General features: G+C 31.8%; 1 protein-coding gene and 1 pseudogene across 1 annotated transcript; both read left to right on the forward strand.

Moving 5' to 3' along the window:
• Positions 1 to 22,395: 22,395 nt before the first annotated feature.
• On the forward strand, positions 22,396 to 41,383 carry LOC143058544 (tubulin delta chain-like). The gene is made up of 12 exons (XM_076232046.1): positions 22,396 to 22,583; positions 23,572 to 23,667; positions 24,384 to 24,436; positions 25,077 to 25,155; positions 26,123 to 26,181; positions 29,270 to 29,411; positions 29,760 to 29,912; positions 31,010 to 31,105; positions 38,276 to 38,348; positions 39,107 to 39,251; positions 39,857 to 40,017; positions 41,252 to 41,383. The coding sequence occupies exons 1-12, from the start codon at positions 22,489 to 22,491 to the stop codon at positions 41,318 to 41,320; spliced, it is 1,221 nt and encodes a 406-aa protein (XP_076088161.1). The 5' UTR covers positions 22,396 to 22,488; the 3' UTR covers positions 41,321 to 41,383.
• A 3,731-nt stretch (positions 41,384 to 45,114) lies between these two features.
• LOC143058547 (tereporin-Ca1-like) lies at positions 45,115 to 49,314 on the forward strand (annotated as a pseudogene).
• Positions 49,315 to 72,089: the final 22,775 nt, after the last annotated feature.

The following is a 72,089-nucleotide window of genomic DNA, read 5'->3' on the forward strand; positions in this document are numbered from 1 at the left end:
AAGAAAATGTCTGTACCAAGTCAGGAATATGACAGTTGTTATCCATTCGTTTGATGTGTTTGAGCTTTTGATTTTGCCATTTGATTATGACTTATATCTAGAAATTGACTATGAGGGTCGGTTGAAAACAAAACTTTACGACAAAAGAGATGAGTTCAGCTTCCAAATTGTGTGAATTTTCATTTTTTCAACCAAGAGTTCCAAATGGTGAAGTTGAAATCATCACTTTGTAAATTTTACGGACGCCATCACGAGTTGGTTGACCGTTATGGAATATCCATTTCACAGATGATATCGGATATGTTCCTAATGTCGTAACTACAATCATGTTCCCTTTTCACGTATGTGACCTACCGAATTAGACTATTTACCCCTATTTGTGACATTTTAAACTATTGTTTTTGTTGTTTTGTTCACACATCGTTGTCAATATAATGGAATTTGATGCGACTGTCATAGAAGTGAGAGGTTTAGCTAGCTTTAAAACCAGGTTCAATCCACCATTTTCTACATAAGAAAATGCCTGTACCAAGTCAGGAATATGACAGTTGTTATCAATAATTCGTTTGATGTGTTTGGACTTTTGATTTTGCCATTTGATTTTGGACTTTCCTTTTTGAATTTTCCTCGGAGTTCGGTATTTTTGTGTTTTTACATTGAATCATATTTACGAATGATGTCTTTATACATGTTATACCGATGACAAAATTTAGTAAATGTTTTGGCTAGTTTAAAGAAAACCCTGGTGTAATAATTTTTCAGTAATACATAAATTTCTCTCCTTAAAATTTAGAACATTGTTACATACACGAGCGAATCGTACAAGTTAAGATACATAAACACCGTAAGATGGTGACAAGGGAACGTCACCATCTAAAAATGGATAATTAACGATAAAAAATAAAAAATCATCTCTTTTATCATAAATTTTAGTATTGAGCTTTCCGTTTATGATATACATATATATATCAAGATCGAGGAAAGGGCAGTGGTCATTGTTATCATAAGCGTTATTTAAAGTAGGTTCAACAGGATAAATTTCGTTAGTATACATACTGAAGTCGTCATTATTGAGAGCCAAAATGTCATCCAAATATCTAAAAGTATTATTAAATGTGTGTATCAGATGTTTCGATGGGTCTTTGCTAGTTAAGATTAGTTATGCTAGATACATGTAACTAACATCAAATGATTTTTCTTAAGATTTGCAAAAAGAACCCCTGTTGACTCAGAGGTATCAAGTAACAATTTGTTATAACTTATTATGATGGTATTTCACCTATATTCTTTCTTTTTGCTTAGGTAATTTTTACTATTTATAATCAGCATCTTGCCTCAATAATTTAAAACAATCAATGCTAGAAACACATTTTCGTGGAGGATATATGCTAAATTTGTCAGAATTAATGTATTCTTACTCAAACAAAATTGGCTCAAATATAAAAAAACTGACGAACCAACAATTTACAGAGATTGAATTACAACATTACTTAGGTTGCATGTTTTTTTTTGTATATGTGTGTAATTTTTGACGAATGACATCGATATATGTTATTTATATTCGATTCTGTCATTTGTCTTATACGTGTAAAATAAATAGTACCAAGAACAGTGAGCTCGGTAGGCTCGCTTCGTCCGTTTCCAACTTCATTAACAGCATTGCAAGTATACTGGCTTGAATCTTCTGGGGTTACTCGAAGTATAGTTAATGACGGTTCTGTTATCTTCGCACCATACACACCAGGACTTTGGGAAGTAATATTTTTAAATGTACCATTATATAGGTGTTGCCAGTTAACATATGTGTGGTTTTGAAAAGATATGATGATGCATTCTAGAGTTATATTGTTACCATACGCACTATCGTATACTGGATTATAAATTGTTACACTCGGAGAATCTGTAATATTCATTCAAACAGATAGTTAAATACAAACGCGTTACAGGAAAGATGTAATTTCAAATGTATGTATGCAGTTTATTTATGTTATAGCACACGTTTTAAAGGGAAAATATACAACCTTTATTTTGGAAATTTTTTCTCATGTTCTATTGATATTATAATTGTAACTAATTATAATTGTTGAAGGCTGTACAGTGATCTATATTAGTTAATTTCTTGTCTGTTCTTTAGAGTTGTCTCGCCGGCATTGATATTTCATCGCCTTATATTTATCATTCAGCTCAACCAGTTTACTATTTCTATTCCTATGTACGATTAATTAAATTATATAAATTATACATACCTTTATAAACAGTTAATGATATAAAAACGCCTAGTGTTGTTACCCCTTTTGAAGCAACCGTTAATCCACAATAATATTCGCCAGAGTCTTGGAATGTCGCATCACTTATGGCCAATACATATGGAGATGAAGCATTGTTACAATATGAAAACTTTATCACATGTCTATCGCGCATCCAGAATACTTGGCAGGTACGGTCATCTTTAAACGTGTCAAATGTAATATCACAAACTAGTTTGATATCTTAATACGGTCCTGGTTTTATCTGCAAACCGATCCCTAAACATTAAACAGCTGATTAAAGTTACAAAATAGATACGATTGACTAAAAAAAAAATCTACATCTTCATACACAATAATTTTAACTGATACGTGAAAGATTTTTAAAATATGAAATAAAATCCATTGTTCAATCTATAAAATGCTGAATAATTCAAATCATTATCGGTACCTTTTGCATGTTCCCATTCATCGTCCTGCCTGGTAGTTTTAAGATCATAATCTGGACTTGATACTCGACAAAAATAGGAAATGACAGCATTTATAAATACAGCGAAGTTGCGTAAATATTAAAATCACAAAATACTAAACTTCGAGGAAAATTTATTAAGGACAGTCCCTTAGTGTATTTTAAAACTTTTAGATATGTTAGGTCCTTAATGCGCTTCAACTTCGTATCTATGTAGATTTTTAACATTTTTGTATTTGAGCATGACTGATGAGTCCTTTGTAGACGAAACGCGCGTCTGGCGTAAATATAAATTTCAATCCTGGTATCTATGATTAGTTTATTCCAAATCATGGCAAAAACGAAGCTAAACACATCAAACGAATGGATAACAACTGTCATATTCCTAACTTGGTACAGGAATTTTATTATGTAGAAAGTGTTGAATCTAACCTGGTTTAAAAACAAGCTAAACCTCTAACGTGTATGCAAGTCTTATCAAAGTCCATTACATTGACATCGATGTGTAAACAAAAGAAAGAGACATGACAGGTAAAAATATCAAAAATAAGGGTAAAGCTGTCAACACTGTGTTATAACACTATAAAAACAAACAAATATGTAACAAAGAACCCCAAAATAGCATAAAATGAAAAACAAGAATACAAAAATGTTTTACAATAACACATTAACGGGATGTATAAGTACGAAATGGTGTCCATCCGCGTCAATTTATCAATGAAAAGAACGCGACGTCATTCATTCTACTGAATAACTATCTCAACGTTTTGAACGGATGCAAGTAGTTTAAACAAATATGCCACTGCACTTCATAAACCAACCCAAAAAACATTCAGTTTTTTTTTTATATATTGCCGATAGACAGACTAGTTGCAAAATTTGTTTTTATACTGATTTCATCATTTTAAATTTAGATCGCCCTAGCAGACTGGCTTGATATTAATGTTCTTGCTGATAAAGTTAGTATTAAAAACAAAAAAATGCAAATTACTCTATATATATATATCATGTATATATAGTATGTAAAAAGTCAAATGTATCAACGAAAAATATATCTAGATTTAAGTCATTCAACAATTTTAATTTATCAACGGTTATTTATCGTTCTATACATTAAAAATTCCTTTACAAACCCACAAAGTTACAGTTATGTGCTCTCCTCGACCAATGAAATTTGTTTACTGGTTAGCAATTTTGTTTTTAAGTAAGCAATATTTTGAGCGTACACGATGACATGTCTTTCAAAGATACCTGTAAAAGCGTTTTTTTCTGAATTTAAATCCAAACAAAAGCGATTTATCCGCATACAATTAATTTGCATTCACTCTGCGAGTTAAACATTGACATGTCAATGAAACGTTCATGTTTGCCTGAAAATCATCAGACATATTTTCAAAGAATCTTATTAATGTCTTTCGTCCACTATGAGTTGTTAGGATAGCTTTCAATATTACAACACACATTTTGATATGTATTAAATGTATACGAACCATCTACAAAAGCCATGAAAATCTGTACATTGAAACAAACTTAAAAAAAATATATAATATTATTTGACTTGATCATGATGTTAGGCTGAGAAGTAATATCGAAGTTAATGGAAAAGGTCTTGGCCACGTCTGCAAAATCAGAAGGTTCAAGATCAACGTTATTTTGTAATGGAATATATTCATACTATTAACGAAATTTGTCGTTTTGACATCCTCTTCAGCATATGTTTGTGATTGTACCGTGTTTGTATCATTCTAATGGTTAAATATCAGAAACGTTCACCTTTATGTCCTTTTAGATGAGATATTAAGATACTGACTCTTAACCTCAATTTCACAAAAATACAACAAAACCTTCCGTCTCGTACACGTTTACTCTTTCCAACGATATATAATTGAGGTTTGTGTTCTTCCGGAACAATAAAGTTTTGAAAATAACCTCTGGTTGCAGTACTAGTAAAGTTATATATATTTCGTATTTATTATTTTCTATGTCATATGGTATTTTGTGAGAGCAGGTTCATTGTCAATCATACCACGTATTCTTTTTATAATACCTGATGCTTTTTTTTAAAGATAATATACAAACATATTAATCTATAAACGCTTACCTAATAACGTCAGCATGATGTAACTTGGGACACAACTGTTCCATGGCATCTTCTAAATTTATATGTTTACAAATCGGAAGTTTGCATGTTTATCTGTTTAAGTGACAAGTTTTTCTTTCTTATCTTTCAATGTTCATTTCCAATGAATTTCGGTCTCCACGACAAAGGGTATCATTTCAAACTACAAGCAATCAAAGTGATTCATGTCATAGTGTATTTAAGTTTAGTCTTAAAACAATAGAAGAAATTGATGAATTCACTCAAGATTATTACTTTGTGTCTTTCGATTTTTTAGTAGTTTTATGTAGCTCGCATATCTAACTATTCAAGCTATTTCAACTGCTTTCAATATGTATATGGTATGATGTTACAACACTGTCCAAACTTATTTCAAGGTTAAGCGCACAGAAATTGAAACCGAGCAACATTTTGGCAGTGGTTATCGTTTCTTATCAACACTTTTTTTTTTTTGATAATTCATGCCATTGTTTTTTTTTAACGTGCATTATATCAGGGCAATTGATATGTGTATGCTTGATGATCAGAAATGTAGTTGCAAAATTAAATATTTCTCTTGTCAAATATTCATCTATAATAAGTTAATCGTTTACTCAAATTATTACAAATATGATGATCTTCTCCTATATAGTGCTTAAATTGGCATCTGTTTTGTATGATTAATATGTCAAAATATTGTATCATACTTTAAAAAGCGTTTAATTATTTTTAGATTCTTAGGAACGCCGTAAATTTGGTATTGCTGAATTTATTATATTTCAACCTATCAACCAAATGTGCTCCTCTAGAGTAGTGTTGCTGTCCTACAATTTTGAATCACAATATACGGCCGAAATATTCCTCTTATAGGTATAAATATTATTTCAATAAATAAAATCCCTACTAAATGTTTTCTACATACATTCGAGTTTTTATTTGCATGCACAATATCATGTGTGTGAAGATACATGTAGTTAAATACATTACACTTATCTAGTTGATGTTGGATGTGCACTGATATTTTTTTATTCTTAGATTCATAATATTTTATATAAGCTGTTATCGGTATAGAACTAGCACTAGCTTTCCGTAACTGCTAGTACTCTCAGACCTGTACTTTGTGTCATTTGTATTGATTTTTGTGTTTGTTGTCGATTTTATTCTGTAGAAGCCTGTCCGTTCAAACTCGGGAACACGTTATTCAGTGGCATACTTAAGTATCTGTATAATATATTTGTTTTCTGCTTATTATTTTGTATATAAATCAGTTAATCGAATGAATTGTTTTTCATTCCGTATTTTGAGACCCGCAATTTGTCATTGATTATTTTTTTTCAATCCATAAAGATGCATTTATGTTTTTTTGTTTTTTTTTAAATATATAATCTTTAATAAACGTTATCCGGCACGAAAAACATATTTTTTGCACTTTGGTCAGCGAAGAGTTCAAAATTACATTTTATTGTTTGGATTCGGTCTTCATATCAACCCCGAATTACCGGAAGAAGAAACTTATTTATACATATATCTAGTTTAATTGATGATTTCAGTGTAAAAATCATATCATATGAATCTGGAAATTACGCTGTATACAGAAAAACAATCAACATTAATTTTCATATAACTTCTTAATAATCGACTATTATCATTGTTGAAAGCCATATGGTGATGTATAGCCGTAACTATCTGTGTCGTTTGATCTTTTGTAGAGACTTATCTCATTATCAGTCATACTACATTCTTTCTGTTATAGTAAGTAACTCTGTCTCGCAATTCAGTCAAACTGTTTTGATCTCATTAATTTCTACATATATATAGATATAAATATATATATAATGACTGAATAAATAGTCAACGATCAATCTTACAGGGCGATGGATCATGTAATATGATTCTGTACACTACAAAATCTAATATATAACAAGTCAAAAACGGTATAACATCACCATTAAATAACTATAAAATGAACAAATATTAGATATTTCGGATAACAGATATCCTTCTGCAATAATAGCACGATGTCAAATGAATCATGTCAAAATATTCAAACTGAGAAATTTTTTCTAAATCTCGAAATTTATACAATTTAAGTGAACACCACAGACGCTGATACAATTTTAAAATTTCCAAACACGGCGCAAAAAATACAAAAATATGCCAAATGAAAATAGTTATTTTACTGGCACAACTGTAAATTTCCAAAGGTTGTGACAGTTTAGATGTTATAACTTCATTGAGGGCAGTCCCCAAACAAAAAAATCAAAAATGTCCTAACCGATCCAAGTTTGTATAATATTTCAAATTTGACAACGGTAGGGCAATTGCAACAGAAACTACATATTTAAGCCTCCAAAACGAATAGCAATCTAATAATGATTAGAAAAATAAGTTTGATCTAATGAGGTAACATAATTGAACGTGGCTACGTACTTATACATCCATCCCGAATGAATGAAGCCCTGTAATTTAAACTGGTATTGTAAAATGAATTTCGAGCTGTAAAGCCAGTACTAAAGCCGGAATACTGGAAACAAGTGATGACAGGAAAATGAGGGGCTCATTCTATGTTTTTTTATTTATGCCCTCTGGGGAAACTGTCCGTAATTTTTCTTATCCAAAATCTTTCCCGAGCGACTCTGTCGACCTTCGACCAACCCTCGTTGTGGTCTATGATTGTGATATATTTCAACCTATAATTGAGTTCAACCACGTCATTTTGACGATCATACCTGAATTTCATCTCTTTACCTCACCTGCAACCTGTATTAAAGGATCTATATTTCGTACCCGAAAAATATGGAAAATCACAAAAAAATACTGAACTTCGGGGAAAATTTTAAACGGAAAGTCCCTAATCAAATTGAAAAATTAAAAGCTCAAACATATCACACGAATAGATAACAACTGTCATATTCCTGACTAGGTGCAGGCATTTTGTAGACAATTGTGTATTGAACATGGTTGTATAGCTTGTTAAACTCTCACTGGATTTACTGTCGCATCAAACTCCTTTACATTGAAAACGAGGTTTAAACAAAACAAAGAGACATAATAGGTAAAAATGTAAAATAAAGGTAACAGTAGTATACCGTTGTTTGAAAGTCATAAATCAATTGAGATAAAACTTTAACTATAAGAGAAAAACAACAAAACAAATCCAACATTGAAGCGCAAAAACAACACCAATCGAAAATGCAATACTTACAAAAACTATAAGATAACAACTGGCATTTTCCTTTGTACAGGACATTTTAAGAAAAAAAAATGGTTGGTTTAACCTGGTTTTTTGGCATTCAAGCCTCGTGCTTTTATGGAATGATAAATAAAACACTAAAATGACAACATTACATGACAGAACTGCAGTACAAATAAATGGAAGACTATTTAGGTTCAAAAATAGGAGTACAGTGTCGTGCGTCTGACTAATGTCTCATTTCTTTATGGTATGAAAGGTATTTGTGCCTATACCAACAACAACAGTGCGTGTTTTTTATAACTATATGATAGTGCAAAATACAGAACTACAAAAGAACCGTTCAAGACATTAATTGACATAAGTATCTCTCTTACCAGATATCCATCTCAACTAGTTATCATGGTTAAGCACTTGACCCAAAATATTACAAATAATTTCCACTACATCGTATCGTACTTTGACTGGCGTTCATTTTGTTTCATGTATGTGTCGACATATCATGATACTAAAAGTACGTGAATACACAGCTAAGAAGTAACCGTGATTCCATAGGATGTCACACTTGGTTGTTATATAGATCTATAAAGTTGACAAACCCTTCGAACAACACAATAGACTTAACTGTATAAAAAATGTTAAATGCCAGATTTAAAGATACGTTACTTTACTTAATAACTATTAGCGGTAACATTTATAAAACATCGCCGTGTCAACATCAAACAAATTGATTGTATTTTACGTTTGCCAAATTGATTTATGTGAGGATAATGTTTGGTTTAAAGAATAAAATATTGCATTATCAACATGTAATACACCGTAGAACTAATGATGTAATATAAAACGTGACTAACAAAAATAGACTAATCATGGCTTTCAGAATGATGAAATGTTTGTAAAAAATTAGAAATATGACATGATCGCGTGATGTGTTCAGACTGATTTTCAAATTGATAAATGACTATCTGTTTTGACTTTTCCTTGAAGTTCGGTATTTTTGCTATTTTACCTTTTCCTTACATACACTGATATCAATCGAAACCGCAGTTTTATTTATAACACTGATCGGGTTCCGTCGAAGGTGAAAAAAAAATAAGAAAATATTTTCTACAATATGTAGAAAGAAATATGTTAAGGATTTTTTTTTTATTTATATATGTTGGTTTTTTTTCATATAACCATTATGTGAAGTTTTTATAAAAGATAAAATACAGATAAATTTTACAGAGTCCGTTATTTAAAAATATGGAAACTGTTTACGGAAGCCTATAACTCTATATACAACTGTCTAGAAAATTAGATCAAAAGAATATAAAAGCCAACTCTGGTATGTTCTTTGGAGCAGATACCGTATTCATGAAATATGAATGAATCAATACAACTCTAAACAAATGGTTATGTGTCCTATAAGTTTCCTTAAAAGGTTTTTTTTTTTATTTGACCTTTTTATTTATTTTTATATTCAGCCGTACTTTATTTGACCTTTTTATTTTTTGGGGATTCGAGCGTCGCTAATGAGTCTTTTGTGGACGAAACGCGTCTGGTGTTAATACAAAATGTAACCCTGGTATCTATGATGAGTTTATTCATTATAGCAGAAACCTATCTCAGCTCAAGAGGATATTGAAATCTAACAGAATAATCGACCGATTTTAAAAACTGTATGTCCATTTTTCCATAAAGTCAAAACCAATTGTCCGTAGAAGAATGAATTCAGCTTTATATTAAATTCACAACATGTTGATGTATCCACACTGTCATGTCACATTAATCGCATATTAGCATACATGTATGATATTGATACACAGACACATTAACAAATTGTTTACATACACTAACCTGCACATATTGATTGTAAAAATAGTTCAGAGAGTTGGGACTAAAAGAGGGACGAAAGATACCAAAGGGACAATCATACTCATAAATCTAAAACAAACTCACAACGCCATGGCTAAAATGAAAAAGACAAACAAACAACAGCACACATGACACAACATAGAAAACTAAAGAATAAACAACACGAACCCCATAAAAAAACTAGGGGTGATCTCAGGTGATCCGGAAGGGTAAGCAGATCCTGCTCCACACCCGTCATGTTGCTTGTGTGATAACAAATCCGGTAAATAGTCTAATTCGGTAGGTCACATTCATGAAAGGGAAGGGGATGTAGTTATGACGTAAGGAACATATCCGATATCATTTGTGAAACGGTTATTCCATAACGGTCAACCAACTCGTGATGGCGTCCGTAAAATTTACGAAGGGATGATTTCAACTTCACCGTTTGGAACTCTTGGTTTAATAGCTTCCTTGTGAGCAGTAACCCTCTATCAAGAAAATCATGAAAGGAAATGCAAGCACGGGAATATCGTATCAATTGGGAGATATATACCCCGTATGCAGGTGCTGCTGGAATGTTGCTACTTAGAAATGGAAAGTTCACAATTGGAAAGCTGAAATCATCTCTTTTGTCGTAAAGTTTTGTTTTCAACCAACACTCATTGTTAATTTCTGGGTGTAAGTCAAGATATGAGGCTGACTTAACTGTATCTGTAGTATCCTTTATCTCTAGCTCGATGGGATAGATGCGTTCCACATAGTCACCAAATTTGGAATAATTTAGTGAAAGAACATCATCTATATAGCGGAAAGTAGAGTTAAAATAGAACAAAAGAATTCAACACATCAAAATTAAATAATTCCCTTTTTATTTTTTGGATCTGACAAAAAGAATGTTTTTCAAGACCCAAAATGTAGTATAGATTTAATAAAGATAATACGTGTCAATGATATTCATGCATCAAAACTATTACATTTTAAAATGCTTGTACCAAGTCAGGAATATGACAGTTTTTGTCCATTCGTTTTTGATGCGTTTTGTTATTTGATTTTTCCATGTGATTATGGACTTTCCGATTTGATTTTCCTCTAAGTTCAGTATTTTTGTGATTTTACTTTTTACATTTTAAAATTCAAAAATCCTGTACGGTCTATTTATTTTATACTACAGATTTTCAGAAAGTCAGCAATGAAGCTTAACATTGAACTTATCTTCCACGATTTATAACTTGGCGTTTATCTGGGTCAAAACCAAACTTATAAATCGGAACATCTGCTATTGGCATATTGGATAGCGCTACGTATGATATATTTGGTTCCGACAAAAAATTTAAAACATTTAGCATGTTAAAATTGCATAAGAAACCCATCTTTCAAAAACTAAATAATTTTATTTAAGATTATCTAATTAGTACACTAAAAGTATAAGGCGGCACCCACGGCCTTTTCACAAGTATAAGGAAAATTAAATCTTAGAAAACTGTCAATAATCTTGAACTGTTTATTCAAAAATAGAACTATAGACATCTGGACTATTAGATTAAACAAAACAAAGATGCATTGGAAAAGAAAACATTTTATAAATCAGGCCAGTATAATTTGATTTATTATTATTATCTCAACGCAGGAAAGCATGCTGACATTTCAGCTGACATCAGACCGTCTAAAATTTCAAACACAAACCACTAGGCTAATTTGTTAAAGCATGTTTAATTAGATTATGCAAGCTATCGTAGAAATAGTAATTTCAAAGTTTATAAAAGTATACAAACCGACTTACAGTATCAAGAAATCATTAAAGATATCATTGATAGCACGAAAACAGATTTAATTATTAAAACTGTCTTACTCCGTTGTCATGTTTAAAGCTGTTTCAAAAGTCATCACAATGCAATACATAACTGTAAATTAAGAATCAAAGAAAAGAAAACCAAATCAAAGTTTTCCAAGTAAAAAAAAAACTCTGACCCTTTAACTGAAATTGTAAGAATATAAATTGAAAATTAAAATCTAAATCATTCTTTGTCTGCTTATACATGCACAGCCAAACAATGAGAAGGATAATTAACACTAGCAGAGTTATTATCGTCCACGGTTAATCAGTTTGAAATACTTATCCAAGTTTTAATTAATTCTTGGTAAAATTCTGGAACACTTTTGAACATTTTTTTATCTAGATCATTTATATTTTTTAGATTCATTAGGACTATGATCAAGTTATTACCAAATCTATTTAAATAAAATCTTGTATAACTGTCCAATTGTTCGGTATAAAATAATTTTGTTATCAAGCCTATGTGTATGGATTTTATAAAAATTCAATGCCCATCATTTTAAGTCCCCCCCCTTTTTGTACTCTGTTGTAAGAGTGATCTTTTAATTATATCTCTTTTATCATTCCATATAAATTGTATATGAGGGTTTTAAATGTTTTTAGCGAATCTTTTGGTATTACAGTATTTGATGCCACATATGTTAAGTTTGGTAGAATTAAAGATTCAGTTACTACTATTCTCCTTAATAAATACTTAGTTTTCTTTTCTTCCAGTTTGCTATTATTTCTTTCAAATTTCAATATTTGTTTTTTTTTTCAATATTAAGATTTTGACATTTTGATTTATTGTGTCCAAAATAAATTCCCAAACTTTTGATAGTTTTATTACTTCAATCAACATTTTATATTTTTCTTTGCAGTGCATTAATTTGCCAAGCCATATTCCTTCAGTTTTAGTTCTATTAAGTTTAAGGTCAGAAAAGTTACATAATGTTTCAATTAAATTTAATTCAACTGTAATGTCCTGTTTAGAATGTAGGTACAAAGTAGTATCGTCTGCTAGTTGACATATATTTAGGGTTTTAGTGCTTTTTTCTAGCTTAATTTCTAATCCCTTAATATTTCTATTTTCTCTCATTTTTATAGGAATTATTTCTACATCAAGAACAAAAAGTAACGAAGATAGCGGACAGCCTTGTTTAATACCACGGAATGCTTTAAGGTAGCACAATACAAAGATTTGTTCACTCCCAATCAGACAACTTTAAACTGATGTAATTTATTTCATCCTTTTTTATATTATATAAATGAGGTACCAAAAGAAAGAAGAAAGATTAATTTTCAAGTTGTGATAATTTCATTATGACATAATTATTACATAATCAATTGTTATGTAATTAGTTGCTATATTGTGATGTCCACACTTGAATGAATTTAGCGTCTTTGTTCTTCATAGCAGACCAAAATATTTTATAGATTCTTGTACAGCTTGACCTCCAAAACTGTGTCTCAGATTTCCAAAAACATCAATATAACAAATTTTATACCACATTGAATTTAGTGATCTCTTATGAATTGATGTTGCAAACTTCATTGAAGATTTATGAGAGAATGAAATACAATAGGAAAAATCTGAGACACACTTTTGGAGGTCAAACTGTGTTGTGCAAGAATCTATAAAATATTTTGGGATGCTATGAATAACAAAGAAGCTAAATTCATTCAAGTATGGACATCACAATATAGCAACTATTTTCTCTAATTTTTATAGGAATTATTTCTACAGCAAGAACAAAAAGTTAAGAAGATAGCGGACAGCCTTGTGTAATAACACGGCATGTTTTAAAGCCATTATTAGTTATACATCCCTTTATATCTGAATACATAAATTGAATCCATTTTAAAAAAAACTTTCTTTAAAACCAAATTTGTTTAGTGTTTCAAACATAAAGATCCACTCTGAAGAGTCAAAAGCTTTGCTAAAATCTAAAAATAAGACAGCTCCATCTATTTTGAGATTTTCTGAATAGTCAATAGCATCTTGTATCTGTCTAATGTAGGAACCAATGTACCTATTTTTATGTATCTTTTTTTATCTGAATGTACCAGTTTATAGAGTAGTGGTTTAAGTCTTTGCGCCAAAACATATGCCAGAAGTTTAACATCATAATTCAAAAGTGTTATAGGTCGATAATTATCAAGCGACAATGGGTCATTTTTTTCTATAAATGAGTGATATAACGCCTATTTTTTGTGTGTTGGAAAATTGTCCTTTAGTATAGCAATAGTTAAATGTTGATACTATTAAAGTTTTTAATTCAACCCAAAACTTTCTTTAGAATTCAGCATTTAGTCCATTTAATCCTGGGGCACGGTTTAGTTTCTTTTTAAATATAGCTTCTGTGCATTCGTCATAGTTATTTCTCCTTCGCAAGCATCACTTTCACTTTCACTTAATTTTTTATGTTTTTTAATATCATTTAAATAATTTTGTGTTTCTTGTAAGTTTGGATTTGTTGGCGTATATAAATGTTTATAATATTTTGCTTTAAGGTTTAATATGTTTTCATGATCCCTAGTTATCTCCCCTTTTACATCATAGATTTGTTGTATTGTTTTTTTGCTTTGCCTAGATTTCTCAAGACCTCGAAAATAAGCTGAATTTCTTTCACCCACTTCCACCCATTTTGCTCTAGCTCTAATTTGGTAACCCTTTATTATTTCATAGTAAAGCTTTCCTAATTTTTTTTCTGTTTATTCTATTGTTTGCAATAAACTTGTTTTAGTTATATTATTGTTTTCAGTATCAGCTAGGATTTTAATTGGTGAAAGATTATTGATTCATACTTATAAATACTGTCATATTTGAAAAACAATGTCATTGTCAATAGGAAGATGTATAATTTGTTAAACAGGTAACTACTACAACTGTGTTGTGTGACAATTATATAACAAACTTGTGTATTTTGAATTCCAAGATGAAATTGCAACAGCAACCAACAACAACCAAAAGGTTAGAGAGCTTGTAATAACCATCGTTCACCTAATACCTACTAGAAGTGTGTTACAATAAAGATTAAAAAAAAAAGCTATAAATTCCGAGAATATTTCTTGCGTTGCTTACAATAAACATGATATATTTATTATTTTCTTTTTACTTTCACCAGGCTTTGAGAAGACATTTTCTAAGCCAGAACTTATAAAAAAGCACAAAAATGTACCTTCTATAGCTCATCTAGCCCAGCATAACGTCAGGCATTGCCATTGTCAATTTCGACATCTAAACGAAACTGTTTACTTATGATACTGAAACAAAATCGAAGGATCCTTCACTATTTTTTGTGGTCAAACCAAACTAAGAAATCACAACCACAACGGAACTGCCACATAGATAAACCCATACCAATACTAGTAGTACATTCGTGCGTATTCTCAGATACCACCTCCCATATCAAAATCGTATCATTCAGTAATGCACATAATCATGATATTGTGTTACTCTCCTAACTTTCAAAAATCAAAGATGTCGAACATGCATTTTATCATTTTCATTTGGTAATCAATGGAATTATAGTGGCTCCATGACAGTCTTGGACATTAAAGCTTAATATTAAATAAACAACACTCTTAATGTTTGGTATTTGGTTCTGGCTGTTATGGTGCTACACAATTAAATATAGAACCCTATGGGGAAAACAGACAACTCTTTCTGTCAGAAAACACTGTCAAATTATCCAAACATTCTATCCACACTGATCTGTGTCCACACTTGAAATTATTTGAAAGATAAACAAAAATCGTAATTTAAACTAGAACATAAGCTTACAATTGTCAAATCTTAAGAGAAGCTAAACCGATTAACTTAACTGAGCACGTATGTATCTGAATATCAGTCAGTCAAATAAAACGGATTTATTGTAAAGACGTTATAAACAATCAGAGAAAAGCACAACCTTTTTCTATGACAACATATATTAAGTATAAATAGTGTAGACAAGATGAAAGATCATAAGTTGTTTTTGGTGGGGTTCGTTTTGTTTATTCTTTAGTTTTCTATGTTGCGTCATGCTGTTTTTTGGTTTTTTTTGTCTTTTTCATTTTTAGCCATGGCATTGTCAGTTTGTTTTACATTTACGACATTTACTGTCGCTTTGGTATCTTTCGTCCCTCTTTTGTTAAATATTATGGCCAAATAAATAATAAAACTTTAGACATGTTTATATCTTATGGTATCTATTTTATAAAAATCGTTCATACAGTAACTTGGTAAATTTTTTTTGGGAAATATATCGATTTAAGATGAAATGATATGGGACATATTTTGAGTGAGAACCCACTTTTGTCCCGTGAGTGCACGGTGTTAATTTGATCCTTATGTTATAAAAGGCCCAGACATAAAAAAAATATATCAAACATTTCAATTGAGAAAAACTTAATAACAACAATTTTACTTCAAAAAGTGCGGAGTGTACTTTCCCTTAAAACAATATTCTGACATCAAATTTGATAAAAAAAAATATATATATATTGTGGTCCAGCACAAAAAAAAATATATCTGAATCCAGGTTTTCCCCATACTTTATGTGGTTAATTTTGACGAAAACATTGATTTGATAGACAAACTAAAAAGAATTTGACTCGAATCAAAAAAAAAATCCTCCCACCTTTTAAAGTTTAAATAGTTAACAGCATACATTCCACAATATTTAAGGACAATAAAACAGATACGAACCCTTAAATATTAGCAATAGGAAGACATATAAGAGTATCAATAGAGTATCGAAACACACACCCATCCGTATACGGCCTTCAACAATGAGAACAAAAACCAAATACCGTATACTATATTATAAAAGTCCAAAACAGGAAATATATGAAGGAATTCAATTGAAGAAAGTTAATGCCGAATTTATATAACAAAACCATATTCAAGATTTGCAATAAACTGCTTCTCATAACATAACAATAACAAAAATGTGTCCATAGTAAACGAATGACCCTATCGCACTATCATTTTCTATGTTCATTTGACCGTAACATTGCGGTCAAAACTATAATTTGGTGTTAAAATTAGAAAGATCATATCATAGGGAACATGTGTACTAAGTATCAAGTTGATTAGACTTCAACTTCATAAAAAAAACTACCTTGACCAAAACTTTAATCTGAAGCGGGACACACGGACGAAAGGACGAAAGAACGGACACACAGACCAAAAAAAAACATAATGTCCCTCTACTATCGTAGGTGGGGCCTAAAACGTAGTTATTCGGCGCATCACATCAAGATGTCATGCATCTAAATTCCGTGGGACTAAGTTATGTCCCTTGATAATTATGCTTACTAAAGGAAACAGAGTAATGTGTTAGTTTTTTACATCTTTAGGATTTTAATTTGAAAAGCATCATTGATTCTTATTTATAAATGCTTTTATATCTAAAATGCAGTGGTGTTGCCGATTGGAAGACGTTTAATTTGTTAAACAGGTAACTACTACAACTGTTTTGTGTAGCAATTATAGCAACTTAAATTTTTATGAATTTTAAAGATTACAAAGAGACAGCAACCAACGACACAAGAATTCAGAGAGCTTGTTATGGACATTTAACAACTCAAACTTACTAGAAGTAGGTAACTTAGTATTAACAAAATTATAAAGAGCTATAAATCCTACGATAGATTATTTAAAAGCCCTCTAAATATATCTCTTTAGTTGCATGCAATATACCTGATATGTTTATCAATATACTTTTATCTTACTTTTACCAGGCTTACGAGAAGACATTTTCAAAAGAGAAGAACTAAATAAGAATAACAAAAGTGTACCTTCTAGCTCATCTAGCTGATAAGCATCATGTCCGGCATTGTAAACTTTTTACTATTGATGCTAAAACAGAAAAGAAGGATCCTTCACCTTTTTTTTTTTGTGGACAAACCAAAGTAAGAAATCACTACCACAACAGAATATAAATAAACCCATACAAATAGTACATGCATGCGTATTCTCAAATAACATCTCCCATATCAAAATCACATTATGCAGAAATGTGTTTCTCTCCTAACTTTCAAAAATCAAAGATATTGAACATGTTTTACCATTATCATTTTGTAGTCAATAAAACTTTTACTTGACGAAAAAATTGACTTGCTAGACAAACTTAAAAAAAAATCTGAATCGAATAAAAAAAAAATCCTGCCGTCCTTTGAAGTTTAATGGTTACTCACTAATTGCCTAACATATAACAGTTATATGTTTTGCAATATTCAGCGTCTCACAAAATTACAATGAAACGTATTTACTCAAAGAATCACTTCAATATCTGTTTAAGGGAGAGTGGCTGAGGAGTGAGATGTCATGCATCACAATTCCGTAGGACAAAAGTTATGTCCCTTGATAATTATGTGTATGAAATGACACTAAATAATGTGTTAGTTTTATACATCTTGTAGGATTTTTATTTGTGTCATAGCATTAATTCTTACTTATAAATGCTGTAATATTTGAAAATCAATGGTTTTGTCAACTAGAAGATGTATCATTTGTAAAACAGGTTACTACTACAACTGTTTTGTGTGTCATTTATAACAACATTAAAGATAATGAATGTAAATGTTTCTAAGAGACAGCAACCAACATTACTAAAACCAGAAAGGAAGGCTGGGACAGTTTACATCTCAATCCTACTAGAAGTAGGTTACTTTTAATTATAAAAGATAAAGATAGCTTTAAATTATCCGAAAGAATATTTAAACGCGCTCCAAAATACATCTCTTCAGTTCTTCAGCTGTATTCAATATACATGATATACTTATTAATTATTTGTTTTACTTTAACCAGGCATCGGAGAAGACATTTCCGAAAGAAAAGAACTAATAAAAGAACAATACAGAAGTGTAGTACCTTCTAGCTCATCTAGCTGATAAACATCATGTCAGGCATTGTAAACTTTTTACTATTGATGCTAAAACAGAAAAGCAGGATCCTTCACCTTTTTTACATAACATCTCCCATATCAAAATCACATCATTCAAAAATGTGTTCCTGTCCTAACTTTCAAAAATCAAAGATGTTGAACACATTTTGTCATTATCATTTGTTAGTCAATGAAATTAATGTCTCCATCATAGTCTTGGACATTTAAACTAAATATCAAATAAACAAAACTGCTAATGATTAGTGTTTGGTTCTGACAGTCATTGTGCAACACACTTAAATATAGAACCCCGTTGTAAAAACAGACAACTCTCTACTGTCAGAAAACACTGCCAAACATCCAAACATATTAACCACACTGATCTGTGTCCACACTTGTTATTATTTGAAAGATGAACAGAAATTGTAATTAAAACTAGAACATAAGCTTACATATTTTTTGACAATCTTAAGAAAGGCAAACTGAATTACTAAGTGCAGTTGCTAATTGCATGCCCATATTTATAGAAAGAACGAAGCCATATTGTAAATTCTGAAGAAAAAAAATGAGCACGTGTGTATCTGAATATCAGTTAGTCAAATAAAACGGATATTGTAAAGACGTTATAAACAATCAGACAAAGGCATAACCATTTTCTATGCCAACATATGTGACCTACCGAATTGGATTATTTACTGGATTTGTTATAACATGAACAACATGACGAGTGCCACACGTGGAGCAGTATCTACTTACCTTTCCAGAGCACCTGAGACCACTCCCAGTTTTTGGTAGGGTTCGGATTGCTTATATTCTTTAGTTTTATATGTTGTGACATATGTACTATTGTTTTGTCTGTTTGTGTTTTTTTTTTTTTATTTTTAGCCATGGCGTTGTCAGTTTATTTTCGATTTATGAGTTTGACTGTCCCTCTTGTATCTTTCGTCCCTCTTTTAGGTAAATAGTGAAGACAAGATGAAAGACCATAAGTGTTTATATAATTGCATAGCAATACATATAAGTTATATTTTAAGAATTTAACAAGAACAACATTCAAAGATCTAACTACGGTGTTAAATGGATCATTATTTTATTAAAGTCTCAGAAATAAAAAAAGGAAACCTTTCAATTGAGAAAACTAAGGGAACGACCATTTAACTAAAAAAGAGCAGGTGGGTAAATTTCCCCCCTACAAAAATATTCTGACACCAAATTTGATGGAAAAATATATATTGTAGTCAAGCAGATGACAAAAACAAAAATATTCTGAATCCAGATTTCCCCATACTTAATGTGGTCAAGTTTTGACGAAAAAATATTTTATAGACAAACTTAAAAAACTCTGACTCGAACAAAACCAAACCAATACCCTCCATTCCGTCTTTTGAAGTTTAATGGTTGCTCCCTTACGGTCTAACTTATAAAAAAAAACAATTATAAGTTTTGCAGTATTCAGCGTCTCAGAAAATTACAATTTAAAAACGTCTTTACTCAATGTACAGTGGCGGATCCAGAAATTTTCATAAGTGGGGGCCCACTGACTGACCTAAGAGGGGGCCCGCTCCAGTCACGCTTCAGTGAATCCCTATATAAGCAACTAAATTTTTTCCCAAAAAGGGGGGCCGGGCCCCCTGCCCCCCCCCTAAATCCGCCTCTGATGTATCACATCAAGATATTTTTAAGTGAGAGTGACTGAGGAGTTGACTATCATGCATCTCTATTCCGTATAACTGAGTTATGTCCCTTGATAATTATGTTTATCAAATGGCACTGAATAATGTGTTAGTTTTGTACATCTTGTAGGATTTTAATTTGTGAAATAGCATTGGTTCTTATTTATAAATGCTGTCATATTTGAAAAGCAATGGTATTGTCAATTGGAAGATGTATATTTGTTACATAGGTAACTAGTACAACTGTTTTGTGTGGCAATTATAACAACATTAAAGATTATAAAATGATTCACAGAGACAGCAACAAACGACAAAAGTAACCAGAGAGCTTGTTATGAACATTTTACAACACAAACCTACTAGAAGTAGGTTATTTTAAGTTTTTTTTCAGTTGAAGATAGATATGCAGTATACAAGATATCTTTCTGTAATTGAAAGAAAAACAAAAAATGTAATCTGAACTAGAACATAAGCAAACTTAAAATTGTCAAAACATACAAACAACATCATAGCTTATGGCAACACATCGATATCGTGAGATTCATAAAAAGAAACTTTAAAACATCATGTCAGAACATCAAAATACAGGTATATCTTGCGCAAGTCCGACTAAATCTGGAATATTCATATAAAAAAGAAGATGTGGTATGATTGCCAATGAGACAACTGTCCACAAGAGACAAAAATGACACAGACATTAACAACTATAGGTCACCGTACTGCCTTCAACAATGAGCAAAGCCCATACCGCATAGCATGTACAGTATGAAACCTTCACACAGTAAAATAAACCTTCAAAATCGAGATGGTTCAAAGACAAGCTGCCAGATATGTCTGTAACAGATACCGTAACATTAGTAGTCCGACAGACATGATAAACTGATGAAACTGGCCTACACTACAGGAAAGACTGCGCGCAAGATTAACACAAAATAGTTCATGAAATCGTAGCAATCCCATATGTTTTCTCATACCATCAGACAGTGGAACCAGCTAAAATCATAATTTATTTTTATATACACATTTCAACCGAAGAACATACATATATATATTTTCCCATATACCATAACCAAGTGGAATTTAATGCCAATCCAAAAAGTCATTGTTACTCCAGTCATCACTAGCAGAGAACAGCTCGCACCATCGTTCAAGTTGAACCAACTGTACAGAAATCTTACATCTTTTTCTTATGTTATATATGCTGTTAAACCACTGTATGTTACGCGCATGTTTTTCGCTTGCACATGCCTGTACATCCAAAAATGTCACGGCATGCCTTAAGCCAGGAGCCTAATACATGGTTGTTGTTGGATGATGTTTGTCATATTTTCGTTCGTGAATTGTCAAATGACAACACTTAGCTGTTTTGGGATACTTTGCTAATGGTATAGAGCGGCCATATTGCCTTATCATGTCGACAGCCATATCATTACAATAGGATTATACATGCCGTATAAATATTATAAATGCAAAGTGTATGCCAATTCCTATGTCGAATCAACAATTTGTCCGCATATTGGTAAATTATACATGTTTTTACTTTCTGTTATTGTACAAATGAACAATGAGTTTTGTTATAAATCATGCCGTTAGTCATATTAGTTTCCCAAACGTCACAGTTTAAATTTTTTCACATTATTCATGTGAAAGTCTTTTACCGTTCAACTATAAATATACGGTTTTTACTCTCATTCTTGAGGGCCATACTAGTTATGACCTATAATTACTTCAGTTGTACTCTGTAGCTAGCCATGCAAGTTGTCTTATTGGCAATAATATCACGTCTTATTTTCAATATGATTAGCCTCCTCAAGGGGTTTTTAATCATGTGAGATTAGATAGCACTAGATAGTGATTATTTGATTAATACCAGACCAAATGTTTTATGATGATTTGATATCTAGGACTGTATTTTGATTATTTGAGTTATTTTGTTTTAAAAGAATAATATTGATTATGTGATAATATTAACAGAAAATTTTTCCGATTATGTGAATCTGAGACTACTATAACATGTTATACATGTTATAGCAGGAACATATATATATATACTGTTCCCAGGTTATAGTAGTCTCAGTGTGCCGGAATACTTGGACACCCCCACAAGGGGCCTCTATTTTCATATTGAAGATATTAAACGCGGAAACATTTTACCGAAGTTTTTTTATTTTTTTATTTCATTCATAACATCCGGTTGAAATTCAGATTTCGGTCTGTTTTCAATTATACATTGTTTTGCAGGACAACGGCATTGTTATGAACAATGAAGGTTTTAACTGAAGATGTCAGCAGTATTTCTACATGTCGGTCAATGCGGAAACCAAATAGGAAAGGCTTTCTGGAAGAAAACATCACAAGACAAAGCTGTTCATGAAGGGTATAAAAAAAATAAAAATCTAGTCACTTCGGCACCTATAAAAAAAAATAGTCAAATTTGCACCCAGTACATTTATGTCGGCAACAGTTATTTCGTCTCTGAGTATTAACCATTTTTTATGTTTTGCCAGTAAACTATTGATGTTCTTTTTAACTTATATTTTCTTCTACATATACATGTAATTTTTCAAAGGTGTCAACAGGTCAGGAATAACCACCAATTGTTGGATTATACCTCAATTAATGTGTAATCCACCAATTGACATATAATGGTATATAATGGTATAGACCAATTGATGTATAATTCTTTGTTTCCCAAAGCAAATTATTCAACCAAAATGGAACATTGTTCATGTTGTTTTCTTAAAACCATATTCAGTGATATTATGGTATGAAAATATATCAAACATTCCTGGTTTAGTGACATAACATACATGTATTGCATTTAATCAATAATTTTATTTGCAGTTTCTTCTATTGTTATCTTGTTAATTTTTGATTGGCAAATTTAAAATGCCTAAATGATGTTGCAATCTAAAATAGATCATTTAATAATTTATGATAATTTATATAGTTCAAATCCTCTTTTAATACTTTGTTTGTGTTGTCCTTTTATACTATCCAAGTTGTTTTATTGACAATCCAAGTTGTCTCTTTAGACTGTCCGATTGAATTGGTCCGACTTGTCTCTGGGCCAAGTTGTCCAGCATTCTTTTTGTCACAAACTAAAACAGAAGCTTTGTTATAAACATGATAAACAAACATTTGAGCGCTGCTAGTGAATAAGTACTTCTTTTAAAAAAAATTCATGAATCTCATTACTTCTCCCTATCAATTTCAAAAAGAAAAGTCACTTCTCCCTATAATTCTGAAGTGCACAAATGTGAGCTCTGATGCTTACATTGATATCAAAGGAATAAGGCTGTGATAAAATATATTTTCTGTCTTTTTGTTTTACAATCACCTAAGTCTCTGTTTCTTCTTTTCAGACACACTTTCATACACCCTGATGGGAAGCAAAGATCTGTACATGTAGATAGTGAGCCAAAAGTGGTACAAAAGGCTTGTAAAGGTCTAAAAATAAGGTAAAGCATAACTAGAAATTCAGAAATGTGTTCTTGCAATTTATTATTGTCATAAGTGAACAAAAGCCACATCCACAGACAAATGCAAGATTTATTATTATTGCAATTTTAGAAATATGCTGTAATTAAAATGCAAGTTGTTATTTTTGTGACAATTTCATCTCATTGTTCACATCAATAAAAACATGGCAAAACATCAAGATGCTATAGAAACTAGATCTGATATGATTACAAATGAGAAACTCTCCACCAGAGACCAAATGAAAAAAAGCAGCAACTATCCACCAGAGACCAAATGAAAAAAAGCAGCAACTATCCATTGTTATAGGTCTCAATACAACATTCATGAGCAAAACCCATAACTGCAAAGCAAGCTATAAAAAGTCTTAACATGACAAATGTAAATTCAAACAGTTCAAACAAGAATACTAATAGCCAGCTGATAGAAAAATAAAAATAAAACGATATACAGCAACAAACAAAAACTACTAATTTATAAACCAGTAGTAAAATGTACCATCTTGCTATAATTTAGGCCGCCATGCTTTATAATTTGAAATTCACTAGACAACATTGTACTCTATATAAGCCACATCCATTAAAATTCATGAACACTATCCTTTCAGTCCAACCTGATCCTTTGAAATGAAAATTTTGTTGCTAATGGTCTTGGGTTCCTGACTTATTCAAGGCTCAGAAATATTTATTTTTTTCAGAGATGGAAATATTGTATCTAGGAAGAGAGGAAGAGGAACAAACTGGGCATTAGGTAGATACATATATTTATATGGCCATTGACAATGCAAAAGTTGTCTCCCTCTATTCAATCACTCTGAAAATAACTGTACATATATATGTAAATTCAAAAATCTTTGCTTGTATTTATTTGTTAGATAGCTGAATAACAGCTGACTTAAAACTGCTGTTCAATTGAATTCCATCACATTTGAAGAAATTCCTTTGCTAGAAAGCAAGACAAAAAAGCCTACATGTACATCAGCTATTTAATTTTTGGTGTGAATTTGCTCTGGCTTATATCACTAAAGTATGGACATTGCAATATTTCCCTTTATTGCTATTTTAAGAAATTTTCCTTTGATCTTGCTGAATGATAATTTTCTTTCTCAGCTGAGTCCAGTGATATGATGAATTATCGCTAGAAACTAAGGAGGCACACAGCCATGACAGCCTTGCAAATAAAATTGACTTTGTTATAGGTAAAATAGCGATAAACAGATTATCATTGGTCATCTCAATTTGATTACTTTTCTCACTTTCACCATACCAGCTCAAGCAAGAAAATCAATCTCGTTGAAATGATCAACGATAATCTATAAATACATGTATTATTTAGGGATGATCAGAAACACACTTTTTGACTCACTATGGTATCCTTGTATGATTTATAGGTTACCATGGACTGAAGAAAAGTGGAGAAGATCACATACTAGAGGATACTGCAAACCAAGTCAGGAAAGAAATTGAGAGGTAACAGTATATTGATTGCAGAAAATGTGATAACATTACATGAAATATTGCTATAATTGAAATGTTGATTTAAATATTTACATATTGTTTGTCTTGAATAGAATGCAGAATAACTTTTTCAATTAACAGTAGCATTTTATGTTGCATTGATATAAGGAGATGTGGGGTAGGGTCATTTTGAATTATAGCATCTACACTGTACACCTAAATCTTTTGTAAATATATAAGTAATATTCCTTTATATCTACTGTAAAGCAAGGTCTTAATAACTGACTTAATTCTGAATTCCAAACACAAAGACAAAACTACATTTGGATATAAAAAAAGCAATAATTAAGGCTAACCTGTTGCATAAATGATGATAAAGTTATTTTCTTTGCCATATGCCACTAAGTCTTGCATAGGTCAAAGGGAAGTAATCAAAGTAATAATGTTAATATTAAAAAAGATACCCAAGAGATATTCAAATCGAAGACGAACTGTCGAGGCCATGGATTAAACTGTCAACAAAACAGATCATAGAAAACCAAAATTTGTTTTTCATTTCTTGTCAACTAATCAAATGATTCATCAAAGCAACATAAATGACATAAAAGGGGCGGTTATTTAAATGAATGGAATTATTTATTCTACTATAGATTTATTATTTATTATTTTGCATTTGGTGGATTTTGTTGGTAAAGACGAACTAAGAATAATCATGGTTGCTGACTGACAAAACCATGAAATCAAATTTCTGCTAACATTGAATTCCATGAAAAGTGGTGCTCAAGAAAATGTATTGATCTCCAGTATTTACTTGTTGAATCAGTACGTTGTATAACAATATAGCAATATATACTAACATCACTCTAAAAGCAAAAACCTTTAGATGTCAACAAAATCTGGCACAGTAAGTAATTAGGTGCATATACAGTATGTCAAAATTAGCCTGGTTCTCAAGAAGTTTTTTTTTTTTTTTTTACAGATGTGACATGTACAGTGGTTGTATAATGATGCACAGTTTGACTGGTGGTACAGGTTCAGGTCAGTATTTGTATGTATGTAGGTACTATATATATATAGCTCATGTAAATGAAATGACAAAGTTTTGTTATCTCCCCTTTTTGTTATGTCCTTTGAATGTGATTTTTTTCACATTTCGAAGTTTGATTTTTGGCTGAAACTGGTTTGTAAAATTATAATCTGCATAATGATACATCTTAAAGACTTATTTTCATAAGCATAAACTACATGGTTATATACATGAACATTGAAGTCCTTACTTTAAATAATGAAACGATTGAATTCAGCAACATATATTTCACAACTGTTTATTTATTCTCATTGTTTTGTGGATTCATTTATTTTTGTGGGTACCAGTTTCCGTGGATAATGGGAAAGTAACATGTTCATAGATATCTAATTTCATGGTTTTGCTGTGTCTGTGGTCTGCATACAAGCCTATAGAAAATTTGTCATTCATTGACCATTTTATTTCGTGGTTTACCTATATCCACGAAAATTTGTATCCAACGATTATAATAAATCCACAGTATTCCATATATATCTTGATGTGAAGTAATTGGGAAAAGGGAGACAACCCAAACCAATCACAAAGCATTATAATGTTCCTTTTGTTGTCTTTTTATAGGCCAGTAAAAATTTTGATGGGACGTATTATGGTATACAAATGTCCATCTGTTTGTCTGTCTGGCGTAAACATGTGGCAAAAAAAGGGGGGGGGGTCACAGGGTTGCACTGTATCTCAAAACCTATTTATGGTTATTGCTTAAAACTTTACACACATCTTAGTTATAAGTTTTTTTTACATGTCGCACCATAAGTCAGAAACCATTTAGGCCAACATTAAAAATATCTTTGTTTCCCCTCCCCGACTGAGGTTATCAGGGTATGGGTAGGTAGGTAGGCAAATTATTTTATTTTATTTCTTGATATAATTTTTTCTATATTGAATTTTTACAAAATTCAACAGGTAAGATAAGTCAAGAAAAGTGGGGTTTTCCCTGATTTCAGTGTACATCCCAGTTTTCTGGTGTTAAAAACTGTATACAGGGACTCCTTTTTTTTCCTGTTTATTTTATGGTATGAAATCTACAAAAGCACACATTCTTCGTGTGATAACAATGTTTAATGAAATCAAGTGTTTAATTAGTTAAAAATCAAGCTTATTTCAAGTCTAATTTGATGCATAACTCACAACAAAACAATTCCTGTGTTCACCAATTCATACCTTGATCATCAATCATGAGATGACAAAAAGATATGTTAATGATTTGGGAATTAAAATTCAATGAATAAAAATTTTCAATAGAAGTGAACATAATTCAGTTATGTTCAGTTACACCTGGATCATGCAGCTTGGTCAATTAATTCCTAAAAAAAAGATTTGTATGTTTTTTTGAGTTCTATAAAAAACAAGGCTTCACTTATTCATGTTTTGTTGTTCCTAGAATACTTTGAGTATTTACAAATTCACATTTCCAAGTTTGATCTATGCTGTGATTGATTTTTGGCTGAAACTGACAAAATTATAATCTGCATAATCATGATAATCATGATAATGATATATCAACTTTCAAATAAAATACTTCTTTTTTTAACATAATCTACATGGTCATTTACTTGAACATTGAAGTCCATACTTAATAAAATGAAATGATTTAGCAACCTATATTTCACAATTTTTTTTTATGGCCATATAGTTTTATCCTTGACCCTCATTCTGTCATTCTGCAACAAATATAAAAAAGAAAATGTGGTATGATTGCCAATGAGACAACTATCCACAAAAGACCAACATGACACAGACATTAACAACTATAGGTCACCGTAGGGCCTTCAACAATGAGCAAAGCCCATACCGCATAGTCAGCTATAATAGGCCCCGATAAGACAATGTAAAACAATTCAAACGAGAAAACTAACGGCCTTATTTATGTAAAAAAATAAACGAAAAACAAATATGTAACACATAAACAAACGACAACCACTGAATTACAGGCTCCTGACTTGGGACAGGCACATACATAAATAATGTGGCGGGGTTAAACATGTTAAACCTTTCTTTCAAGTTTAAGTTTTGTTCCGCTCCACTAATTTTTGCTGAAATTACGGGCTTTGGATAAATTGTTGAAAATCACAGTTATACAGACTTTTTTTCCCGTTTGAATGGTTTTACACTAGTAATTTTGGGGCCCTTTATAGCTTGTTGTTCGGTGTGAGCCAAGGCTCCATGTTGAAGGCCATACATTGACCTATAATGGTTTACTTTTTTTAAATTGTTATTTGGATGGAGAGTTGTCTCATTGGCACTCACACCACATCTTCCTATATCTATTTTTACCTATACACCTTCAGATATTGGGCTAATGTTTGGTATGTGAGTTAACCATGACAAGTTACAGAAAAAGTTAAAGTTAAGTTTCAAGCCACTTATTGTTGCCTTAATTACAGGCTTTGGACTTTGATAAATAGAAGAAAATCACATTTATGCAGACTTAATTTCTTAACTCCTTCAGATATTGGGCTGATTTCTGGTATGTGAGTTAACCATGATGAGTTACAGATTAAGTTCCTGTTTAAGTTCATTCTGCTATTTTTTGTTGAAATTATGGGCTTTGGACTTTGATAAATTGTTAAAAATCACAGTTAATTTATCAATACGCCGTCAGATTTTGAGCATATTTGTGTCCACATGTATTGTTGAAATTGCAGATATGGGGATGGGGCCATTCGTGTCGTTCTGACACATTTAGTTTCATTATCATTTAACCATATATATCATGATGTAAAATAATAGGAAAAAGGGAGACAACCAAAACCAATCACAAGGCCTCATGATATTCCTTTTTGTTGTGTCTTTGTGATTTGAGGAAATATCAAACTCAACTTTATAGAGATCTATATATTCTAAGAAAAGAGATTATCCAATTATTATTGTACTGTTGGGGTCATTTTCAAACAGAACTTTACATAGATTTCTATATTTTTAGGATTAGGATCTAGTTTGTGTGAGGCCATGAAGGAGGAATATCCCATGAACTATTTGATTTCCTGTACTGTGCAGCATCATTCCTAAACATAACCTAACATATATTTGTATATTTTTTAGGATTAGGATCTCATCTTTGTGAGGCCATGAGGGGGGAATATCCCATGAACCATCTTATTTCCTGTACTGTGGCGCCATGTTTGACAGGAGAAAGTCCATTACAGAACTATAATGCCTTGCTAACGCTGTCATACCTTCAAAGGTAAATAACAAGTAATATTTGGGACATTTTATAATTAGCTTAAAATCTTCTAACATAACATCATTTTAATATGATATTAAAGAAAAATAAGAAACAAGAAAATGGAACCTGGGAATATATTTGGTTTTTGAAATTTCAAAACTTGAATGCACAAAAATATTTAACAGTTTTTTTGTTAGTTTTTCATTGGCAGTTTTTCTTTTGCTACATTTTGATTTATACTTTTTCAAGCTATTTCTAAATATTTTATCAAATTTATGGCCAAACTATATTTGTAATTTAAATGATCTTTTTTTAAAATACAGTTTTAATTTTGCAAATATATTTATAAAGAGGAATCTATTTCAGGAATACTGACTGTGTTGTTCTGACCTATAACGATGATGTTCTCGGAAAACTACAGAGAAAGATGGAGAGTGTGTCTTTTGATGCCATGAACACTTTTATAGCCTCTGCTCTAGGTGGAGTATTCCTGCCCACAGATACCATGACACCAAAAAGGTTAGATTATCTCCCTTATATAAAGTGACCATGTTTCCTTTGATGCCATGAACACCTCTATAGCCTCTTCTCTAGGTGGAGTATTCCTGCCCACAGATACCATGACACCAAAAAGGTAAGATTATCTCCCCTTACATAAAGTAACCATGTTTCTTTTGATGCCATGGACACCTCTATAGTGTCTGCTCTTGGGGGAGTATTCCTGCCCACAGATACCATGACACCAAAAAGGTTAGATTATCTCCACTTACAATTAAAAGATTTTTTAAGTTAGAAAAGAATTTGTATAATACTGACATGAAAAATAGCTTGAATTGTCTCCCCTTACTGATTTTTTTTATGGTACCTTCTTTAAAGATTAAAAAATAAACAGTTTTTCAGCATAGAGATTTAATTTATTTGACCTTACTTAATACAGTAAAAAAAAATCACACTATACACAAATTTTTAGAAATAGTCCCCTCATGTATACTAAGGGGCACACATAGTTTCTTCCCCAAATCTATACGTCATAGTCATATGCTTACACTTTCAGGTTTGATGCAATCATTCGTTTAGAAAAATGTGTAGGAAATAATAACCCCTTTAAACAAGCTAAATGATGTCCCTTATTTCACAAACAAGAAATGAATTAATGCTTCCCCTTATGTTAAAGGATGTAAATAGTCTCAAAACATTAAAACATGTTCACTTGCTTACAATAATTTAAAAGGCTTGGTTGTCTCCCCTTGCATTAAAAAGAAAAAGGAAATGATGTCCCCTCCTCGTGAAAGATTTGATTCCTGTTACAAAAAGTTTTTAAAAAGTTTTGATTGACCCCTAGCTAGTAATTGAACCAAAATATGGTGTTTAAAGTTTTTTTTTCTCAAATCTACAATAAGATTGTAACATCTTTCCTAAACAATGTTGATTAACTATGGGAAACAAGTTTAAATTAATAAATTGATTTGCCTGGAGCTTACATGATATAAAATGTATTTCCTGTAGCATAAATGATAAAACTAGAAATCAGAGTTCACAAGCTTAAGAGGAGTTAATCAATGTATGCATTACATTTTTGTATTCTAATTGAAAGTTCATATTTTTTATTTTTTTAGTGGACCAAGTATTGGTATGGAACCTTGGGAGATGATAAGATCCGTTTGTCCTCTTCCTGCAAATAAATTTGTACAGGTCCATCATATAGCTAAGAGGCAAGTTAATTATTAAAGTCAAACATTTACTGTAAATTCAGAAATTAATGAGTGCATTTATTGGTGTGATTAGTAGGGAAACAAATAAGATTATTTGTGCTATTTCAGGATAATTTACATTGGTACAAATACAATACATGTAATTGATATCAAAATGTGATTGCTTATAATTACAAATCTTATGCAGTCACGTTTTTGCAGTTATAAATACCTCACAATTGAAACCTCGAAATATTTTTTGAATGTACAGTATGTACAAGCACCTTCTGGACCTGATCTGATAATTATTGAAAAATATTATTTTTGAAAGGATGTCTAAAATAATTTGCAAAATGGTCTTCCTTTGGTAGTATAAATTCAGAAATTATTGCAAGCATTTATTATTGCGATTTTAATTTCGTGCTTTTCAGAAAAATCCTGTTTAATTCATATAAAATATTTCTAAATGCAGGGGTGTGGAAATGCTATGCCCGACTCGCCCGACTCTTACATTTTAACACCCGGTCAAGTAATTATGTTTGTCTTGGTTGCCTGTGGGCAAGTAAAATAATATACAAGACAAAGTTCAAATTCAGCAAAAATATAGGATTAATTTCAAAACGTATAAAGATGTTTAATTCATGTAAAAGAAACCAATAATCAGCAGTAAAAACATAAAAGTATAAACATCAATGTTCATGACGATAAATATTACATATCCGGAAATAGATCGATTACCAAAATGAGTAAAAATAAGTATGCAAACTCAAGTTGCGTAATATTGCATTGGCTTTGTCCATTGACCCGGGATCCTATTATTTTTATACGACCGCAAACATTTTAATTTTTCGTTGTATATTGCTATCACGTTGGCGTCATCGTCTTGCGTCTTGCGTCGTCGTCGTCGTACGAATACTTTTAGTTTTCGCACTCTAACTTTAGTAAAAGTGAATAGAAATCTATGAAATTTTAACACAAGGTTTATAACCACAAAAGGAAGGTTGGGATTGATTTTGGGAGTTTTGGTCCCAAAATTTTAGAAATTAGGGGCCTAAAAGGGCCCAAATAAGCATTTTCTTGGTTTTCGCACTATAACTTTAGTTTAAGTAAATAGAAATCTATGAAATTTTGACACAAGGTTTATGACCACAAAAGGAAGGTTGGGATTGATTTTGGGAGTTTTAGTTCAAACAGTTTAGGAATTAGGGGCCAAACAAGGGCCCAAATAAGCATTATTCTTGGTTTTCGCACAATAACTTTAGTATAAGTAAATAGAAATCAATGAAATTTAAACACAAGGTTTATGACCACAAAAGGAAGGTTGGGATTGAATTTGGGAGTTGAGGTCTGAACAGTTCAGGAATTAGGGGCCAAAAAGGGGCCCAAGTAAGCATTATTCTTGGTTTTCACACCATAACTTTAGTTGAGTAAGTAGAAATCTTTGAAATTTAAACACAAGGTTTATGACCATAAAAGGAAGGTTGGGTTTGATTTTGGGAGTTTTGGTCCCAACAGGTTTTTAGGAATAAGGGGCCCAAAGGGTCCAAAATTGAACTTTGTTTGATTTCATCAAAAATTGAATAAATGGGTTCTTTGATATGCCGGATCTAACTGTGTATGTAGATTCTTAATTTTTGGTCCCGTTTTCCAATTGGTCTACATTAAGGTCCAAAGGGTCCAAAATTAAACTTAGTTTGATTTTAACAAAAAATGAATCCTTGGGGTTCTTTGATATGCTGAATCTAAAAATGTACTTAGATTTTTGATTATTGGCCCAGTTTTCAAGTTGGTCCAAATCGGGGTCCAAAATTAAACTTTGTTTGAATTCATCAAAAATTGAATAATTGGGGTTCTTTGATATGCCAAATCTAACTGTGTATGTAGATTCTTAATTTTCAGCTCACCTGGCCTAAAAGGCCATGTGAGCTTTTCTCATCACTTGGCGTCCGTCGTCGTCGTCGTCATTGTCTGTCGTCGTTAACAATTTTTCAAACATCTTCTCCTCTGAAACTACTGAATGGATTTGAATGAAACTTAACATGATTGTTCCTTAGTATATCCTGCACAAAATGTGCGCTTCGATTTTTGATCCGTCAAAAAACATGGCCGCTGTTACTTAAAATAGAACATAGGGGTCAAATGCAGTTTTTGGCTTATATTTCAAAAACGAAAGCATTTAGAGCAAATCTGACAGGGGTAAAAATGTTCATTAGGTCAAGATCTATCAGCCCTGAAATTTTCAGATGAATCAAACAAACCATTGTTGGGTTGCTGCCACTTAATTGGTAATTTTAAGGAAATTTTGCAGTTTTTGGTCATTATCTTGAATATTATTATAGATAAAGATAAACTGTAAACAGCAAAAAAGATCAGCAAAGTAAGATCTACAAATAAGTTAATATGACCAAAATTGTCAATTGACCCCTTAAGGGGTTATTGTCCTTTAATGACAATTTTTCACAATTTGTTCATCATATTTGCTAACTTTAAAAAAATCTTCTCCTCTGAAACTACTGAATGGATTTGGTTAAAACTTAGCATGATTGTTCCTTAGATTATCCTGCACAAAGTGTGTGCTTTGATTTTTGATCCGTCAAAAAACATGGCCGCCATTACTTAAAATAGAACATAGGGGTCAAATGCAGTTTTTGGCTTATATCTCAAAAACGAAAGCATTTAGAGCAAATCTGACATGGAGTAAAAATGTTCATTAGGTCAAGATCTATCAGCCCTGAAATTTTCAGATGAATCAAACAAACCATTGTTGGGTTGCTGCCACTTAATTGGTAATTTTAAGGAAATTTTGCAGTTTTTGGTCATTATCTTGAATATTATTATAGATAAAGATAAACTGTAAACAGCAAAAAAAAATCAGCAAAGTAAGATCTACAAATAAGTTAATATGACCAAAATTGTCAATTGACCCCTTAAGGGGTTATTGTCCTTTAATGACAATTTTTCACAATTTGTTCATCATATTTGCTAACTTTAAAAAATCTTCTCCTCTGAAACTACTGAATGGATTTGGTTAAAACTTAGCATGGTTGTTCCTTAGATTATCCTGCACAAAGTGTGTGCTTTGATTTTTGATCCGTCAAAAAACATGGCCGCCGTTACTTAAAATAGAACATAGGGGTCAAATGCAGTTTTTGGCTTATATCTCAAAAACGAAAGCATTAAGAGCAAATCTGACATGGAGTAAAAATGTTCATTAGGTCAATATCTATCAGCCCTGAAATTTTCAGATGAATCAAACATCCAATTGTTGGGTTGCTGCCACTTAATTGGTAATTTTAAGGAAATTTTGCAGTTTTTGGTCATTATCTTGAATATTATTATAGATAAAGATAAACTGTAAACAGCAAAAAAGATCAGCAAAGTAAGATCTACAAATAAGTCAATTTGACCAAAATTGTCAATTGACCTCTTTAGGAGTTATTGCCCTTTAAAGACTTTTTTCACAATTTGTTCATCATGTTGACTTACTTTAAAAAATCTTCTCTTATGAAACTGCTGTATCAATTTCAGCCAAACTTAGGCTAAATGAGTTTCAGAGTTTCAGAGTATCTGTATAAATTTTATATTTCATTTCCTTGTATGTCAAGAAACATAGCTCCTATGGCTAAAATAGAACATAGGAGAAAATGATTTTTTTTTGCTTTTGAAGAAAATAGGACGATTTAAAGAACATTTAAATAAATTGAAAAGCCAAAATAATCATTGATGAGAGATTAAACCAAAAAAATTCAGGTGAGCGATTCAGGCTCTTGAGAGCCTCTTGTTAGTCCTGTTTTCAAATTGGTCTACATTAAATACCAAAGGGTCCAAAATTAAACTAAGTTTGATTTTATTAAAAATTGAATTCTTTGGCTTTTTTGATATGCTGAATTTAATCATGTACTTAGATTTTTGATTATGGGCCCAGTTTTCAAGTTGGTTCAAATCAGGATCCAAAATTATTATATTAAGTATTGTGCAATAGCAAGAAATTTTCAATTGCACAGTATTCAGCAATAGCAAGAAATCTTCAATTGCACAGTATTGTGCAATAGCAAAAAATGTTCAATTGCACAGTATTGTGCAATAGCAAGAAATCTTCAATTGCACAGTATTGTGCAATAGCAAATATTTTCAATTGCACAGTATTGCGCAATAGCAAGAAATATCTAATTGCACAATATTGTGCAATAGCAAGAAATTTTCAATTGATTGGAGTTATCTTTCTTTGTCCAGAATAGTAGTTGAATCAACTTAAATCATTGTTTTATACAATGCACAATGTATATTCACTTTTACTACCAACTGATAAATTAAAACACTCTTTACCATTCAGTGATAACAAGCACTGTTTTTTACATTTTAATATTTTATGATGTATTTAAATGAGTAGTTATTGTTGCAAACTCCATTAGAAATTTGAATTGAGATCAGTTTTGAAAAAAGGGAAAGGGGGATGTGAAAAAAAAATGGTGGGGGTGGGGTTAATTTTTCTCATTTCAGATTTCATAAATAAAAAGAAAATTTCTTCAAACATTTTTTTGAGAGGATTAATATTCAACAGCATAGTGATTGCTCAAAGACAAAAAAATTATTTTAAGTTCATTAGACCACATTCATTCTGTGTCCAAAACCTATGCTGTGTCAACTATTTAATCACAATCCAAATTTAGAGCTGAATCCAGCTTGAATGTTGTGTCCATACTTGCCCCAACCATTCAGGGTTCAACCTATGCGGTCGTATAAAGCTGCGCCCTGCGGAGCATCTGGTTTTATTATGTTTTATCCACTATTCACCGGAAGTGTCATTTCTTAAGATTTTGAATACACTGGTCCGCCGTTCTATCTATAGTTTCAGTGTAGCAATAAGTGAACACAACATGGGTCCAGTTTAGATTTTGAATCGAGATTCAGATTGATGAATACTTTTAAAATAAAACATCGGGCAAGCAAGACAAAAAGAATGACAAGTCTAGTCGAAAGCATGAAACGCAAACGAAGATGGTCAAGGTGTATATAAAAAAAAATACGGAAAGCAAGAATATCAAGGTTGTGTTGTCTAAGTGGTAAATAGAAGTGTTCAACTAACAAGAAAAAACCAAGTGTGTCAGTTGATAGAAATAATTAGTTAATCTATTATTTAGTTTCCATTTCTTCACTCACTATCCTCTAAATTTAGCATATGTAGTGTACTTACTGGATACAATTTTTATTAAAAAAAACAATGCTGCAAACTTGTCCTTTACATGTCATTTCATTTAGTTGATTTGCTTTTGAGTTTCTGTCCCATTGATGTAATAAACCCATTTCCAACATTCCTAAATTTTTACACAGTAAACCAATTGATTTCACTGATTTGTTTGGGATGCAAAACCGTGCTAAGAATCATATATTAGCTAACAATAAAATACTACAATATTTATTTGGACCATCAGGGCAAGTAACTTTTTTACGGACAAGTAAAATTTACAGTTTTACTTGCCTAGAGACAAGTGCTCACAACAAATATTTCCACACCCCTGCTAAATGCAAGTTTAAATGATTGCAATTATTACCTTGTCGCATTTTTCGCAAAATAAAAACATCACAATAATTTCTGAATTTACTTTAGTAGTTTAGCTTCACATATAGTGGTGCTCCAATTTATAGGAGATGTACAATGCTAAGGCCACACCAATTTAATTCCTTGTTCGACGGACCCGCGCGCACATATTTTTTTCAAAACAGAATTTTTCTTTTTTCTTTTTATATATTCCCGCTTCCCGCATCCGGAAATGTTATCTTGTCCATTTCCCACACCGTTTTTTTTGTAAATGATATAAAAAGATATCAACATTTGTTTTTAAAATCACAGTCTAGACCTGTATATTACGATTTTAAACCTATAAGCACCCCACCACACTGTGTAAATATCTGTGAGAATATTTGTTTCAGCATGAAACCAATTTATCCAAAATGGGAGTGCTCCGATATAAATATATAACAGCGGAAATACCTGTAAAGAACAAAACGTTGGTTTCTTTCCCCTTACTCATATTCCCTATCAAAAAATGTTCGTTGTTAGAATAAAGTACAAAGAACTTCTGAAGGATTTGCCTTCAACTGCAATTATATTGTATGCAGGCGAAACAAAACTATCCATAGCCGCTGCATGTCTATGCACCTGTCCTGATTGATTCAGGGGTCTGTCGTTCAGCAGTTGTCGTTTGTTGATGCGTTTCATTGGTATTTTCCCGTTTGCCGGTTTGGATATATAAATTAGATCGTTGGTTTTCCTGTTCGAATTATGTACACTAAGTTTTCTAGGGTCCTTTATAGCTTGCTATAGATGACAGTCTAGATCAAAGCCCTGTGTAAAAGGCCGTACTTTGACCTGTGTTTGTCATTATCAGGTTGGGAGCAACCCTCCCTCAGACAAGGGGTCATTTTACTGATGTAGAAATGAAAATAGAAATATCAAAAATTTGTATAGTGCTACTAAAAAACCTTTGAAAACTTATAATTTTTCACTCAAAAAGAGGAGAAATACATCATATTTTAAACCACTTTTCTAAAAGAGGGTTCCACTTATTTTGAATAATATTGAACTGTTAAAGTAAATATGTTTACATGGTTAAATTCTTGGACATAATTTGACCATTTAATACCAGATAGATATATAGTTCTTTGGGAAAATATGAGCCCTTTTGTACTAAAAAGTTTGTTTTTTTTTACAAAAAAAAATATTATAACTTATATCAGGGACTTTCTATACTTATAGAAAGTCCCTGCTTATATTGCCCCCACATAAAAGGGATATTTATAAAATTAAGGGGTTGTTCCCAAACTGATTATGACTTGGATAGAAAATTGTCTCATTGTCAGTCAAACATATATAGACCAGATTTAATTATTCAGTTATTTCTTGGTGAACAGGGAAAAATTTCTTCATAAATTAAAGAAAAGCCAAAGTACAAGTGATAAATCAAGTTTTAATAAATGTCAAAACCTATCATTTTATGTCTACAAAAAAAAAAATTAATCGCTCGCCTTAACTTTTTTCAAGCTTCGCCTCAAAAATTTGCAAATTAAATATTTTTTTATTAAAATTTTCAAATTGCTCGCTCGCCTTAAATTTTAGAGTCCAAAAATCCGTAGAACAAGAAATTAAATTGGTGTGGCCTAATCCAACATTTTTTATTTTTGCTATTACAGTAAGCTGTCTTGGGCAGGATTACAGAAACAGATGAGCCAAGGCATTAGACGACATGATAGCAAAGGAAATGTAGTATCCTTACATATAATGAGTATCAGGGTCACAATTAGGTTTACAGAAAAGATGATAATAGAAAAAAAGGGGGGGATACAGTAAAATAGGCAGAAAACTAAAAAACCTGACTATTTGATTGATAGAGCTGCAATTTAAAGAATAGAGAACAAAAAATTAAGTGGAAGTGAAATGCCTAAGAAAATTAAAGAAAACAAAAATGAATGATATATAGAATAGAAGTTGTGGTATGATTACCAATGAGACAACTCTTCACTAGACCAAATAACACAAAAATTTAAAACTTTATGTTACCATACTGCCTTTCAACAATGTGCAGGCCAATACTGCATTGTCAGCTTTAAAATACCCAAAATTCACAAATTATGTGCAGTCTTATGAGACCACTTTTTATTATGTCCCATTTATTGGCATTATGTTTTCAAGTCAGTGCTTCCAATCGTCTGTTTGTTTGGCTTCAGGTTAAAGTTTTTGGCAGAGGTAGTTTTTGATGAAGTTGAAGTTCAATCAACTTGAAACTTAGTAAACATGTTCCCTATGATATGATCTTTCTAATTTAATGCCAAATTAGAGATTTTATCCAATTTTCACAGTCCACTGAATATAGAAAATAATACTCGGATGGGGTATTGCGTGTACTGGGGACAAATTCTTGTTTACTCTCCCTTGGGAGGTCTCTTAAAACAGATTAAACTGTACATTATTTAATGGATTCAAGAAGAGAGAAATATTCACATATTTTCCTTATACAGTATCAGTTTGGTAGTATAGGTAATGTAGTGATAGCACGAGGTGACAGTACAGAGACATTTTACCCCCAGATGACACAGGGGCTGGAGAAAAAGTTCCGTAAATCTTTCAACACTGTCAGCTGGAATCCCTTCCCTATAGATATTTGGACTGGTATGTGTAAAGGAACATGTTTATATAGCATTGACAATTACATTTCGAGAGATATGATTATTTAATTGTGTGGTTATGCCGAGCTCTGCATACTATTTTATAGAAAATATGTAATTCTTTGAACATTTAATTATGTGGTTCCACTGTACCCACAAAATCAACAAAAATTGGTACCCAACGAATAATAATGAATCCACATTACACTGAAATTTAAGGGTGTCTGTTGAGAGAACACAAAAAGAATAAATGGCAATTCAGTAACTACAAATGTTGGTGACCTTCTGCTGTTGTCTGCTCTATGGTCGGGTTGTTGTCTCTTTGGCACATTCTCCATTTCCATTCTCAATTTTATTATCTTTTTATAGGAAACCGTAAATCTATATGTTGATAAGGTATAAAACAGAAAGTATTAACCAACTGTTCAGGGTTTTTAAGAGTGAGAGAAGTACATACATCATGTACATTGGAGAAGACGTTACTAAGTTGTAAAACTTGTGTTGAATCCATTTGTCATTTTGAACAATAAAATATGTTTAAACTATGTACCTTATGTATCAGTAGAAGTTTTATCAGATACATGTATCTGCAATAATTTATTGTTTCAGCCAAAACCAACAGTATTGGACCAAAAGACACAGCTTCAATAACAGTAGCATCGAATTCAGAGTCAATAGTAGAATACCTTGAGACTGTCTATGAGAGGTCAAGGGTCAAATTTGCTGCCAAAGCATATCTCCATTGGTACAACAAGTATGGAGTTACCAATGTAAGTAGAATAGTGTTTATAATTTAATTTTCGATGTAACGCAACATGCCTTCTGATTCTCTAACAGTGTTTTGTCTATCAGCTCATAGACATAATTTTGTCATGTAACCATGACATTGTCAAAGTTTTCATGATTTACTGTAGATTGAAATGGAATTTAGAATTAGATAAGAAGGAATGTCTGTAACTACGTGGGTTATTCAGTGTGCACCACATTTTTGATAATATTTCTTCATAGACAGAAAAAATATTGCAGTCATTCTTTTAATACACTACAGCTGTGCTATATTTTTTGTATTTGGGCTGTCAAATTGCATTGTCCGTTTAATCATTTGTCATAGACAATCACTCACCTTATATCAACTTGTTTATGACCTTGACACTGCATTTTCGTAGAGTTTTATTTATGAATTCATTAAAAGTACAGGTTAGCTGACTTTTTGACCTCATATGCTCCAAATTTAAAAAAGTTATGAATTTTTTATTTGGAACAGTTGTAGGATTGCAGCATATAAAGAAAAACCCAACAATGTCTTGAGCTAAATAAATAGAATAACTAATCAAAGAATTCAAATATAGAAAAAATTCAACCCGTGACCAAACAACATGGAATTAACTCTTGCGCATGAATTAATGTGTTACAGTTATTTGGTCACTCGTTGAATATTTTTCTCTGTTTTCTCTGAATTTTTCAATTAGTTATTCTATCAATAAAAGTTTATAAATTGTTTATTAATTGTTTCTGTTCAAAGTAAAACTGAGAATGGAAATAGGGAATATGTCAAATAGACAACAACCCGACCATACAGCAGACAACAGCCAAGGCCACCAATGGGTCTTCAACTCTGCGAGAAAGTGTTTTTATGATCTCACTTTCACCATGAATGCTTGAAGTCAAATATTTGAAACTCATGGATGTTTTAGTATGGAAACAAGTGTTGAGCTATACATGTATAACATAAAGTGACAATAGTGGATTCACACATAAAAATGCAAAAAAACAATTCAAATTCAAATCTTATGTCTAAATAATTAATCAATGGTAACAGATATGCAGCTGATCATTGCATGTCAAGAAAAACAAAGAATAATGATAAAGTTGCTTTTGAAATCCTGGTCTGAAATCAAAAACAAATTTTTTTTAAAGTTTGTTTTTAAATTTAACATTCAAAGGTAAAAATATGATATAGCAGAACGATGTAATTTTTTAATATCTAATTTCTGTCTTTTTCAGGAGGAATTTGAAGAAGCATTTGATGTTGTAGAATACATTATACAGAATTATAAAAGTGCATTTTCATAAAATTTAAATGACATTTATGATTTAATTTTTTATGATAATCAAAACAAATGTGTGTCTTATGTCTTTATGTTAGTTGTTGTTTTTGTTGAGCCTGACTTGTAGAGCAGAAAGCTTAACATAGGGATAGTGATTCAGTGGCATTTGCTAACCTCTTAAAATTTTAATATTTCAGAAGGTAGAAGACCTTGATCCTGCATAATTTGTATATAGATGCCACAAGTTTCCGTCTGTCATGTGTCCATTGTCCTTGACCTAATTTTCATAGTTCAATGACTACTTTTTTGTTTTTGTTTTTTGTTTTGTTTTTCTAACACTATTAGCAACAGGTCAACTATATTTGGTGTATAGAATTATTGTAAGGTGTATTTGTCTGTCAGGAAATTATCATCTGACCATGATCTCATTTTCATGGTTCATTGATCGATCTTTATTATATATAACTCTTCCTGATTAATATAAAAAAGAAGATGTGGTATGATTGCCAATGAGACAATCTCCACAAGAGACTAAATGACACAGAAATTAACAACTATAGGTCAATGTATGGGCTTCAACAATGAGCAAAGCCCATATCGCACACTCAGCTATAAAAGGCCCTAAATGACAATGTAAAACAATTCAAAGGAGAAAACTAAAGGCCTAATTTATGTACAAAAAATGAATGAAAAACAAATATGTAACACATAAACTAATGACAACCACTGAATGCTCTTCAACTTTGTACTTTATTTGGCTTTTTTAACTTTTTTGGATTTGAGCGTCACTGATGAGTCTTTTGTAGACGAAACGCGCCTCTGGCGTATATACAAAATTTAGTCCTGGTATCTAAGATGAGTTTATTTACAGGCTCCTGACTTGGGACAGGCACATACATACAGAATGTGGCGGGGTGAAACATGTTAGTGGGATCCCAACCCTCCTCCTAACCTTGGACAGTGGTGTAACAGTACAACATAAGAACGAACTATAAAAATCAATTGAAAAAGGCTTAACTTATCAGATGGATAAAAATACAAATACTACAAATACAAGTGGACGTGACCTGGTACATCCAAACAACAAAAAGACACTAAGTACAGATCTGAGAGTACTCGGAGTTACTGACAGCTAGTTCAAAGCCACTAACAACTAATAAAAAAAATCATGCATCTAAGACTAAATACTCAACCCGTACACATCCAACGGATTGAGTGTAAAGACGCCATAAACAGTCAGAGAAAAACATGACCTTGTGCAATGCCAAGATACAGGTATCGACAGATTGTAGATCTATGAATGTGTATATGTATATAACAATAATATTTAGTTTGCTTTTAATTTACTAACAAAATTAATATTAGTACCAATGAAAATAATATTTAATGATCTAATTACAGTCATGTGTTGAATTGGTAACCTTTTAGAATAAGTTTATTTAAAAGTTTGATAAGTTTACCAGGATCATTTCTAAATTTTCGGGCACAGTAAACAGTACGGCTGTGAAAATGAGGAGGTGCAATTCCGTTTGAAATAAGTTTTCTACAGGTACAACCAAACTTCAAAACCAAATCTTTATATATGTGGAAGAATTTAGTAAAGGTTTTAAGTAATTTGTGATAACGAAAACCCTGGCTTAATAATTTACCAGTAATACATAGATTATGCTCTTTAAAATCAAAAACGTCACAACAGACACCGGCATAGCGAACGAGTTGTGAAATATAAACACCATAAGATGGTGCCAAAAACATCACCATCCAAAAAGGGAAAATTAACAGTAGGGAACAAAAAATCGTCCCTTTTGTCGTAAATTTGAGTGTGGTGTTTCTTGTGTAAAATCGAAATATTTAAAGCTAGGAAAGGACAGTTTTTAACCGTTTAAATTTGATTTGTTGAAAGTAAGTTCCTTTGGATAAATTTCGGCAGTATATTGAGAAAATTCGTGATTATCTAACGAAAAAATATCATCAAGATAACAGTAAGTGTTGTTGAATTTATCAACTAAATGCAATTTAGACGGGTCTTTACTGAGTTTGGTCATAAACTGTGATTCATTACAGTACAAAAACAAGTCTGCTATTAAAGGGGCGCAATTAGTGCCTATAGGAATACCTAAAACCTGTCGATAAACTTTGTTGCCGAAACGTACATAAATATTATCAAGGAGAAAATTAACAGCTTCAATCTTCTCATCACACCTCCAGTAAGTATATCTAGCATATTTACCTTTCTCATTAGAAAAGAAGACTTTATGAGTTGCAGCAAATATATTTGCATTCAGATTTACCAAACGACCATTTAATTAAATCGTCAAATTTTTATTGATAAGATTGTGTGGAAGTGTAGTGTAAAGAGTAGAAAAGTCAAAAATGTCAACAGAATCAAAAGGACCATCAAAAACACGTATTATTTCTAAAACATCCAGAGAATTTTTTACACTCCAAAAATATTAAATTCCACCTTTTTCATATATCTTATTACAATAGTTATGATAAGCTCTTTGATAGTAGTTAAGGAACTTGTTAAAAGCACTGAAAGATTAGTTGCCGAGATGAAACGATATTTTACTGTTTTTTGTGTAGTTTATGTAACCAATACATAGTAGGGACCTTCAAATGTTCAGAAGAAGCCTTAAGCTGTGATGTGGTTATGATATGTTTGTTAACTATATGACTCTCTGTGGGGCGCATGGACTTGAATGTAGATGAATTTAAAATTTCACTTAAGAACGTCCGTGTAGTTTTTACGGCATACAACCACCACATTGTTGGCTGCTTTGTCGGCCGGTACGAATCCGGGTCCGTTCGCCCCGATTCATGTTCGCCCTGATACCTGTTCGCCCAGGGTCCATTCGCCCTGATTTTTATTATTTTTCTAATTCCAGTTTCAAGTTAAAGGAGTATTATTTTCTACATTGACGTCTGATGTTATAGTGAAAATATAAGCAAAAGGTTAGTTGTGTGTTGTATATGGAAAAGTTATATGGTGTACTTGGTCGTCTTGCAGGGTTCGTCGAACTTTATTAGTTGAAGAGGAAACTGAAAAAGTCATACACTAAATGAAGACTTCCAGAAAAAAGAAATTCACAAAACACTACAAAGACAGCAACAAAATAAATAAATAAAAAGAAGAAAAAAAAAACATTATACAAATGGGTTGATCTTAGATGCTGCGTATAATATACGGACAGCTAAGGAGATAGTGATTCACTAATGGCAATTGTCACATTGCTCTGGAAAGTACAAATTATATTTTTAGTCGAACTATGAGTCCAATTTTAACTCTTGGCTTACTCAAGGCTTAACTCTTTAACTATTAATTTGAATTTCAACTATCACTGTAACTCGATATGTAGTCGTTCTCATCTTGATGTATCGCGCAGTGTAGAAAGGTAGGATTTTACATATTCATTATACGTTCAGTTAATTAACATCAAAATTTGTAATCGTATGTCTTTGTTAACTTAAATTATTGGTCATTTTGAATTCTTAAATAGTGTTACCATTGAAACGGCGAACGGTGCATAAGGGAATGATGTAATGAGGAATATATTTTGTATGGATCGACAACAGTTTGCAACTGGACATGCTCTTTAATTGGTACAAATATTTTTACTCCTGCTGTTGTCCTGTTGTCCATACCATATTTTTCATTTGATAATATTTAAATGCATGCATATGTTGCATGCACACATTACAAATGTAACCGTATAACCTTGGCTTGTAATCTAGCAGAACAAATCAAATAGGTTATCAAAATCGTTAGAACAAGAGCAAAAGGTTATCAACATATACATGTACCACTTAAACTTAATCCTAACGTCCACAAACATGAGAGTTGAACTTCTGTTATGTTGTCTTACTGGTATGTACGTGCAAAATTTTTTGTCAATATTTGCATTGAGCATGCTGAGGAAGTCTTCTTAAGTTTTTAAATATTTGTATACCCCCGAAAAAAAAGTCTGGAGGTATATGGGCGTTTTTCAATAAAAACGTACTTTCTTGTCCCAGCCACTTTAAAAAAAATGTGTGATCTTTGCAAGTAATTTTTTGTGCAGTCAGTACATTGAATTAGATATATCATTTTTAAGCAACGAAACAGTTTATTTTTTTAGAGGGATTGATAAGATATTGATTCCTGAATGGTCCAAAAAAACCAAAATGGCATGTCCCTAGACCGCCTGTTCAACATTCATACTCTCAAATATCGTAAAAAAATGTAGAAATAAATATTAATTTTACTTAATATAAGTTCTTTAATAATTCAAAAGTATGTTTAGAGCCAACATATTTTAATAAACAGCTTTTAACATAGGATTTTTTTTTTATTTTAGAAGGTGTGTCCCTAACACAATGTCCACTACAAAACGAAGTCATTAAAACTTGCGCATAAACAGTTTTATAAAATCAATGTAATTTTTTGTTTGCAAGAGATATTAACATTAGGGTCTTACAAAAGAAGTGATGCTTTTATAACGGCAATTGAACTGTTGGTAAGAAAAATTGAGCACATCAAATGGACCAGAGTGATACCGTTTTTTGTAAATGTCCACTACGAAACGGGTCAAATCTCCTTCAGTAACTGGTTTTAAAATTACGAAACAAGTTTGGGAGAAAAACGTTTCGTAGTGGACACTATATATCACTACCATGCAGTCTTTTTTTACTCTTTTTTCAATTATCTTCGTGCAAAGCAAATATCAAAGGTTAGTTTCATGTAATTTTTATTATGTTTTTATTAACATAGAATAGGGTTGATGTCAACTACGAAACTTTTTGTCCACTACGAAACGGTTTTGTCAACTACGAAACGCATCAAAATGTCCACTACGTAACATGAGTTGTACCTTCATATGTGAAGTACTGTCTAATCTTTATCGATAATAAAATGGTTCTCCAATTCAGAAAAAAAATGAGATTTTTCTAGTATATAAAGTAAACAAACTGGAATTTCTATAGGAAACATTTAAAATTGCAAAAATATGTGTGTTTAGAAGCAGTTTCGTAGGGGAAAAAAGTCCCCTACGAAACAGTACACAAATTATGAAAATAATATCATTTTAAAGAGTATTTAAGATTGCACTTTTTCTTTTTCTTTACAAACAGGTCTATAATAGAGGTATTCAAAATAACTCTTGAAAATAAATTTAAGACTAGTTGATTTTCCATTTTTTTTTGAAAAACGCCCATATATAAATCGCCATGTCCGATTCTCGATTTGGCAGTCCAATTGTAGAACACAACTTGTAACCGGGTCAACATTTTAAAGGTGGGATATTTGAAATAACGTCATCAACGGCGTCTGTGCCATCAATATTTAGCATGTTAAGGTTCAGTCTGTTGTTAAGGGACATTTTTTTTCAGAAATCATTACCTTTGTTAAATTTTCTTTCTTTTAAATTTGGATAAAAACTTATCTATAAATAACAAACAGTATCAAGAGCAAAATTTGAAAATATGTTTTGTCAATTTTTCCGTAGTTAAAGGTACCGGTAAATTCAGAAAAGCGCTTCAGATGCATTGCATTGATAAATTATGGGTTTTTTTTTTTCTCATTTTACTGTTAGATAGACTTTTTTTGTTAGTGCAAAGTTTAGCTAGCTATTTAGCATATTTAATGCACCATGTTCTACATAAGGAAATGACTGTACCACATAAGAAATATGACTGGTTTTTTTTTTAAATTAATTCGTTTTGTATATTTGAGCTTTTGATTTTGCCATTTGATAAAGGACTTTTCCGATTTGAAGTTTTCCTTGGAGTTCGGTATTTTTGTTATTTAACTTTCTATTACAGTCAAAATTAAGATCCAGATAGAGATAAACTGTAAACAGCAATAATGTTTGGCAAAGTAAGATTTACAAATAAGTCAACATGACCAAAATGGTCAGTTTACCCCTTTAGGAGTTATTGACCTTTATAGTCAATTTTAACCATTTTTCGTAAATCTTAGTAATCTTTTACAAAAATCTTCTCCTCTGAAACTACTAGGCCAAATAAATCCAAACTTGGCCACAATCATCTTTGGGATATCTATAAAAAAAAATGTGTTCCTATATATAGTATACTGATGCCCCACTCGCGCTATCATTTTTATGTTCAGAGGACCGAAGTTATTACATATGATTGATAAGCCTTTGAACAATTACAGAGGGACATGTAATATAAATGCACATTTGTAATTAAATTACGTTTGTTACAACATTGATAAAGAAGACAACTCTGAAATCACTAATGCTTTTCATTTGGCAGATCTAAGATGAAAGGTAGCAAAATTTGCCCAGTCTTGCCTATAATTGTAAGGCATTTGTGATAGCTAGAATCTTCAGAGTTGTTATGCATTCACGTGAAACCGAATATAATCTATGTTATTTTGAAGTTAAGAATATGTGTTGACATAATCGTACTATTATATTGATTTATAAAACTTAAATCCGTTCACAAAGTTCTATTTTCAAAATGCCTTGAAAAACAGTTATATTTTCTTTGAACAAAATTGGATGTTTCAGGGCTATTTGTCCGAGTGACTGGTTTAATAGCAATGAATAGACTGGGCAGCTGCTATAGCAGCGGCTGGAACGGCTGCAAGTGCTGTAACTTTCGGTGCAAGTGTACTTAATGGCCTTTTAGGTGGTTCCGGTTACAGTGTTGCCTGTACGGTAGAAGTAGAAAACTGGACCAAATACCCTTTGATTTACCCCGAATCATACATCAATGGTGGCATTATTCAAGCTCCACCGGTGGTAGTGAGACCAGGACAAAGGGAGCAGTTCGTAAGTAGCAGACTCTTATGACCGGTTTTAACGTTTCTCTATACTATTAATACAGGAAGATGTAGTATGATTGTCGATGGGGCAATTATCCACCAGAAAGCATCCACAAATCACCTTATGAGTAAAAGCCATAAAGTATAGTCAGCTGTCGCAGTCTCTGACATGAAAATAATGTAAACAAATTCAAACGAGAAACCAAAGTTCTGGTTTATGACCACACAATTTAAAAGAAAAACAATTTGACAATCAGCAACCAACGACATCCACTTAATTGCAGGTTTCTAATTGTGGACATACAAAAAGAACGTTACGGGGTTATCATGTTTTTCTTATATTCATCATTCAACCCTCCCCTAGAAGTGGTGTAACAACAAAACATCAGAAAATATCTGTTAACATCAATTCTTAACTGTTCACCAAAATATGGTACCATTTATAAAGGTTTAGCCAAACATAGATCTTCTCAGTAATTTGTAAAAGAAAATATATCTTAATTCTGTGTGTAAGTACTGACATCACTCATATGACCGACAACAGCATATGAATTATATTAAATTCGATTATAAGATAATGACTGAATATAAATTCCGATAAAATTAATAGAAATGATCCTGCATACAATTGTTTATAATAGTTTGAATTTCCAATTGACCGGTTTATTGGATTAACTTTTAGCGTTTGTTTATCCGACCATTTTGTACCACTTAATCAAATTATATAGTTAAAGCCACTAATACTTATCTTCATCTTCTTTGAACATACAATAAAATTTGCGACAAAAGACAAATAGAAATATACATTATATTTTATATTTCATTTGCAGGTAGCACACAAAACCGGAAATACCGCTACAGGTACATACGGAACTGCATCCTGGTTGATATCGTCTACTGGTAAGAGAGCAGTCGTCATGTGGAGTTGTCCATACAGTTTTAATTTACACAGCAACGAACTAGGCGTTGGGCTAACAGATAAAAGAGTAACTCAACATAAAGACTGGTTCCAATAAATGGAGTCTGGAACAAGCGGCTCTGGTTTAAATCTCCGTCGTGGAGAATATTACCAGCATACTAAAACAATATCTATTAAGGACAGCCAATTTGAAGTCACTGGAATAATGGGGACCAGTCATAAAACTAAAGCTCGTATCATCGTCCGACCTTTTGAGTTAAATGATCTGGCAGACTCGTTGAAAGTGCAGGTTGAGAAAGTACCTATTGTGGGGTAGCTTTCGAAACTGTACAATTGTCGAATGTGTTTTAATACTATTGCAAATAAACGAAAGTAACATTAATGAGACAGTCTTTAAACAATCCCAATAATCAAAATAGGTGAACCTATGAACAGTACCCGTATTTTTTGTGGTTGATGCCTAAACCCGGCTTCTGCTGGTCAATAAATACTTGCAAAACCTAATGATTTTGTTTTGTATCCTAATTTGCGTGTGTAATTGAATTTTATAGTACACATTAAAATAGTCATAGAAAAATTGTTTACTGTAATGGACTTCTAAAAGCCGTATGGGGCATTTAATCTTATTTAGCATTTAGCTAGCAAAATTAATCTAAAATCAGGATCTGAAGAGGCATTCACTTGTATTTAGTGAAAACCAGTAAACAAATATATCTCTTATCGATTTATTTAGACATCATAAACAATGTTTCAATCAATAGGCCAAAAAATAACAAGAAAAGTCTTTTGAGGAACTATCAAGAAAGTAGAAATGTCTGTACACATATGGGGTATTCATCCATGACGTAAATCATTGCATGCAGAACGAAAAACAAAGAAAAAACCCACAAAAAGGCAAAGGTACAGGATTTGTATTGCTGTTCTTTATCAATGTCACATTGAATCATTTAGCACGGAGCAAAACCATTCACCTCACTTTAAAGTGGCACCTCGAACCGGTTTAACCGAAATCCCTTGCAAACTGACATGTCACAACTTTGGTTGGAAGACTAAATTGTATTTGAACTTGAGGCTGTACATAAATCAGGAATATAAACAGAATGTTTGTAAATTGAACTTCAAACATGTATACTTGTCGCAAGTTTTTTAAATTCATATACCGACTATCAGTACATTATTGCATCACTAGCTCAGTGTTTAATACAAACCAATTCAAAGTTATCCGTTTGAAAGATTCAAAATGATGAAGATGCTAGGATTTCAATACCCCCGGCAAAATTGATTTGACTAAGAATTGTAGTAAGTCCTTTTGATAAATATCTTCAACTGTTTCAGTTCTTATACATCTTTGGCTTTCAAATATTCGACATTGGGCGTTCATGGTGAATTAAATCCAGAAAAGCGCTTCAATCAAAGGAAATTTATAAAGTGTTATATTCTAATTTTCTTAGTCGGTGCTCATGTTTCATTGTTGAGAATTGTAAACAACAACACTCAATAAAATCATGATAGGAAATGCAAGCACGGGAATATCGTATAAATTGGGAGATATATACACTGTATGCATTGAAATAAAATAATATTAAAAAAAAAAAGATTTCAAAAGAATCAACTAAAAGAATATCAAAGTAAAATTTTGGAACCTCTAAGGGTTGTTATTATAACAAAATTTTCCATGGCGTTGTTAGTTTAATTTTTGACTTATGAAATGGAATGTCCCTTAAGTTCCTTTCGTCTCCACTACAAATGTCTAAAAGTCTGAAAAGATCATTTTTTGTCTAAATTTGCATGAATTTTCACTCGACATTCTCCAACAATACGATTTGTGTCTTAATTTTTTATTGATAAATTCTCATTTATTTTTAATTTGTATAAAATTTACTCGACATATTCTCGACATTCTGAATATGGTATTAAAAATTCTTGACAAATTCTTTATATTTGAATACTGTCTTGAAATTGCTCGACATATTCTCGACATTCGTATTTATTTTCCTTTTTGCTTGACATATTCTAAACATTTTGAATAATTTGTGTCTTTCATTTACTTGACAAATTATAACCAATATTCATATAACTTTAATCTTTATTTCTCTTTATATTATAATATACTGTTGTTTCAAGTGACACTTGTTACAACAAAAATAAAAAATAAAATAATTGAAAAAAATGGTATATAAATATTTTTAAAACACAAATATGGTAAATTATTAAATAAGATTTTTAATTCAAGATGAGAACGAATTATTTGACCTAAACGAAAGCCGTCCCCTTTTTCTTTAGCCACACAAACACAAGATGAATTGGGGGGTCCAAAAGTGACACATGGTCACATTTCAAAACTGCCTCAAGTCACCTATTTTAGAAAATTTGAATTTGACTGGCAGTTTTGCGAACATCAGAAATTTAAATACTGTTTGTCAGTAACTTTGACATATTTCCAAGTGACAACATTTAATAAAACGGTTGATAAAAATAAATCTAAATTATACTACATTGGGGTTATTAAGGATATTCCAAATTAGGTGCACCCAAAGGGTATCTTATATACAAAATTAATCCTTGATTCTACAACGTTAAGTTTAGCCATGATAGAAAGGAGTATTTAACAGTAATAGAAAATCATAAACAGTGCAGAATGAGTCTGTACACATTTCAGACGAAATTTATACTGTTGAGATAGTGTCAAGCTTTTTTACTTTTGTAGTGCTCTCTTTTTAGATTTTTATCTCTAACGTCATATTTGTTTTATAGAACTGATGTCGAATTTTAATTTCAATCGAGGGCATACTTTTGCAAATAACAATTTGTTATATTTAACCTGTTTTGAAAGTATTCTTTCATCAAATTTGTTAGTATGAATAAACTTGGACATTTAATAAACTAAGCCTTATATTTTCTTAATCGCTTCTGTTGTGAAATCTATACAATTGTAGGTAATGTAACATAGCGACCTACTTCTGTTTATAATAAATAGACATTTGATACTCCACCTGAACATTTTAGGACATACAACATTTACAAAGATCATTGATTTAATATTTTCACTGATTTACCGATACAAATATTTTTGATAATTACAAAGACTTTAACTTTAATTTGCGTTTTAGCGTCCATATTTCTTTTCATTGAAATTCTGTTCTGATACAAACAACCTTGTTTGTTTGTACCTCTAACATGTGGTTATTTTTCGAACAAATAACACATATTCTGGTTTTTCATTTTTGCTTGCGTGCTTTGTTTATATGACATTTCGTTATTCTTTGTTGACATAATTGTTGTTTTTTAAAATGATTAGGGTTATATATAGCTTTGCTCACACATTGTTGGCAATATAATGGAATGTATACGCCTGTGATACAAGGGAGATGTTTAGCTAGCTACCAAAACCAAATTTAATCCCCAATTAACTTCACAGAAAATGCATGTACAAAGTCCGGAATATGACTGTTATTTTCCATTCGTGTATTGTGTTTGAACTTTTGCTTTGGTCAATTGATAATGGATTTTTTTATTTAAATTTTTACTTGGGGTTCGTTTTAGTTTTTTTGTTATTATTTTTCACTAATCATTAAATGAATTAGTTTCATTAATATTTCAAATCAATAATTGCAAATATCCCCCCCCCCCCCCCAACGTTTATGGACTACTCGAATTCCTCTGTTGTTCGGAGAAAAAAGACATTATGTACAGATCAGAGAAAATAAGACAAAACGCATAGATCGGAGAGCACTAACAGATACTGTTAAATATTACACTATGGCTATTGGATCACACACATTGATACTCTTTGAAGAATTTTATTCATAACGTCATACTTTTATAAGAATTCAAATCAACATTAAGTTTCAATCACAACACTTTTGCACACCATACATGTAGTTTGAAATATCAAATATTTTTGAAAGTCTACTTTTAAAAACAAATTGTCATGATAATGAATATCCTTGGAAGTTAAAAAGACTTGATTTTCGATTCTCATAATTGTTATTTGCCTCTTTTGTGAATTAATTTGAAAAGTAAGTAGCATAGCGACCCAACTTTGTCAATGAAAAATAGAAATGTTATACCCTACTTTAACATTTAATGACATCTGAGCACGTCAATTTTATTATTTCACTGATAGTCCGATATAAAAGCTCTCCCTTATTATCTAATAAGAAATACTTGATTTCGGTTTTAGATGAATTTTGATTTTTTAAGCATTTATATTCTGATACACTTCTTTTCTGTGTCTTTCATGATCGAATAATAATTTAAAAAGTATTTATCTGTTAACATTGCAATATAGAATTAAATCATAGGTGACATGTGTCTGTTAGGTAAAGACAAATACTTTCTTCGAAGGAGATATATCAGTTTCTCCATGACGTAAATCAATGCCTGCACAACGAAAAACACAGCAAAAACACAAAAAGGCAAAGGTACAGTATTTGGATGGCTGATTTCTATACATGGTCGCATTGAATAATTTGCACAGAGCAAACACATTCACTTCACTGCAACTTTAAAATGGCACCTCGAACAGGTTTAACCGAAATTCATTACAAACTGACATGTCACAACTTTGATTGGAAGACTAAATTATATTCAAACTGAACTTCAAACATGTACACTGGTTGAATTGCCATACCTGTGACACATGCGTTTTTACGTACATGCGTGACACATGTGTGGCATTTTTGCCCAAGTATACTTGTCACAAGTTTTTTAAATTCATATACCGACTATCAGTCCTCTATTGTATCATTAGCTCAGTGCTCAAAACAAACCAATTCAAAGTTATCCGTTTAAAAGATTCGAGATGATGAAGATGCTAGGATTTCAATACCCCAACAGAATTGTAGTAGGTCCTTTTGATAAATATATATCTTCAACTGTTTCAGTTCTTATACGTCTTTGGCTTTCATATATTCGACATTGGGCGTTCATGGTGAATTAAATCCAGAAAAGCGCTTCAATCAAAGGAAATTTATGAAGTGTTGTCTTCCATTTTTCTTTGTCGGTGCTCATGATTCATTGTTGAGAACTTGTAACACTAAATGTAAGGTCTGATTCATATAGTGAACTTGTGGACGACATTGGCACAAATTGACAACTACAAATTCTATAAAATTATAAGCCCTGTCCATCAATTCGTCTTTCAAGAACTATTCAAATGTTGTGCTTTGTTTATCCCAGTCTTAAATATTGCAAACAAATGTTCCATCCACGGTCCAGAATATTTTTATTAAGATCCAACAAATACGCCTGCAGGAAAGTTCTAACTGAATTATTACAATGAAACATATGTTGCAATGATTATTCATTCTGCAAGAAGTGAATTATTTACCCTGTGTCTCATAGTTTTGGATAACACAATCTTTAAAGTTGATTTTTGTTCAAACAGTATTAAAGGTGGTTCTAGTGATACAGATAAAGTCAATCATAACCCTAGTTCAGATCTCAAATTAATTACAAACCATATAGTAAAACATGGGATTGTAGCAAGCTTAAGTGTACTTCCGATCGGAATTCAGTATTTTTACTCAAGGTTAATACCTGTGCCGGGAATTTAACATAAGCGACAGTACCAACATTAATGAAAAACGGGACGATTTTAATCTCGAAATTATCAAGATCCCCAACCTTATAAGTAGCAATATACAAAGCTTAACCTGCATATGGGATATACATTTTCCAACCCATTCTGTGTTCAAGAGCTTGCAGCTGCTACTCAGACGTGGTAAATGTCCACAGTGTCTGAGCAGTAAGTTGATGAACTAGGGTTATGTCAAAAAGTGTTCTCCCTTTTCTAAATAAGTTTCCGGAAGGTACCCAAAAAAGTAAAATCACAAAAATACTGAACTCAGAGGAAAATTTGAAACGAAAAGTCTCTAATCAAATGACAAACTCAAAAGCTCAAACGCATCAAACGAATGGACAACAACTGATCTTTATTACGTGTTTCAGTATTTTTTTCTTTGTTTTTGTAAATCATTACTGATACTGTCCAGTCTTTTTTGGTAAAATCCAGTTGACATGGTTCAGTACTTATACATACCGTCATCGTGCCGTGGTAAATTTCTGTATTCTTGTCATTCGTTTTTACTAATATGCTTAGTCTATATATGCCTTTTTAATTTTCTTTGTGGACATATTTGTTTGATTTTATAAGGATTAGCATTAACTTAACACACTATGTTGACTTCTGTACTCCCCGTTTTTGACATATTTACCCTTTATGTCTGTTTTTTCACACATCGTTGTCAATATAATAGATTGTATTCGCATATCACATTAGCGTGCCATATAAAACTGACTCAAAATAAATGCATGTACCAATTCAGGAATATGACAGTTGTTTAAAAATCGTTAGATGTGTTTCAGCTTTCGATTTTGCATTTATATGAAGGACTTTCCCATGAAGTATTTTTGTTATTTTACTATTTAATATAATTTAAATGAATGTGTCCGTTTATTTAGTATTCAAACGATGAATTTCATGTTAAAATGAATATATGTAATTCGAGCTGGTAAATGTTTTTTAGCCGCCATCGTTGTTTACATTGGTTACGAAACCTAGTTTTATCAGCGTCGTCTATTCAAAACTAAATAACACCAAGATCCACTAAAGAAATTCCTCTCGACCAATCATTTAAACGTATTACATGTGAATTATATTTGAAAAATGATCCTATCATATACCACCTTTAAGTTAATTAAGTGGTCAGGTTTAAACTTACCGACGAGTATTTATATAAGTGACAATATAATTTGTGTGTATACATTGTACATTTGAAAGCCATCATGAAAATTAGTTCGTTATTATAGATTAATATCTTGAGGAAATCATTTCTGAAGAGAAGACATTAATAGTCGACATCGGTAAGTTATTCTAACATCAAATTTCATTACCAAACACTATAAGGTAAAATATGATTAATCATGCATAACAAGTTTGTTTGTGATTAGTCCAATATCATCGATATTTTATCCTTGAATTTTTATATAATCTTAAAAGAATTGATATGACCGTTATGGAATAACCGTTTTACAAATGATATCGGATATGTTCCTTACGTGGTAACTACAATCCCCTTCCCTTCGTGAATGTGACCTACCGAATTAGGCTATTCACCAGATTTGTTTTCACATAAGCAACACGACGGGTGCCACATGTGGAGCAGGATCTGCTTACCCTTCTCTGAGCACCTGAGAATACCCCTAGTTTATGGTTGGGTTCGTGTTGTTTATTCTTTAGTTATCTATGTTGTGTCATGTATACTATTGTTTGTTTGTTTGTCTTTTTCATTTTTAGCCATGGCGTTGTCAGTTTGTTTTCGATTTATGAGTGTCCCTTTGGTATCTTTCATCCCTCTTTTAATGTTATTTCTAAAAAAAGACTTAATGACGTTTTCTTCCTGTTTCATTAGCTGGTGAGACACTTGAAAATGTTTAGCAAGTGTCTCCATCGGGGAACTCCATCAGCATTGGCATCGACCCAGTGGTTGTAAAAAAAACTCATCAAAGATACCAGGGTTAAAATGTGTATTAATGCCAGACGCGCGTTTCGACTACAAAATACTCATCAGTGTCTCTCGAATCTAAATATGTTTAAAAAGCCAAATAACGTACGACGTTGAAGAACATTGAGAACCAAAATTTCTAAACGTTTTGGCCAATAAAGGTAAGGTAATCTAATTTTGAGGTAGAAATTAAACTTAATTTACTGATTCTGTTCCTCGTCGTTGAAGTCCGTGAAGTATCTCACAGTGAGCAATGTCAAGACGACTGACACTTAAAATAATTCATCTCTGAATTTCTGACAGGGCGTTGGTATGCAAGCTCTCAAGCAAATTATTTTTTTCAGCTCATTTTAGTTACAAGCAATGACCATTTTCAATTTAGAATTCAATTTCACAAGCTCAGACAATAAAAAAAAAATACAGTTTGAATTATTATATTCCATTGTATAACAAAACAACAACACTTAAAAAAAGTTGATTTAAGGTAAGTATGTTTCGGCAGTATACCACACAGTTCAACGAACATATATCATTACAATAAAAGTGATTGTTGTTGAATGTATCAATTAAAAGGATTGTTGACAATTCTTCGGTGAGTTCGGTCATTAAATAAGAACCATCCAACATTATGAGCAAGACTTTTATCTTATTTTTTGTTCAAATATGAATACCAGCAACCTGTCTATTAACCCTACTGCCAAAAACGTACATGATTGTTGTCGAAAAGAGTCTACAGTTTTGCTCTTCTCATCACGCAAAAAACAATTATCTATTGTTAGATTGTGACGTTCCCTTGTCACCATCTTACGGTGTTTATATATCTCAACTTGTACAATTCGCTCGTGTATGTAACAATGTTTTAGATTTTAACGAGAGAAATTTATGTATTTCTGAAAAATTATTACACCAGGGTTTTCGATATCACAAACTAGTTAAAACATTTACTAAATTTTATCATCGGTATAAGGACATTATTCGTAAATATAGCTCAACTTGCAGACTTCTTATACGTTCAGGTATTTCACATCCATTTTTTTATGGAAATATTCTTTATAAAGCACAAACATGTCAGTATTCACCTCAGGAACTAACAAAACCTTTAAATATACTTATTAAGAAGGGATATAGTTACGATACTGTTGTCAGGTCATTAAAGATTGCATATTTTGGCGTTAATATTGATTCACTTATAGGGTCTTTGCATCGGAACTAAACACATTTATTCAAAAACCAGTTGTTGGCATGACACAGGTAATGTTCTTCTCATATATTTTATGATGGTATGATACTAAACCCCTAACGGGAAGGATTGTGCCTGATATTCATATGATGAAATCATAATCTTTCAATCAGTTTAATTGAAGTCTGTAGCTGGCATGTCAGTTAACTGCAAGTAGTCTGTTGTTATTTATGTATTATTGTCACATCTTCTGACATCAGACTCGGACTTCTCTTGAACTGAATTTTAAATGTGCGTATGGTTATGCGTTTACTTTTCTACATTGGCTAGAGGTATAGGGAGAGGGTTGAGATTTCATAAACATGTTTGACCCCGCCGCATTTTTGCGCCTGTCCCAAGTCAGGAGCCTCTGGCCTTTGTTAGTCTTGTATTATTTTAATTTTAGTTTCTTGTGTACAATTTGGAAACTAGTATGGCGTTCATTGTCACTGAACTAGTATGTATTTGTTAAGGGGCCAACTGAAGGACGCCTTCGGGTGCAGGAATTACTCGCTACATTGAAGACCTGTTGGTGACCTTCTGCTGTTGTTTTCTCTATGGTCGGGTTGTTGTCTCTTTGACACATTCCCCATTTCAATTTTCAATTTTATAAATAGCAAATTCTACTTACCTTTGAAAGAGAAGACGGCTTTATATGAGTTTCAACAAATCAATGTGCAATCAAATGTTTCAAATGTCTATGTCATTAGTATGTCGTGTGGTAAAATCGTGTATACGTGCACATTACGTACATGTAACGAGCGGAAGACTAGACTTTGAAGAAAGAACAATCAAAAGGAAGAAATTTCTATCAAACATTCAAATAATTCCGAATACACCTGAAATAGATAGTTCCAATATTTTAATATTTGTATTAAAAAATCTCTGATAGTAGTACATGAACAAGTTAACAATTACTAAGAAGGTCATTTATAAAAGACTTACTGCAGTCCAAGATGAAAGATATTTAGCGGGACTATTCAATTGTATAAATGAAGTATTTCATACACGCCCATGGTGTATTAATGTCATACGTGTACATGTAAATGAAAATCTACTAAATCATCGGCTCCTTCAACAGTTGGTTCGAACTGATGTTCTAAAATATGTATTCATTTACAGTTGTATCACAGCTTTTCAGTTTATATATAATAGGACAACATGTCATTGTTGAGGGTTCACCATAAAAACAGCTCAATAAGTGCTTACGCCTTGTTTTCGTTTTCGAGGGATAAATTTGTGTTTAAAGCTTGAATGCACAATATGCCGTTTATCATTTATTGAAAAGTAAGCATCTCAAAGCTACCACGAAATGCCATTTAAACGTTAAGGGAAAAAAGAAAGTATATACCCGATGTACACAAGGTAGTGAAACACAAACATAAAAACATGTTTTGTTTGTTAAATAAATGACTGATCTGTTCATAAAATATTTGGCCATTTTCATCTCGTTTCGATAGCACTTAAGCTACCAACATGATCAACAAGTTTGGATGCTATTGAAATTAGAAGTTGACTTCCTAAAGGAGATGATTTATTATTTTTTTGCGAAATCTTTAGTCGATCATACATAATCTGTAAACAGGAGAGTTAAATCACTAGACAATAATTTCACTTAAGTTCAAAAGACCGAATTTGTCAGGCAATTGCTTTATGAATTAATGCCAATATTTATGGATTGAAAAAAAAACCTACTGAGAAAAAAATTGAAAGAAAACGACAACAAATTGGCTCACAGTTATCTTTCAAAATGTAAACTGTTATTTATATACAGAGAATCCTCAAACAAAAAAAGGCAATAATCTTTATAACACTATTATAGATCAAAAGTTTAACCTTTCAATGACAATTGTTGATTTATTTATTTATTGAAAGCCATAGTAACACACCCTGTTGTTATTATTTATAATCATTTAATAACGGTAAAATGACAAAGACAAAATCACAGAGCATCAATTTGCATGAAGTTAAGACTGTGTGATCAGAATATGAAATAGTGGGAAGAGACATCAAGTTAAACAAAGGCGTACACAGAAAGTGCAGTTGCCTCCTAAAACAACACAACCCCTACTTTCTAAAAGGGTGTCAAATTCAACGTATCAACTTTCAACACAAATTACTTTAGAAACGGGTTAGGTTTTTTTAAATGACAATATGTTTCTCTTTTGTCGTCGTAAGCCGTATATCATAGGGCATGTCTGGTTACTCCTAAACATAACTTAGACTTAAAATCTACGCCATGTTAACATCATTTAAAAGGTAGGGATACATAAATAAAAAAGAGATATTTTCATAATATTTTTTCGCATATCTACAATACTTACAAATAGAGTATTCACTAGAGCATTTCATATATTTAAAACCACAGGTAAATTGTACATTTCACACATGTAATGTGAATATTGTGATTTCTTAACACCTGACTTATCCACATGCTTAATATGATGGGTAATTATTTTTGATCTAATTAATCATAATCACACAGTGGTAAGTACACAAAGTTTAAATTAGTTAATGTCTGAATAAATCCATTGAAGTTATTTTTTTCCAGGTGAAAGACGACAACATTGAATAGTGTATATTAAATAACAAGGTCAATGATTCATAAAGAAAAATAAGGTGAAAAGTAAACAGATTCAGGAACGTGTGACCGTTGTCACCAATCAGCCATTTTGTTAAAAAATGTTTTGCTCTATATAGGATATTTTTCAAACTGCTTATGAATTAAGCTGTTTCGAGATTAACCATGCCAATCTTTACGTCATTTGTTCTCTGTGGTAATGAAATTTTTAATCGAACCATCTTTTCTTATTTATACATAAGTCATGTACAATGCAATACCTGTAACTTCGGAACTTGACATATTACAGTTTAAATACAGATTTTCAGTCGTTTTGAAACAGTCAGCATAAACCATAAATCGAACAATTCCTTATCTTATCCCTAAAACGCAAAAAAAAAATAGAATTGGGGACAGGACACATATTTTATCTACGTGCAATATATGTTGGGTCGCTTTGACTACACTCCCTTATCCAATTTACTTCACCCTAAGTATTACTGGCTGGTATTGCTTGATTTAATGTACGTGTTTTGTGTATGTATTTTTTTTTCAGTAACGTCGTACATGAATTTGTTGATCGGCAATGACTGAGGAAAACACCAAAAGAGTACCCAGTACTGCGGTTCAGGTATGCACACAAAGATATATGTTTAGACATTTTGTTTTCATAATTTTCAACTGATAAAACTGATATAAATTACATATTACTTACTGCTATAACATTTTAACGTGTAGACTATTAATTTATTGAAACAGACATGTACAATGTATCTGTGAGTAATATAATTATATATCAGTAACCGAGTGATAGTTTTAATCGCTTGATAAAGGATTGCAGCTCATAAGGAAACTATCAAACCAAGAGTTCCAAATGGTGCAGTTGAAATCATCCCTTTAAAATGTTTACGTACGTCATCACGAGTTGGTTGACCGTTTTGGAATAACTGTTTCACAGATGATATCTGTTATGTTCCTTATGTCGTAAATATTATACCCTTCCCTTTTCATGAATGTGACCTACTAAATTAGACTATTTACCGGATGTGTTATAACATAAGCAACACGACAGTTGACACATGTGGAGCAGAATCTGCTTACCCTTCCGGATTGCCTGAGATCATCCCTAGTTTTTGGTAGGAATCCTTTTGCCTAGTCTTTAGTTTTCTATGTTGTGTCTTCTGTCCTATTATTTGTCTGTTTATGTTTTTATTTTTAGCCATGACGTTGTCAGATTATTTTCGAATTGTGAGTTTTACTGTCCCTCTGGTATCTTTCGTCTCTCTTTAAAACAAATTCTTTAATAACTACTGTTATGCACCTTACCTACCAATGGCCATGTTATACGTCATTCGAATGCTAATTATTTCATATCGGTTAAGCATGCGCCTCTATTATTGAATTACAAGAAAGGCGTGGTGTAGTGGTTAGTGCATCGGACTACTAACACAAAGGTTCCTGGTTCGATTCCGTACCGGGATGAAAATTTCAGGGACTGAATTTTCGACTTTCCCTTCAAAACATTTGCGAGTATAGTCTTTAGGAAACGATAATAGTCCGTCGGAAGGGGACGATAAATAGTGATCCGTGTTTAGAGAGAGCCATATCTCTTACACGTTGATGACACGCTTGTAGATTTCGAGAAGCACTCGCACCCGCAAAGTGGAAAGGGATTTATATAAATTGCAAAATTTGTTTCCCAATCCACTATAAAATAAATATGTTTAAATTAACAAGGGGCAAAATGTCATACCTTATTCTTCAGTAATTAATTCGATTGGTCATTAACAAATAAAGAACGCACAAGAAAGCATGTCGTTAACGGACTTTTACATATTAATAACCAGTGAGGCGTTGTTTCCCTTTTTGGACTGATGTCCCTTTAAATAAAACGCAATCGCGGTTATAAAATTATAGAAACATTTATTTGTATTCACTTACTGAAAAACTGAACTTAAATGAATGAAAGTGACGTATGACTTGTATTCAATCTTTCCTATAAAAATCGCATAATGGCTCGAGTTTGATTCGAACAATTTGAATTTAGGAACATTTAAAAAAATCATCAATGAAATAAATAAAACAGTTATTGAAAATCTATATATATCACGATAAGGACCGGTTTTTCAATAACTATTATGTAATTATTTGTACTTTCTGTTTTCCTCGGTCGTTGATAATCAGTACGATGCAATATCTGTCCAATCAAGATCAAAGACCACGCTTGATATTTCTTATATTTGCAATAAATTAGAAACGGGATTAACACAGCGTACAATAATGTGCAATCAAAGTTAATTATAATGTCATTCGTGCAATATTTACAAATTACATTTCTTAAAAATCCTCAACAGACAATAAAATTGGACTTTACTAAAAAATATTTCTTTGGACCAATATCTATAGGTCAAACTCTGTAAAAACAAGACATTAACTAAGACACGTCTCTTTTTGGTACAAATATGATTTGTTCTGTTTACCTTCTGGTTACAAGATATGATCTCCATGTTTCACACCATTTAGAAACAACAAGCGAATTCTGCTGTGTCCTGTCCATACTTATTGACGATGAACAAATTCAATTTAAAGGAAGAGTCAATGTAAAAGGGCGGTGTTCAACAGATATGTATATGTTCACCCTTAAAGTTCAAGGTATATAATTTACAATATGCTGCAAAATTCTTTGTTTTGACCGTTGCAACAACTAGTAGTGCATATGAACTTTTTATTACAGGAAAGGATTTTTTAACAAAATATTATATCAAAAATTCAATAGTATTAACGTAGAAGAAGTTCCAATGGGGGAATGTATAATGCATATTTGCAGACGTGCATCTTATATGCCTGACATGAGGTGAATGTATCGTGTATAGCTGAATTAAAATTTCGCCACCAATTCAAACTGCAATTTATAAGCATATATACTTTAACCTGGAACAGCCTTTTGATTTTTAATCTTTATGAGTTTTCCAAATAAAAAAAAAAACAAAAACAACCCACGCCAATTATTCATATTTGTTCAATATTTTATCATGGGTCTTACGGGAATGCTTGGACTAAAAGTTAAAACAGTAGTACAAATAGTTAACTTTGCCATTTTAATGGTATTCGTAGCTACTCTTAAAAATCGATAATCAAAAGACACACTGTTACTATTCATTTCGCGTGTGTAGTAAGTTTTAATTAGGTTTGAAGTGTTGTTTTGAAAATTAGCTTGACAAAAAAAAAAGAGACAAAAAATAGGCCAAAATTTTAAGTTTATTTACAATTGAGAGTAATTTAGCATGGCACTCTCGGCGCCTTATACCCAGTGACCCGAAAGTCATTTTTCAGATTCAAAATCTGAAATCACGCAATAAAACATACCAATTAATACTATGCCACAGTTATTGTAGTTTGAAGCTTATTAATACTTTTTACATTTTTACTGTTTCCGTAGTTCTGATGACCATAATCAAAATTCCAAAGACTCATGCAATATCGGCAGATCATATTTCTTTTTATATCCATACAGTATTCTTTGGTTTGATCTTACTTTTTTTAAATACAAAGCAGCTTTTATGTGTTTATCTGTATGGTTAATTTTTACTTCCCCCCTGTTCCAATGAGAATTTTGGCTGCTTTCGAATTACTTGATACTGTCTGCAAAGCTATGCAAACCAGGTGACATTTCCGTAGAGTTGTATCCAGTTAGATCTAATAATGTAACATTTAAAAATTTCATATAGTTCCATATTTTCGCATTTTAACAGCTTTCTTGGCAACCGTGGCCGTCTAAAACATGCCATGCCTCTATTGAAATCTTATCATACTGATTATGGTATAGTTCTACTATAATTGGTTCATACAATTACCAGATACATGATGGACACAAAAAAAAGATGAACAAACAAAAAAATATCGAAACCTCGAATAGCAATAAGTCATCTAAATCCGTTCTGACTGCATAACAATGATTGCCATTGCAAGTCATGGCTGATGTAACCCCTGCCAATTGCAACTGGAACGGTAGTCATTTTGAAAATTTCATGATCAATTATCACAATTGCTCCTGCCATGTTACATATGTGTAACATTCCATTTGATTTGTATTATTTCGATTTCTTATGTTATGAAATTTTCATTTCCCATGCCAACGGTGGCTATTTTGAAGTTCCAAAGTCCAAATTTGTCCGTCCTAAATGTTTGATATCCTGATATGAAGGAAACTGCACCGTCTACATATTTGACGAACCAGCATTAAAGGGTATAAAGATTATATGCTTACGAACGTAATGCAATTGTATGTTAGATATATATATTTGCAAAGCCAATTTATAGATCTAACATTGTTGGGTTGATGTTTAGACGAGGTATATATACATTATGTACACAGCCATGTATCACCATCATTGATGGCGATCCGTTGGATACATCTGTTGTAGTGTTGTCACTGACTCAGACGTACTTATAAATATAATTATATTCTGTGACTGTATATTACATTAATTTGTAGAATCCTTTACTATAGATAATTTAGCAGATCTGTAACAATAACATCTTCATGCCTTATATATCATGTACTGTAGTACGCCGCTAGATTAAAACTGACGAGGAAAGGTAACTCACGGCCACTGAAAGCTTTATTTTTGTAGAACCCAGGTGGTCGTGTGGTCTAGCGGGACGGCTGCAGTGCAGGCGATTTGGTGTCACAATATCACAGTAACATGGGTTCAAATCCCGGCGAGGGAAGAACCAAAAATTTGCGAAAGCAAATTTACAGATCTAACATTGTTGGGTTGATGTTAAGACGAGTTGTATATACATTATGTACACAGCCATGTATCACCATCATTGATGGCGATCCGATGGATACATCTGTTGTAGAGTTGTCACTGACTCAGACGTACTTATAAATATAATTATTTTCTGTGGCTGTATATTACATTAATGTGTAGGATCCTTTACTATAGATACTTTAGCTGATCTGTAACAATAACATCTTCATGCCTTATATATCATGTACTGTAGTACGCCGCTAGATTCAAACTGACGAGGAAAGGTAACACACGGCCAGCGAAAGCTCTTTTTTTTGAGAGCCCAGGTGGTGGTGTGGTCTAGCGGGACGACTGCAGTGCAGGCGATTTGGTGTCACAGTAGCATGGGTTCGAATCCCGGCGAGGGAAGAACCAAAAATTTGCGAAAGCAAATTTACAGATCTAACATTGTTGGGTTGATGTTTATACGAGTTGTATATATAATATATATATATATATATATATATATATATATATATATATACCGTTGTTGGTCCACAGTTAAATAATGCTTAGATAACTAATACAATCCAGGTAAGTCCTAAGATTTATTGCGAATTGAACATGTTGAAATGCAGAAACATCAATATATTTGTCGTGAAGAAACTTCTGACATTTTAACTCCTTTTTGTCTCAATATACGGATTTTCTCATAATTTGTCAACTTTTCAATCTTTTTCTAATTGCCCATGGTCTGGCGTGAAAATAAATGACTGACCCACATGACCCAGTCTGACACCCTCCTGCTACTCGTGGTGACAATGAAGACATGAATTTTCATCTTATTATTTTTAAGGCCAGAATATTCTTTGAAAAACTGAGGTCATTAATAACAACTACTGGCCGAGCAACTCCCTAAGGAATTGGTTTTATTCTAAAAGCTGTTTACTGTTGCAAGCAAAGCATGGCAAGGCTCCTAGATACCTTTAAAATTTAATTACGCCATACAAGCCAAGTATATCCCTCAGGTTGGGAAATAGTATGCTCCTACATCCTCCAAATGACGTTCGAACGAAAAGCTACGGTGAGATGCGCTTTGGCAAGGTAGCACCTACACTCTGGAACAATTTGACATCGTCTTTACGGAGTGTAAAAATTCTTAATATGTAGCAACTGAAGACTCATTTATTTCGGACTGCTTTTAAGGATTTCTTGTAGATTTTATATACTTTTAATTGACTGCATTAGTTTTAGACAGTTTTGTATATTTTAGGGTACATGCATTTTTCATTTCTTTTATTTCTTTTTTTCTTTTTTTTAAGTATCTTATAAATTTTGATATGCTTGTTTGATTCTTTTAAGATAGTGCTTTGTAATTTATGTTTTATGTATTTTTGTATTTTATATATTTTTAAAAGTGAAGCGCTTAGTGTAATTTTTGTTATTATATAATGCACTCGATAAATATTGGATGCAATTTTATACTGTTACGACATCTAAATTTGATATCCCTTTTATAAGACTGGATCAATTGATTCAGAAATTATAAAAAATGAGACAAAACATCAGCAAAAATCTTTCATGCAGACGAAACTCAAACCTGCTCTGTAACTTATACGATATAACTGAGTATAAAATTCCGAAAAACAAGATTTTTTAACGTTTTATCAAACTTTACACTTTAAAAAATAAACAAACACGGCCACTTAAATTATCAGTAATGCATTTTGTATAAAACGGAAATTTATTATTGAAATCTTTATGTTTTTTTTTTAAAAGAATGCAACGATTAAGCTTCCAGAATATCGTTTCAGGTGTCGATCAAAATTATAAACGAGACATTATTGACGATATTTAGCAAGAAGTGAGATGATTTTCTTGTAATTCAACTTCGTGTCACAATTATATGGGCGTTTTTCAATAAAATTTTGAATTCATGACCTTGAAAAAAAAGAAGGAAAATCAACTTGTCTAAAAGTTTCTTTCAAGAGTTATTTTGAATGCCTCTATTATAGACCTGGTTGTAAATAAAAAGTGCAATCTTAAATACTCTTTAAAATTATATTATTTTCATATTTTATGTATTGTTCCGTAGGGAACATTTGTCCACTTCGAAACTGCTATTAAACGCACATCTTATTGCATTTCAATATATCATATAGACATCTCAGTTTGCTTTACTTTATATAGTAGAAAGATCTCTGAATTGAAAACTATTTTTTTTATCGATAAAGATCAGACAGTATTTCACATATGAATGTTCAATTCATGTTACATATATAGTGGACATTTTGATGAGTTTCGTAGTGGACAAATAGTTTCGTAGTTAACATCAACCCTATTCAATGTGATAAAAACATACTGAAAATTACATGAAACTTATTGGTTTTACAAGAATTTAATTGAAAAAGAGTAAAAAAGGACTGCATGGTAGTAGTAGTGTCCACTGCAAAACGTTTTCCTCCCACACTTGTTTCGTAGGTGACCGTTTCTATAAGTTTAACTCCGGGTCAAGTTGTTTATTAAACAAATTGGTTTAATTTTTGTTTAATTTTTATTTTGAAATGGTGATATTCGACATACATATTATTTACATAGAAACTACCCGTTTACAACAGTAGGGGGCCTTAAGGACTGGGTATCTAAAGATGCATGTAGCAGCATATACAATTGATATATATATATTTATATATATGTAAACATGTAAAATATATTGATATTTCATTTTAAAACTTGTTCTTTGTAAATAAACAGCTTTCATAAAGGAAATTACATATTTATGTACAACATAGAAATATACATCAAACTAAGAGTCACATAATCATATAACACATACTAATAATAAAATCAATATCGACTTTTTTTTCATTCAACTATACTAGTCAAGAAAAAGGAACGATACACGACTTTGGAATAAAATTTACCAAAAAGTATTAAATATAAAACAAAATTAGATACACTATTTTAAAAAGCTTTCATTTGCATTGTATGCACATATGATAATGAAAATCAAAGTAACTAAAGTCCGTGTAAACGATCATAGGGTGCAAATTAGTTTTGCGGAAAGTTGGAAGAAAAAATCAACACACAATTTTCTAAGTACTAAATGAATTTTCCTATTTGTTTAAAAATATTCAATATGCTAATCAAGTTATGTTCATGTTCGAAATAATGGGTTGAAATATTGTTTTTTTTTAATTTTTGGTAAAAAAAAATTGTTTTTTGAAATCTCAAAAAAATGCAAAAAAAAAAATAAAAATGTTTTCGTCTCAAATCAATGCTTAAGTTATGAAAACAACACACTGTAAATTTAGAACATTTGGGATTAGTTTTAAGATTGTTACCGTTTTAGAATTTCACTTTACACATACTGTCTATGGTAAATCAATTGAAAATGTATACATTTTAACGATTTCTTGTGGGGATGAACTTTGCTTTACAAACAAACGAATAAACTGTATGATTTAAAAAAAAGAATTGATGGCAAACAATGTCGTTACCTTTAAATGAGAGGTTGGAACTTCTGTTCTTAAAATTGTCGTTTTATGTAAATTTTGTCAAAATTTTTTAATTTCGTCAAAATAATGACGTCATGAAAGCCAACATTTTTTTAAACGGATTTAAATTTCCATAGTAAGTAAGTATTACTACCTTCAATATTAGTCCTACAAACGGAAAACTTCATCTTTAATTCGAAAAAAAGTCGTGTATCATTTCTTTTGTTGACTAATATAGAAAGAAATGAAATCCAAGAAGAAACAATTAACAAATAGGACAGAACTACATTTTGAAATATAATATACATAAAACTTGCCATTATAAGGTGATATATCTATATATATCTCATCTTTGTAATCCACACTTAATATATCCGAATACACATTGGATTTTTAACTAAAGTTTGAAACATTACAATCACTAACAACGACACCACTTTTTTCCTTTTATTTTGCATTTAGAATATACGTTCATCGTTTTTTTCAATTTTTAATAACGAAATGCATGGAAAAGTATTCACTGAAAACATTTAAAGTAGTCCTTGCGCACGCAAAAATCCTGACACGCATATCCAGTTTCTTAATCTTCATTTAGCAAAAGATGTTGACAATATTTACCTTTAGCTGTACTTGTTTTTGTCTATTGTTTGAGTTCAGCTAATGTTTAAAGGGGCTTACATGTAGGATAACGTTTTATGTAAAGCAAATTTATTCACATAACAATTTTCACACTTGTTAAAAAAATGTTAACTTAATTTTTTTTTGCTTACACTTTTGACGTGTTAAACAATGTTTTAAGTAAGATATCAGCCTCTAACAGTCCATTCTGTAAAATATTGAACATAATGGACTGTTATCGGCTTATATCCTTACAAAAATCCATGTCGACTGACAATCAGTCTCACTCGAATAAAGTAGCATTCATCATCCCGAAGAAAATCATTGTTGACTGACAAACAGACGCACTCGAATAAAGTTACATACCTCATCAAGAAGAAATCCATGTCGACTGACACACAGACTCACTCGAATAAAGTAACATTCATCATCAAGAATAAAATCCTTGTCGACTGACAATTAGACTCACTCGAATAAAGTAACATTCATCATCCAGAAGAAACTGCATGTCGACTAACAAATAGTCGCACTCCAATAAAGTAACATTCATTCATCAAATGTAACACCAAACTCTTAGATGGAGACGAACATCATCAGAAGTAACACCAAAGACATGCACCATTGTATCTGTAACATTTTGAATGAAATTTCCAACCGTCTTCGTGTTTCTTTGGGATATTTCTTACAACTCCAAGTCTTAGTGCTACTAGTTCACAGCTGAAGCCAATACATTAAATCATAAATAAAATATAATGGTGAGGTACTATTAGCTTTTACAGAGTTTAGCTTTAAGGTGGTACCAAAAACCTTTACTAAAATTTTTTGAGCTCGTTTAATTTTCATAAACTTTTGACATATCATTATTCCCCCAGGGTATCACAAGCCTAGTAGTTAGCACTTCTGTGTTTGGCATGAGTTATCATTTATATGGTTAAAATTAAAAACTTTGATTTTTTTTTAAATTCTAAGACTTTTCTATCTCAAGAGTAGATTACCTTAGCTGCATTTGGCAAAAAGGTTAGGGATTTGTTGTCCTTAATGCTCTTCGTATATTATTTGGCCTTTTTATCTTTACTTAGATTCGAGAGTCACTGAAGAGTCTTTTGTTCACTTAATTCGTGTCTGGCGCATGAACAAATTTCAATCCTGGTACATGTGGTATCTATGATGAGTTTATTTGCTTTGACTTTTTAACAAAAACATAAAAATATCATGAAATTTGAACAACACACTTTAATGGAGATATTTCATTGGATATATAGCTGGTTAACAAACACACATTTTGATCATTGAAATGCTTAATGTTTCATTAACTATATAATTTTGGTATTATACGTGATACATATGTCTGAAGTACCTAATTCCATATAGCATTTCTTTTGCGTCATATCCTCAACACTCTTCCAAGTAAAGAAGTGTGGTTTATATATAACCACTGTTTCAGACTTTGATATTGCACGTGATATATATGTCTGAAATTCCAAATACCAGTATACCTTTTCAACTGTTCAGATGATTCGGAGGAATGACAATGAAGAAGAACAAAACCTACCTTTGATTATGATAGTTTAGGCCAATACATAAGGGTAGCGTATCACACAGGGCAGCACATTTCAACAATGACGTGTTTTTCTTTGAGAACAAAATGTTAAGGAGTGCTTTATAGTTTGTTGTACATCGAGAGAAACGACCATCGTTAAGGTTATTCACAACTGCAAAACATTTTCAAAATATTTGTTATATGACCATGCCTTTTAAAACACAGCTCCATAAAGTATGAAAATCTACAAATGACATGTTTAAAGCGCTTTGATACGTACAATGTTACCGGAGATCGCAAACATTAACATGCAGTACCTTCCAGAACATGCAGAACTCTTGATTTAATAGCTTCCTTGTTGATGAAGTAGAAATCATCTCTTCATAAATTTTACGGACGCCATCACGAGTTGGTTGATCGTTTTGGAATAACCGTTTCACAAATGATACCGGATATGCTCCTTACGTTGTAACTACAATCCCCTTCCCTTTCATAAATGTGACCTACTCCATTAGACTATTTACGGGATTTGTGATCTCAGAAGCAACACGACGGATGCCACATGTGGAGCAGGATCTGCTTACCCTTCCGGAGCACCAGAGATCACCCCTAGTTTTTGGAGGGGTTCTTTTTGTTTATTCTTTAGTTTTCTATGTTGTGTCATGTGTACTATTATTTATCTGTTTGTCCTTTTCATTTTTAGCCATGGCGTTGTCAGATTTTTTTCGATTTATGAGTTTGACTGTCCCTCTGGCATCTTTCGTCCCTCTTTTGAAATCTCGATTACGAATTGCAATACTTTATTTACTATTTATCGATACTTAAAAGTCATTTTTCATATAATGACTACAAACAGATATAAGTAAGCAACAACAATAATGATAATAATTATATTAAAATGGATTTTACTACAGCAGTTGTTTTCCTATCGTAAAAAAAAATAAATCTCAAATTTATCGAACTCAAACGTCCCAAAGGAAATGTCAAGATAAACAATTCAAACACATACATTATATAATATTTTTCTAGACGAATTTAACATAACTTGTCTCTGTTGTTCAATGCTAAACAATCAATTGAATTATTTTCTAAAGTTCAATTGAATTAGATACATGTATCTGATAAACAACAACGGTTGTATTGAAGCGACAAAGAAATCAAGAAAAGGAAACAATATTACCTTCTAGTTGAACCTTCCATTCTCCCGTTCCTCCCCATGTGTATATTCCTATGCTTCTTATTGTAAAAGGATCTGGGTCGGTCCACTCAGCTATAACGTTTATGCCAACGATAAGTCCTTTTCCTATCATTAGATTACCGTTGGTGGTACTGATCCAGAATGATTGGTATTCATCACATTTACAAACGCCAAGAGTGTTGACTTCGACGCCTTTTTGATTTTCCCAGCCACCAATAATACATTGATAC

This window comes from Mytilus galloprovincialis, chromosome 14 (genome assembly GCF_965363235.1).
Source record: "Mytilus galloprovincialis chromosome 14, xbMytGall1.hap1.1, whole genome shotgun sequence".
Taxonomy (NCBI): domain Eukaryota; kingdom Metazoa; phylum Mollusca; class Bivalvia; order Mytilida; family Mytilidae; genus Mytilus; species Mytilus galloprovincialis.

Excerpts from the sequence above, each read along its gene's own strand:
- LOC143058544 (XM_076232046.1), top strand. The coding sequence starts at position 22,489 with ATGTCAGCAGTATTTCTACATGTCGGTCAATGCGGAAACCAAATAGGA. Across the intron at positions 26,182-29,269 it reads GACTGGTGGTACAGGTTCAG|GATTAGGATCTCATCTTTGT; the intron begins GTCAGTATTTGT and ends TATATTTTTTAG. Across the intron at positions 31,106-38,275 it reads GTCCATCATATAGCTAAGAG|TAAGCTGTCTTGGGCAGGAT; the intron begins GCAAGTTAATTA and ends TTGCTATTACAG.